The 71,773-nt window shown below is 47.1% G+C and overlaps 1 protein-coding gene and 1 long non-coding RNA gene across 2 annotated transcripts; one reads left to right on the forward strand and one right to left on the reverse strand.

Moving 5' to 3' along the window:
• Window positions 1–23,925: 23,925 nt before the first annotated feature.
• Window positions 23,926–27,599, forward strand: LOC113883574. Its single transcript, XR_003508684.1, has 2 exons — window positions 23,926–24,881; window positions 26,517–27,599. It is a non-coding gene; the product is annotated as an uncharacterized LOC113883574 (long non-coding RNA).
• Window positions 27,600–40,935: 13,336 nt separating this feature from the next.
• LOC113883573 (ubiquitin carboxyl-terminal hydrolase 17-like protein 6) lies at window positions 40,936–44,777 on the reverse strand. Its single transcript, XM_027527422.1, has one exon. The coding sequence runs from the start codon at window positions 44,111–44,113 to the stop codon at window positions 42,512–42,514; it is 1,602 nt and encodes a 533-aa protein (XP_027383223.1). The 5' UTR covers window positions 44,114–44,777; the 3' UTR covers window positions 40,936–42,511.
• Between the last annotated feature and the right edge of the window lie 26,996 nt (window positions 44,778–71,773).

The following is a 71,773-nucleotide window of genomic DNA, read 5'->3' on the forward strand; positions in this document are numbered from 1 at the left end:
GAGGATATTAGCCTGGCTTTAAAGTAACAAAATAAAAATTACAAGTAAAAAATAAAAATTCCACTCTTCGGGAAAAAATCAGTTACCTGAAAGTTAGAAAGATCTCTTAAGAACTATAGTCTGGGGACTGTTGGGGAAGATGAAGCAATGCGGTTCTGAAACTTGGTGCTTCCCAGAATGCTCTACACGTTTTCAACCCACTGCTCTCCCCTGATCCTCAGAAGCTTACCTTTACTAATTAATGACAACTCTTAGCGGAAATACTATAGCTATGTATTCTGGGAAAATACATAATATCTAACAACCAGAAATGCGGGTAAAATGTTTGGGTGAGGCTGGACCCAGAGCAGTTACTCCTACCTGCAGAAAGCCGGTGCTCTCACACATTTTATCCTTGACTTCAGGAGGGCCCAGGCTCCCGGGCTTTTTCCTAAACTCCGGCAGTAAGAACTCCTGACCTGGGAGGGTCAAAAGGACAAAGGCACCGTCAGCGTCCCCCACACTTAGACCTTAGGTCCATCACAGCCACACCCATGGGAAGGAAGCTGGGCGTTCAGGGCACAGCATTCTGGCTGCAGGGCGGTCAGACATGTTATAAGGAAGAACAAATTTGACTCCACAGTAGGTGTCTCTTTTACTTCAGCCTTTTATTCTACTGCCTTTGCTTCAAGAATGTAGGTTGTAGCCCACAATACAGAAGAGCCCATTCTTAATGCCGAACTTTCAGTTCAACACTTTTCATGCATATAGAGAGAAGTTACAGAACAGAGACTAACATACTTTTCTTGTCAGAGGTTTACAGGAACATCGTGGCCTTACCTGTGTGGACAAAGGGTCTTTGCACCAAGAAGCTCGCATCAACCAACTCACCCCTCCCTCCCCTGACTTTACAAATGCTTTGCCATTTAACCCTTTAGGGAGCTCAGGCAATGTGGGGCACCTGCCACCTGTCTCCATGCGTGGCCCTGCCAAAACCTTTCTCTCTGTTTGCTTAGTCTCACTGTGCATCAAACACAAAAACTTATGCTCAGTAGCAGGAGTAGACCTGCCTCACACTGCTTCAAACATTCTGCTGGACCTTGTGACATGGTCCAGAAAGAGATTTAGACAGAACACAAAGAAGAGCACCAGTTCATTCACCAGCCCACATGGTCCGCTTGTCTCCTGGAGTAACTGCACTACATTTTTAACAGTAGTATTCAGTTATTTTGGCTGTGTTGGGGTCTTCAGTGATGTGTGGGCTTTTCTCTGGTTGCAGCAAGCAGAGGCTACTCTGCAGCTGTGGTGCCTGGGTTTCGCATTTCAGTGGCTTCTCTTGTTTTGGAGTGCTGGCTTTAGATATGCAGGCTCCAATTGTTGTGGCACATGGGCTTAGTTGCTCCAATGCACATGGGATCTTCCTAGATCAAGGACTGAACCTGTGTCTCCTGCATTTGCAGGTGGGTTCTTTACCACTGAGCCATCAGGGAGCCTTAAGCACTAAACTTAACGGAGCACGTGACTGCTTGAGACGATAGGTGTTCCCAGCCTCCTTCGCAAAGAGGTTGCTTGTGAGACTATGCTCTCCCTCCAGGATGGAAGAAAATCAAGCTGTGCAACTTCCAGGATATTTTCTAGGAGGGAGAGGAAGGCCCTTTCTCCTCCCCTCTTCTGCTTCAGGGAATGTAAACCCAGAAATGGTAGCTCTATCCTACCCCTCATCCATTCTCTGTCATCCTTGGGTGACAGAGAAGCTCTCTGGAACAGCCCTGCAAGACCAGCACTGGGCTACCTGCCTCCAGATCTGGATGGGAGACCGAGGCACACTTCTCTTTGCTGTAATTATGTGGGGACTTAGGTTATTGTAGGCAAGCTGAACCAGCACAGCAGACTTTGAGGGAACTCTGTGTAGTGCCCTTGTCAGGCTGCTCTGAGAACCTCTGCTGTCTGGCATTTTCAGCTCTCCTTCACAAGCGGGGACAGCCAAGCTCAGATCCAATCCACTCTCCTCTCCAAGCACTTCTCTGAAAATCCGATGTGTGAACATGGATGCTCTTAACTCCCTTAATCAGGAGCTGATCCCTTCCAGTGATGTGGACATGCTCTCTCCCCCACACTGTGCGCCCCCCCACTCTCCTAAAGACACAGCTGGTTTTGAAACCTGTGCTCTTTCCCTGATTATGTGGACAGTTTCTAACTGCACAACCTCAAGGAGCAGGCATCTCATGTGTGATGTAACTTGATTATTGCAATAAGGATGAGTTTGAATCTGTAGGTTCTCTGTTAAACTGATGCATTGAAAAGCTTAGTTTGAAAAACTCAATTTGAAAAACCATCTGAATTTTCTATTTGCAGTAAAAAGCTAGAATGTGGGCCTTGGATAGAGTTCTCAATTCAAGGAGACATTATTAGGACTTCCCAGGTGTTGGATCTGGTCCATATAATAATTTCTTATATGCCCTCCATCCTTATGGAACCTGCGATTTTATGGAGAAAGTCCAATAAATAAAATATTACACTGGGAAAGTTATAAAAAGTTTTATAATTCATTTGTCCTTCATTTTACCATAGATAATTTTCTACAATGTGTCTTCTCATTCATGGCTAATTCAAAATATAGTGTAGTAATAGAGTATTTCCTTCGGGGGAGGTAAGTGTTATACGAGTGTATACAAGTCAGGTTGGGAATGAGAGTGGACTCTGGGGAAGCTGCTGCTGGACAGGAACATTCCAAGGATTCAGAGCCATAGGTTCTTCCCTTACCTGAGATTTTACAGTGAAGAGTTTTGTTTTTCCATCAGAAAACCCCCAAATAAAACAAGTCCATATCTCCATGACTGAGGAGGTGTAAGATGATAGGAGATATGGGGGAGCCCCATTTCCACGATGTGCCTGGACCCCAGGGGTGCATACACCCCTTCACTCAGACACAAGGCCCTGTCCCCTCCCGCCATCCATGTGTGTGTCTGCCCTCCACGGGTTCACCCTTCGCTCTACCTGATGGGTCCTAAAACAGAAAGCGCTGGGAGAAAAACCAACCTTGAGAGCATGTCTTCTTGGGAAGTTAAACCTACAAGAAGTCTAGTTAGGGAGAGGGTGGGGGCTGAGTCATACCTGGTCTGACTATATCTGGTCTCTCTTTGGTTTAATCGCATTCTCTTTGTTGCCAAACAGGCATCAGATCCTTGAGGTCTTTGATGTTTGATGGCTTGAATCATGGTTTTCAAGATGGCTAATTAGAATGTACTGTTTGATGCATCATGCCTGTGTATTTGCGTGTGTGTGTTTGCACTCTCGCATGCTTGCACATACACTCACACACACATAAACAAGGAAAAGCAAGGAAGAGAGTGTATCATCTTTCTATCCTTAAAGGAAACTGTGAGTCCACAATCAATGAGATAAATGTGTCATGCAAGAGAAGATTGTCTAGATCACTATTCTTTCACTAATCAAATATTTAATTATTACCAAATATTTACAAAGAACTTCTAATATTTTAGAACTTTGTTATGAGGATTAAAGTGTGAATAATACAGTGCCCTTCTATTCACAGAAATCTGCAACCTAATGCAGATAATAGAAATACTGTAGAAAATAAGATAGTGATATTAAAAGAAGACAAAATGTCTATCATGGTATAAATTACAGGTTGTTTACAACTAATCTACTGGGATATATGGGCACTTTATATAAAAACAAATTATGTTTAAAACATTGCCAATTGTAGGACTTGGAAAGATTGTGTATTTTTAGAATGATTAGATTACTACAAATATTTCACAAAGTTCTGAAACCTTGGAAAGGTATTCTGTAAGATGTGAACAGAGGAAAGTTAGATTTCCTTTCCTAAGAGTAAGATTCCCTGTTTACTATTATAAAATATGTTAGTCATTCAGTGGTGTCCAACTCTTTGCAACCCCACAAATGTAGCCTGTCAGGCTTCTCTGCCCATGGAATTCTCCAGGCAAGAATACTGGAGTGGATTGCCATTCCCTTCTCCAGAGGATCTTCCAGACTCAGGGATCGAACTGTGGTCTCCTGCATCACAGGCAGATTCTTTACCATTTGAACTACAGAGAATTCCCATATTATATCATGCAGGACTTATAAAGTCTCTGCTAAGTCACTTCAGTCGTTTCCGACTCTGTGTGACCCCATAGACGGCAGCCCACCAGGCTCCCCCATCCCTGGGATTCTCCAGGCAAGAACACTGGAGTGGATTGCCATTTTCCTTCTCCAATGCATGAAAGTGAAAAGCGAAAGTGAAGTTGCTCAGTCGTGTCCGACTCGTAGCAACCCCATGGACTGCAGTCCACCAGGTTCCTCCATCCATGGGATTTTCTAGGCAAAAGTACTGGAGTGGGGTGCCATTACCTTCTCCGTATATTATAAAATAAGTACTCTTAAATATAATTCTTTGAATTCTAAATTAGGTTTTTGAAAAGCCAGTATTTTTATAAGAAAAGAAAATCTTTTCTACACACATGTTAAAATTCCACATATCAGCTATTTTACTTAAGATTCAGTAAGTTTCCATGTTAAAGATTAGCAGACAAAAGGATATCTATTTTGATTATTGTATTGGGGTCCTAATTTCCTTCTAATTTAATTGTATATAATTCAAAGCAACACAGAATAAAACATTTTTGCTATATAAACTAGCAATAAATTTTAAAAAATGTACTTATAAATAGCTAAGGAAAACTCAAAATGTCTTTATCAATGTGTTTTTATTATGCAAAAATGCATTTCAAGACAGAAGCAGAACACTAGATGGAACAGTATACCTGGAAGCTGCATGAAAATGCCTGTCATTTCATAACAGGAAATGCTGTGATTCTCATATTACTTTAATAAATTTTCTTAAGTGTATGTAACTTTTGTATTAATCATGTCCTCAGTGTGACCATGTTAGCAGTTTTCTTTTCTCCAAGTATAATAAATAGAACTTACTAAATTCTGATAGTTTTCTATCAATGATTTTTTTAATTGTTATGTTCAGTGTACTTCAGCAAACAGTGATATAGTCAAAACAGATGTATCTAAACCAAAGTCCAAAGGAGATGCATAGTTTACTCTTCCCCAGTTTGAAGAATGGAACACTGACAGTCTGTAGTTGATGCTAATTCAGATGGGAGCTGTATTCCACCTGTGCTGATGTGTGATGATTCTTGGGTGAAAGAAGCAGTAGGTGAGTTCCCTTCTCAGTGCAGGAGTGATAGCACATCTGGTGTCTAGGGTTTATTCTGAGATCTGCTGGGGGGGGAAATTCACCAAAAGTTAACCTGCTTATTAAGTAAATTCTCATCATATAGTTTTAAGAAAATACTACTTTTCTTGAGAAGGGGTTGGCAAAGTTTTCTAAAAAGCCAGACAGTGAATCTATTAAACTGTGCCACGTGACTTCTGCTTATACATCGACTCTACCATTGCAGCAGGAAAGCAGCCTCAGCTAAAAGGTTAGTGAAGGGCCATGCTGTTGTCCAATAAAATTGTATTTATAAACACAAAACTGTGACTGTCATACAATTCTCCTATGTTGTGAAACAGTATTTAAATTTTTTTCAACACTTAAAAATATAAAAATCATTCTTAAGTTGCAGGTCCTGCCAGTACAGTATGGGGGTAGAGCCTAGTCCGTGGGTGGTAGGATGCTCTGGCTGGTCTATAGAACCACCATGTAACTGAGAGACCAGCATGTCTTCTTCGAGACCAGCATTTCGCAACAAACCGATGGCACAAGTGAAACTGAAAGTGTTACTCAGTCGTGTCCGACTGTTTGTGACCCGGTGGACTGTAGCCCACCAGGCTCCTCTGTTCATGGGGTTCTCCAGGCAAGAATATTGGAGTGGGTTTCTATGCCCCCTCCTCCAGGGGATCTTCATGACTGAGAGACTGAGATGTTACAGAAAATATGAACACAAAGCACAACAAAAACCAAGTTACCAAGCTCCGCCAAGGTGTGAATGAATCAAGTTCTTCCCCAGGACGCCTGCCCCCTGCTCACATGCAGCCCCCTCGTGTTGGCATCCCCCTCGTTTTGGCATCCCCGGCCCCAGGAGTGAATGGAGGCCATCCTGTCCCTGGCATGCAGGGTGCCAGTTCAGTCTGAGCAGCAGTTCCTGCCTGGGCCCAGTCCATCATCCATCAGGTCCCCACTGCCCACCCTGGGAGGGGCAGAGAGCTGCCTTTTCATCCTCAGGCTCCGTGCTCAGAGCCCACAAATAGGACTGCAGCTTCCCTGCCTGGGGATGGCCCAGGGGAGTCCAGCAGCTTTTCTGTGCTCCCTGAACCCAAAAGGAGCTGGGCTGGGACCTGCCCTGGCTGCTCACAGCCAATGCCTGTGGATGACTCTGGCGATTTTAGTTCACTTGACACCTTACTTTGGCAGAGAACAGAATGCCTCCTGCAAACCTTTCTAAAGAATAATTTTTGCCAAGGATGGGAAATCTGGACTCTTTCACACCAGAGATGACGGCTCAGAAATGAAGCATGTGTACTTGGCTGCCACCTTGTTGCCCCATGTGGGCCCTGAGTGCAGAAAGACAGACAACAGGGCCAAGGCATTCCCTCATTCTGCTCTGTGGCTGTAGCCTGGAACCTGGCAAAACACAAAGTGCAAGTGCTCCTGCCCCGACTGGCCCAGAGCCCAGGCAGACAGCAGACGTGAGCAGAGACAGAGGGCCAGGGCCAGAGGTGGGCCAGCACACATCCTGTAAACAAGGGGGCTTTGGGCAAAGAAAATCAGGAGCCTCTGGAATGACAGGAAACCACACATTTTGGGGTTATAGATGTCCTGGAAGCAAAAACAAAGCTGGGAAAAGTGGAAATCTCTGGTGTCTCACTGTAACTTTTGCTCATTATGTGCTCATTACAATAAAATTAGCTTTGCAGACAACAAGTTCCCATCGTGCACTGAGGCTCCGACTTAAACTCCCTCTACCTTGGGAAGGTAGAGCTGGGTTGAAATTTTTAAAAATATGGCCCCAGTCTTGAATGGCTGCATGGTTACAAGGGAGGACTTTGAGACTGTAAGGTTGCTGGTGGCAGCTGGCAGTAGACACTGTTTTGAGAGTGACTGATAGTGTCCTTGAGTTTGATGCTGTAATAGGGAAGAACAAATCTATTAGGTCTGTTTCTTTTACGCTAACCTCTATACTCTATGGTTTCACTTTGAGTTAAGAATGTTGTCTATAGCCTGAAATATACAGGTCAGCCCATTCCCAAGGCTCTGATCTTTAAGAGTATAACACTTTTCCATTCATGGACATAAAATTTTCAGACTAGAAAGTTACATTTTTTTGCAGGATGTTTCCAGGAACATGGTGACCTGACATTCAGGGACAGAGAATTCCTGCACCAAGAAGTTTGCAACAACCAACCTCACAGCTTGCTTTTGGAAAAGTTGTGCTGAGAGCTTTGGGGGAGTTTGGGGCTTTTGTAGGGGCGTGATCCCTGCATTCTTCTCACAAGGCCCAGAACAAACTTTTCTCTGCTCCAAACTCAGATGTTTCCATTTGTTTGGTCTCACTCTGCATTGGACACATAAACTAGCCTTCACTAACAACACGGGTCAGTTCATTGAAGCACTCCGCAATCCCAGGATGTGTCTGAAACCACATTCATAGTGGCCGCCTGGCTCCATTGTGAATGCCTAGTTGGACCGTAGTTGCCCTACTTGATTTTTAAATGTCCCCCCACCCTGCTGTGGCTCATCCATTTAGACATGAAGATGCTGATAGGAAATATACAAACTGGTCCTGAATTACACAAACATTGGCATCCTAGCTCTACCCACTCCTTGTCCATGTGAGGTTGGAGAGACTGACTAGCCACCTCTAACCTCACTTTCCCTACTTCTAAAGCAGAGATGAAAATGTTATTATATTATATAGCTGTACGGAGAATTACATGAGATAATGTGTGTATTAGTTCATATCTGAGGTCACACTATAAAGAAAGTTGAGCACCAAAGAATGGATGCTTTTGAAATGTGGTGTTGGAGAAGACTCTTGAGAGTCCGCTTGGACTGCAAAGATATCCAACCAGTCAATCCTAAAGGAAATCCACCCTGAATATTCATTGGAAGGACTGATGGTGAAGCTGAAACTCCAATACTTTGGCCACCTGATGCAAAGAACTGACTCACTGGAAAAGACCTTGATGCTGGGAAAGATTGAAGGCAGAAGGAGAAGGGGACAACAGATGATGAGATGGTTGGATGGCATCATCAACTTGCTGGACATGAGTTTGAGTAAGCTTCGGGAGTTGGTGATGGACAGGGAGGCCTGGCGTGCTGCAGTCCATGGGGTTGCAAAGAGTCAGACACGACTGAGCAACTGAACTGAACTGAGGTCACACAAGTACTTCCCAGGTGGCTCAGTGGTAAAGAACCTGCCTGCCAATATGCAGGATACGTGGGTTCAATCCCTGGGTTGAGAAGATCTCCTGGAGGAGGAAATGGCAACTCATTCCAGTATTCTTGCCTGGAAAATCCCACAGACAGAGGAGCTTGGCAGGCTACAGTCCATAGGGTCGCAAAGAATCGCATGTGACTGAGTGAGCCCGCACATGCAAGGTCACATACCAATCCCAATAATCCCAATGAACGATTTGAAATACTTTGTGTTACTTGTCCACGTGGTCCCCAGGGTGATCACTCTTACTGTCAGACTTCGGTCATGCATTGGGCCCTTTTCATTTCCCACGGGCTGTTTCTACTTTTCCATCTTCAACCATCCACATTGAATGTAATTATTTCCAACTGAAACTCCACCTTCCCTTGTGTGTGGTTGGAGGGGTGGGTGGGACATAGCCTTCCTCTGTGCCCACTGAGCCCTTAAATTCAAGATCTTATTTAATCTTTATAAAAAGCCTCTGACGTAGCACAACTATTCTTATTTTCCAAAACACAGAACTGAGACATGGTGCTTTTAGTAACTTGGCCAGGATTGATCTCATATGGTCTCTACCTGCAGAAATTTGAAGCAGGATTTCAGTTCCTCAACCAGAGATTGAAGTCAGGCCACAGCAGTGAGAGCACTGATCCTGTCCAGTGGCCAGTGAAAAGGTCCTCTCCAGTCGACGTTGTAATAAAATCTGACAAAATAGATGGAAAATATTGAAAACAGTCAACGATTTGTTTATAGAAGGAAGAAGGGTACGCTTGGACACACACAGGGTGGCTCAGCGAGAGAGCTGCACCCTCTTAGTTTGAATCCCTTACGTGGGGTGTTTCTTCCAGGTTCCCTTCTGACCAGTCACCTTGCTTTGCTGAGCTCTGAGTCTGTGTTGGGTGTATCTCACGGTTTTCCCCGACGCGCACGTGCATCTCATAGCCAAGCCGGGCTCTAGTGAAGAGGACTATGGGTAGGTTGACGTCACCTACTATGGGGTGGTGCCTTCTCATTTTGACTTCCGAGCAGCCTTTCTCTGGATGTGTATTCAGGAAAGCCTCCTTGACCTGGAGAATGAGAAATACATGGTCTCTTTATCTGGGCAGTGCCCAACTTCTCCTTTCTCCTGCTATTGCCTTCATCTTGGAGTATGTGTCCATAGGGGACAAACTCCAGCTGCTCAACTTGAGACCCTATTTCTGGTGCCTCAGAATCACACGGTGAATGAGTTAGTGAGTGAGAAGCCAAAACTTAAACTCAGACAAGTCTGATTCCTGGGCACTCATACCCACAAGAAGTTCTCTTCCTGTACTTTTCGGAGCTCAGTGGTTGCACTTTTTTTTTTTTTTTAAGTAGCTCCTGTAGATCTCTCTAATTACCAAAATACTGTCTATTTATTTATTGTAGCCAGATTTGAAAATATTTATAATAGTGAAAGAAGGAATTTTAATTCACCTGTAACCCACAATCCCCCAAATCTACCCAAAGATCTCTCTTTGCTTACTTTCTTTCAATTTTAAATATTTTCCTGATATAAAAATTACTATTGCCCAGCTAGCTCAGTTGGTAGAGCATGAGAGTATTAAAAGGTACTAGCTTTGTTTCATCAAATTGTTATTGCTGAGCATTTAAGAGTATTTCTCATTTTAGCATTATTTATTTCTCATCAAACAGGTAAAACTTTATAGCTTATTATCTACTTGGTATAAATCCCCAGAAATGAGAAATGAAATCCCTAGGCCAAATAGGAAACATTTTAAAGGGTTTTGATTTGTATGTGCCACCAAAGAAGCAAACAAGACAAATTGTAGAGTACACAGATCTTCATGAATGAAAGCGACAGTCTTTGTTAGTGGGTAAGATATTATATTGGAAGATTCTTACCTCTTTGTGGGGAAGAAAATATTATTTCACTCTTAATTTGGTTTCTTTTTCTATTTTCTGGCAACAATGTGTATTTTTCATTTCAACTTTCCTACTTACGTTTCTTGCCAATTTTTCTGCTAAAGTGTTTACACTGCTATATATTTATAGGAATTATTTCTTGGGAATACTAGACCTCTATCAGCTATTAGAAGTTACATTCTGGGGTGGGGGGGAAGCAGTAACATTCTGAGTTTGTGGTTCTCCTCTTATTTTTGGACAAATAAGAGTTTAACAGTACTGTGTAGTAAAACTCTTTAAGCTTTTTCTGTGTAGTTTGGCATTTAGGATAATATTATTTTCTTGTAGTTGCCTTAACAAAAGACCACAGGTTGGAGGGGAGCAGGGAAGGAATTGTAAGCAGCAAAAATGGATTTCCTCACAGTTTTGGAGGCTGGAAGCCCAAGGCCACGGCATGATGAGCTGTGGTTTCTCCTGAGGCCCCTCCCTGCCTGGCACAGGCAGCCTCCTCAGTGTGTGCTCACGTCATCTGCCCTGTGCACATGCAGCCTGTGTTCCTTGTGGCTCCAAGTTTCCTCTTTCATAGGGAAGGGGCACAGCCTGATTGGATTAGAGTCCACTTTAACAGCCTCATTTTACTGTTTAACTGTTTATAGGCCACAGATATATGTTTAGTCACACTTTGACATACTAGGGGTTAGGGCTTAAATATGTGAACTTGGGGGACAAAATTCAGTTCATAACAGTTTATAAATATCTTCCTTGACCATAGAAATATTTTTAGTTTTCATCTTGAAGTTCATGGCATCATGTTTTCTATTTATATTCCCCTTGGAATTTATTTGGATGTGAGGTATTTTTTTTGGGGGGGGGGGATACATACAGAAAGTGCATAGGTAATACAAAAGTATTTAAATGTAAAAGAGTAAAAAAGAAACCACATTCACATCACCTGTCTTCAGAAATGAGATCAGATCAGATCAGATCAGTCGCTCAGTCGTGTCCGACTCTTTGCGACCCCATGAATCGCAGGCACGCCAGGCCTCCCTGTCCATCACCAACTCCCGGAGTTCACTGAGACTCACGTCCATGGAGTCAGTGATGCCATCCAGCCATCTCATCCTCTGTCGTCCCCTTCTCCTCCTGCCCCCAATCCCTCCCAGCACCAGAGTCTTTTCCAATGAGTCAACTCTTCGCATGAGGTGGCCAAAGGACTGGAGTTTCAGCTTTAGCATCATTCCTTCCAAAGAAATCCCAGGGCTGATCTCCTTCAGAATGGACTGGTTGGATCTCCTTGCAGTTCAAGGGACTCTCAAGAGTCTTCTCCAACACCACAGTTCAAAAGCATAAATTTTTCTGCGCTCAGCCTTCTTCCCAGTCCAACGCTCACATCCATACATGACCACAGGAAAAACCATAGCCTTGACTAGAGGGACCTTTGTTGGCAAAGTAATGTCTCTGCTTTTTAATATGCTATCTAGGTTGGCCATAACTTTCCTTCCAAGGAGTAAGCGTCTTTTAATTTCATGGCTGCAGTCACCATCTGCAGTGATTTTGGAGCCCAGAAAAATAAAGTCTGACACTGTTTCCACTGTTTCCCCATCTATTTCCTATGAAGTGATGGGACTGGATGCCATGATCTTCATTTTCTGAATGTTGAGTTTTAAGCCAACTTTTTCATTCTCCTCTTTCACCTTCATCAAGAGGCTCTTTAGTTCCTCTTCACTTTCTGCCATAAGAGTGGTGTAATCTGCATATCTGTGGTTATTGATATTTCTCCTGGCAATCTTGATTCCAGCTTGTGTTTCTTCCAGCCCAGCGTTTCTCATGATGTACTCTGCATATAAGTTAAATAAACAGGGTGACAATATACAGCCTTGACATACTCCTTTTCCTATTTGGAACCAGTCTGTTGTTCCATGTCCAGTTCTAACTGTTGCTTCCTGACCTGCATACAAATTTCTCAAGAGGCAGATCAGGTGGTCTGCTATTCCCATCTCTTTCAGAATTTTCCACAGTTTATTGTGATACACACAGTCAAAGGCTTTGGCATAGTCAATAAAGCAGAAATAGATGTTTTTCTGGACTCTCTTGCTTTTTCCATGATCCAGCAGATGCTGGCAATTTGATCTCTGGTTCCTCTGCCTTTTCTAAAACCAGCTTGAACATCAGGAAGTTCACGGTTCACATATTGCTGAAGCCTGGCTTGGAGAATTTTGAGCATGACTTTACTAGCGTGTGAGATGAGTGCAAGTGTGTGGTAGTTTGAGCATTCTTTGGCATTGCCTTTCTTTGGGATCGGAATGAAAACGGACCTTTTCCAGTCCTGTGGCCACTGCTGAGTTTTCCAAATTTACTGGCATATTGAGTGCAGCACTTTCACAGAATCATCTTTCAGGATTTGAAATAGCTCAACTGGAATTCCATCACCTCCACTAGCTTTGTTTGTAGTGATGCTTTCTAAGGCCCACTTGATTTCACATTCCAGGATGTCCGGCTCTAGGTCAGTGATAACACCATCATGATTATCTGGGTCGTGAAGATCTTTTTTGTACAGTTCTTCTGTGTATTCTTGCCACCGCTTCTTAATATATTCTGCTTCTGTTAGGTCCATACCATTTCTATCCTTTATTGAGCCCATCTTTGTATGAAATGTTCCCTTGGTATCTCTAATTTTCTTGAAGAGATCTCTAGTCTTTCCCATTCTGTTGTTTTCCTCTATGTCTTTGCATCGATCTCTGAGGAAGGCTTTCTTATCTCTTCTTGCTATTCTTTGGAACTCTGCATTCAGATGCTTATATCTTTCCTTTTCTCCTTTGCTTTTTGCTTCTCTTCTATTCACAGCTATTTGTAAGGCCTCCCCAGACAGCCATTTTGCTTTTTAACATTTCTTTTCCATGGGGATGGTCTTGATCCCTGTCTCCTGTAGAATGTCACAAACCTCCATCCATAGTTCACCAGGCACTCTATCTATCAGATCTAGGCCCTTAAATCTATTTCTCACTTCCACTGTATAATCATAAGGGATTTGATTGAGGTCATACCTGAATGGTCTAGTGATTTCCCCTCCTTTCTTCAATTTAAGTCTGAATTTGGCAATAATGAGTTCATGATTTGAGCCACAGTCAGCTCCTGGTCTTGTTTTTGCTGACTGTATAGAGCTTCTCCATCTTTGGCTGCAAAGAATATAATCAATCTGATTTTGGTGTTGCCCATCTGGTGATGTCCATGTATAGAGTCTTCTCTTGTGTTGTTGGGAGAGGGTGTTTGTTATGACCAGTGCATTTTCCTGACAAAACTCTATTAGTCTTTGCCCTGCTTCATTCCATATTCCAAAGCCAAATTTGCCTGTTACTCCAGGTGTTTCTTGACTTCCTACTTTTGCATCCCAGTCCCCTATAATGAAAAGGACATCTTTTTTGGGTGTTAGATCTAAAAGGTCTTGTAGGTCATCATAGAACCATTCACCTTCAACTTCTTCAAGGTTACTGGTTGAGGCATAGACTTGGATTACTCTGATATTGAATGGTTTGTCTTGGAAACGAACAGAGATCGTTCTGACGTTTTTGAGATCAGGGAGTTAGAATGAGGAAAGGTAATCTGATAATATGTATCTTCAGAAAAGCAGTTCAGAAGCCTCTCTGCTGAGAAAGAGGGAAGGGAAGATGTGGGTAGATATGAAAGGCCTTCCCTGGGGGCAGGAAGGGACTTCGGGCAGAGGAGCCTCAGGGAAACAGCTGGGAGGGTGTGTGCTCCTGATCTTACTTAGATCTGGAGATGCTCTGGAGACAGCTGAGCTGAGAGAGGGTGATGCACAAGGGGGCTCCTGGGGCCTTGCACCTGCATCTTGACCACCAGGTGAGCGCCGTCCCTCAAAGATGAGCATCCAGAACTGGGGGGGTCCCACTGGAGGGAAAGAGTAACCAGGGGAAAAAATGACCTTATATCACAACGTGCCCCATGGAAACTTAGCTTTGCATCTTTCTCTTCTGACACCTAGCTGAAAGTGACAGCAATATGTTATCAAATGCTGAGGTAAGAAGCCAGGCATTCTCAGTGCACAAGCCTGAAGTAAACTGTGCTTGTGTGAGTCGGGGGAACACGAGTTGGCTGTGAGTCACACAAACATCCACATCCTATCGCTACCCCTGTCTACTTGTGTGACTTTGGACAGGACACCTAGTGTCTTTAATCACCTGTTTCTTTACTTCTAGGGTAGAAATGACAATCCTATTGCATCATAGAGCCGTGTGGAAAATTACATGAGGTAAGACATGTACTGGTACTTATATGAGGGTAGCTCAGTTCAGTTCAGTCACGCAGTCATGTCCAACTCTCTGTGACCCCATGGACACCAGGCCTCCCTGTCCATCACCAACTCCCGGAGCTTACTCAAACTCATGTCCATCGAGTCGGTGATGCCATCCAGCCATCTCATCCTCTGTCGCCCCCTTCTCCTGCTTTCAGTCTTTCCCAGCATCAGGGTCTTTTCCAATGAGTCAGTTCTTCACATCTGTGAGGGTAGCTAGTGATCCCCCCAGATCCCAGGGAATGACTCGTGATACTGAGCACAGGGGGATCATGCTTAGCATCCTCTGGGTTCTGGTCCTGCTTTGGATTCTTTCCATCCATCTGGCCTGTTTCTACTTCTGCATCCCCCTTGGTTCAAAAAAACCTTATTACTCTCAACTTTAAAAATCTACTTTTCACTGTACAAGGTTGGAGGAGTTGGTGAGAAGCAGCCTTTCTCTGTGCCCACTCTGAGCCCTTTGAGTTCAGGAAACAAGGCTCTGAGGCCTCTGACAAAACTCAGACTTTGATACTTTTAGAAACCCAGCCAAGATTAGAACAAGTGAGAGTGACCACGATTCAAATGCAGTTGCGTCCTGTCCTTGGGTCTCAGACCCACAGGAGGTCCACTTCCCATTCTACTCAAATCGCCTCAGCAATTGCTTTCATGTTTCTGACTTTATAGATTTCTTGGGCTTCCCTGGAAGCTCAGCTGTAATAAATCTGCCTGCAGTGCAGGAGATATGGGTTCCAGCCCTGAGTCAGGAAGATGCCCTGGAGAAGGAACTGGCAACCCACTTCAGTATTCTTGCCTGGGAAATCCATGGACAGAGGAGCCCAGTGGGCTACAGTCCATGGGTTCACAAAGAGTCAGACAGAACTTAGTGATGAAACCACCACCATATTATTATCAAAGCAATCTATATTTTATTGTAGCAAACTTTGAAAAATATTGATAACTAGGAAAGAAGACATTTAAATTTACCTGTATACAATTCAGAAAATCAACCTATCAGAGATGATTTCATTTCATATTTTGGTTTATTTCCTTTCCAATTTAAACATTTCCATGGTGTGAAAGTTGCTATACTTTGTTTAACCAAATCCTTATGCTGAGAGTAAAGATTATTTCTCATTTTAGAGTACATATTCTAATAGTCAAAATAAATAGTCAAAATATTTACCTAATTACTTGGTATAAATTCCCAGAAGTGAGACTTAAAATTTCCATGTCAAACATAAGTCATTTTTACCACTCTTTGATCTGTATGTACTGTCAAAGGACCAAACAAGAAGGAATGTTAAATACTTAGATCTGCTGAGGATGATAGCTGCAATCTTTGTTAAATGTGTATGCTATTATTTTATGAGGCATTTGTCTCTTAATAGAAGAAAAAATAATATCTCAGCCTTAATTTGTTGAGAGAAGTTGACTTTTTTTTTCTGTCTTCTAACAAGCATTTGTATTTCTTTATATGAACATTTCAGTTTATGGATCTTGCCAAAGTTTTTGCTAGATTGTTTTATTACACACTTATAGGGGCTATGTGTTGGTAATGTCAGACTTTGTCAAGTGTATTATAGTTTTGAGTTTGTAACTTTCCTTTTCCTTTTTGACATGTAAGTGTTTAGCAATGTTGTAGTAAAACCCACGAAGACTTTTCTATGTACTTTGGCATTCAATGTAATGCTTATATATTAGTTTGCTGGGGCTGCCATGACAAAATCGCACATCCTCAGAAGCTTGAATGGCAGACATTTGTTTTCTTACAGCTCCAGAGGCTGGACATCCAAGATCATAGTGTGGTTGGGGTTGATTCTCCAAGGACTTGCTTCTTGACTTGCAGACAATGACTTTCTCTAGGTCCTTACTTGACCCTTCCTTTGTATGCACCCATTCCTGGGGTTCCTTTCTGTGTTCAATTTCCTTTTCTTACATGCACAAGAGTCATACTGAATTAGAGCACAACTTAAAGGCCTCAATTTATTTATCTCTTTAAAAACTCTGTCTGCAGATATAGTCACATTCTGAGTCTCTTCAGGTTAGCACTTCAACACATCTCCCTGGGGGGACACAACCCAGTCCATCAGAGTTTATCAAGGTCTTCCTCATCTCAAGATTGCATACATATTTATACTTTATTCTTAAGGTTTATGGTATCAAATTTTATATTAAATGCCACTTGGAATTTATTTTGATATGTGGCACAAATCTTACTGAGAAATAGATTATATAAAGAAAAGCTTGTAGGTAATATAAATACATAATTTGCAGAATATTAGTAAAGCAAATTCTCATGTTCTCAACACCCACTCTCATTTAAAAAGATTCTAATTTTTCTGTATATGTCAATTCTATGTCATTCCCTGCCTTTTATTTGAGATTTGCACATGCATATGAGTTCCTAAACAGTACACAGGCTTTTCCTCTTTTGTCCCTTTATGTAAGTAGAATCACAGTGATTATCCTTTTGTGACATAATACTTATTTTGTGTGTGGTATCGGTTTCTGAGGTTCATTCATTTGTATGCATGCCATTGAATTACTTTTACTGCTATATAGTAGTCCATACTTTAAATGTACCAAATCTACCCATTCTATTGTTGCTGAATGTTGGCGCTGTTTACAGCTCTTTGCTGTTAAGAATATCATTCACATGTATCTGCTTTATGAGCTGGATGGGAATTAATGAAGCCTAGGGTGTGCACTTGTGCAGCTGTGCTGTGTTACTACAGTTGCCATTCCGATTAACAAGGAATGACAGCTTCTTCTGTTCCACATCTGAGCCAGCCTTTCATAGTCACTCACAAATGTTTGCTCAACTGTGAGCTGTGAGATGGTGTTTTGTTGCAATTTTAACTAGTATTTAATTTATCACAAATGAAATTGATCACATTTTAAATGTTCATTGGACTTCCATGTTTCACCTTCCATGCAAAGCCTGTTAACGTGTTTTTGACATCTACTTTAAAAAAATATTTGTTGGTGAAAGATCTTTACACTTGTTGCACATGTCACTTCCTACTCCCTGGCTTTTGCTTTCCTCATTTTATGTCTTTTGATGAGCAGCAGTTGTTACTTGTAACATGATCATATTTATCCATCTTTTACTTACCTGTTTGTTTGGCTTTTTAAAGAAGTTCTTCATCCCCTAGACATCATAATAGCATTCTGTTAGGTATGCTCCAAAAGGTTTCATGTTTTTTGTCTTTCACACTTAATGTTTAATTTATTAATATCTTCAATTTAAGTTTCAACTTACCTGCAGTTTATATTCATGTCTTGTCTCTGAAGAAAAACAGCTTCTTTTCCAGCAAAGCCTGTGGAGAGAAGATAGCACCCTACCCTCTCCCCACATCTCCCTTCACCCACAGCCCCATCCCTAGAGGCTGTCAGAGATGCAAGAAATAAGAGAGAGAGAGAGAGAGCAGGACAAGTGGAAGAGAAGGATAGAGCTGATGCCTTCCGTGTGTGGTGTGGGATCTCTCCCCCAGGATGGAGCATTTAAGTAAAGGCTTGAAGCCAATGGAGGAATGAGCTGTCTGTCGCTGGAAGAGAAGCGTGTTTCAGGGGAATCAGAGAGAAAGGAAATGCTCTGTGACTGAGGGGGTGTTGGGATTTCAAAGAACAGCCCGGGGTGCCATGTGGTCCAGCACCTGAGAGGAGAAGGCGGGGGTGGGGGGGGGATGAGGTTCATTTTCACAAACGTTCCCGTTCTTCACATGAGCTGCCTCCACCTCCAGGTAAAAAAAGCCTCACTTTTAAAGACTCACCTGAACCTCCCCTCCTCTATGAGACTGTCAGGGTCCCCAGACTCCTGGGCGGAGCGAGTGGACTCTCCACTGCCCTGTGATGGGGGTAACTTTCTGTATTACCAGCAGAGAATGAGCTTCTCAAAGAGAGATTTTGTTCTTTATCACTAGTGATAAAAATGTCCAGTAAATATTGGATGAATTTACAAATGAATCCAAGAAGGAATGAAGCTAACATTTTCTTCCATCTTCACCATGGCCCATTAGAAACTGGGTATAGTAGGAACCCTGGGCTTCTGTTAAAAAGAATCTAGTAATGGTCAGGTCAGTCTTTAACCTTGTAGGTAGGTCCTAGGAATGAGACTCAGGCCAAAGCTTCCTGCTGCCTCCCTCTCACTGAGAGTTGGTGACCAGTCAGCCCTTCTCTCTGTGTTCCACCCAGTGGGTGACAAGGTCTGCAGACTCCATGGGCCAATCTTCAACCTGGCTTGGCTCTCCTTGGCCACCCCAGATTCACAAGTGTGCATCTGGTACAGGGACCAAGAAGATGATGTCATTACCTGCTATGAGTCACAGCCCTGAGACCCTGGCTGATTTGCATTTGCTTCTGATGACAAGGGCGCCTGCCTGTCTCTGAACAGAGGGCTGGCCACGCTGCCCTGGTCAGCTTCCCACACAGACAACCTCCTGTCATTTCACCTTGACTCCTCCTGTCCCTTTGCCTTATTGGGACGTCTTGCCTGTGACAGCCACTGCTGTTCCTCACCCTGAATGAGGAAGTAGGTAAGTTCTTATGACCCCGAGAATCCCCAGGTGGTGAGTTATGTGGCCAGCCCTGGCCTTAGCACCCCAGGATGATCACCGACCTAGCCCGCACTGAATGCAGTTGATTCATTCTGCCTGAGAGAGAGGAGGAGAAGGTGGACTCGGGGTGGGTCCTGAAGGTATTTACTGAGTCAGAGATGCTGAGATCAGGCCTGGTTTTCCTGATGGGGAGTCTGAATCATTGAAAGATGGCAACCTTCGCCAGCAGTCTGGGGGCTCAGGAAGCCTGGCCAGCCTGCGGGCCCTCTGCTGCCCCGAGTGAGCCCACAGACAGCTGCTCTGGGGTCCATGCGCTGCTCTCCTCTTGGGATTTTCTGGTGGTTTTGGTTCATTGCTCCCCTCACATCTCCTTGGACTATTCAGCAGAAGTGATGTGTGCCTGTTCCCTGAGACGCTGAACACTGGAAATTCCTCCTTTTCTGTGACCTGGAGTTTTGTAAGCATTCTAAATACCTAACAGAATCAGGTACAAAATGTCAGAAGAAGAATGAAAATAAAGAGAAATGAAATGTTATTTTTTTTTTTTTTTTGCTGGACTCTGTCTTTTAAAAATTTAACTGATTGATTTCTTTTGGCTGCACCGGGCCGTCACTGCCGCACACCCGCTGTCTGCAGTGTGACCTGCAGAGGCTCCTCTACTGCGGCGCCTGGCTTCTCACTGTGGCGGCTTCCCTTGCTGTGGAGCACCCGCTCCAGGGTGCGCACACTTCAGTGGTCTGGGTGCACAGGCTTCGTTGCTCTGTGGCTTGTGGGATCTTCCCAGACCAGAGATCAAACCTGTGTCCCCTGCATTGGCAAGTGGATTCTTAACCACTGCATGTCCAGGGAAGTCCCCGGACTCAATCTTTCAAAAGAACTGAATTTAGTTTCAGAAGGGAAGTATAGCATGGCACACATGGTCAATGGTGGTTGGGGGATCTTTAAAGAACTACTCTAAAGGAAGTCCTAGGATGGCTGGAAAGAGCTCTCATGGTAAAATAAATGAAACAAGAAACCAGACCCAGAATTAGAGCTGCTGGGGACAGAATGGGGCGGTGCTGGGCCTCTGGGCACACTCTTCTCTTTCACATCAGCTGCTGCCCACAGACATCATTTAGGAAAATAGCTCTGAGCAGGGGAGACTTGGCAGATTAGTTGGGGAGGGAACTCAAGGATTCTCACCATACTAGGGATAGCTTCTCATTCTCCTGGGGCCACTAGATCATCTGAGATATTTATTTCAAGAGCGAACTTATGGTTGAGGCCTGAGCTGTCTTATGAAGACAAGGGAGTAGGTGGGACTTGTACTCAGAGGAGGCACACCCTTTTGGGAAAATGGGAAACCTGGAGATGAGCAGGGTGAAATGAAACAAATGATTATATTTCTTATCTTTTAAGAAGATGGAGGGTGTCAACTAAATATCAGAATATGTTTTGAGTGAGCACACAAATTTGTTTGATGAAGAAAGTAATTAATTTTCCTTCCTTAGAGACAAATACCTTCCTATACAAAAAGTATGAAATGAAGAATGTTTCTGCCAATAATATTTAGCAGGACAGAAATCCATGTAGTATTTCACCATGCCTCTGAAGGTGTCAACTAGATTTCACCCCAAATTAAACTTCCTCTGCATTTGATGAGCGTGTCTGCCCTGTGGGACTGTGACAACCACCAGGGGACTCATGATGTATGTGCTCCTGCTTCTTTCCTGTGCAAGGGGGTTTAAGAGCTTATCTGTGTGACCAGAGTGCCTGACCTTTCACCAAGACATGACCCTTAATGTTGTTTCACCTACCACTGAAAAGGTTCACAGTGGCTTGGTCACATATCTGAGGCCATGACAGAACTAAGGTTTGGGCTCCAAAGCTGCCTGATTCCCACATGGGGAGGACTCAAGATGACTGAAGGCACTTGCATCCAGAGGGTCAGGGAAGGGCACAGCAGGAAGGGTGGGGACTCTAAATGACTTCAGTGGGTATCAGAGAACAAAGCCTGATGCATTTGATCAAGAATTAGTTATGGAAATGTTTGAGAGTGGTGTTTGTTCTGTGGAGTCAAGATTCCCCAAATGATCACTGTGAGGGTTTCCTGGGATTTGATGTAAATCATAGGAATTGAGTATTAATTAAATAACTCTGAATAAGTAGATCTAATCAGAGTATAAAGCTCATGACTTTCATTTTTTTCTGTGTAAAATGGAAATATTACTACATGGTTTATGCGGGGAGTAGCCCATAGTATTTTTGGAGAGGGCAATGGCACCCCACTCCAGTGCTCTTGCCTGGAGAATCCCAGGGACGGGGGAGCCTGGTGGGCTGCCATCTATGGGGTTGCACAGAGTCGGACACGACTGAAGCGACTTAGCAGCAGTAGCAGCAGCCCCCTAGTGTTTTACCTTTGACCCCAGAGAAAGGAGGGTTCCCTATTTCTCTGCATGCCCGTGGTTTGGTGAGAGGAGTCACCCCCAGGTGAATGGTTGGGGACTCATGCCTGGAGTATCTAGCAGGGCTTTAAAGGCTTGGCTCTCATGACTTCTTTCCATCTCCCCAGCTTTATCTAATCAGTTTCAACAGTCCTGCATGAGGATGCAGAGGAGGACAGTGGTGGCTGAGTTCTTGACCTTGAAACAATGAGAGGGACTTGCTCTCAGTCCAGGTTTGATCTGTGTCTTGCCAAATTGTCCAGTTTCTCCTTTCAGCTTGGATCTTCTAACACCACCCAGGAAATACTAATGCCAGTAACATCCACCACTCTGTTAGGCATATGGCAGCTCAGGGACTGATATGGAAACACCCTCTTTCTGTCATTCACACCCACTTGTTACAGCATCTGTAAAGGTTGTGACTTTAGAGGACAGATGGGAGAGGTTTCTATTAAAAGGAAAAAAAAAAAATACAACCTTCAGGCTCACTAGAGAAAAATCCCGTGACTTACCATGTGAATGGCTACAATGGCCTCAGGTGTGTAATGAGCATAGAGGATAGTGATGAGTGTGAAAGAAGTCTCCAAACCAGGAGAACAGGCATGTCATCAGGTGAGCCCAGTGTGACAGAAGCTGGGGCAGAGGTGGTGATGGGCAAGAAGGAGTAATGAGGGATTATTTATTTTTCCTAATTTTAAAAAATATTAAGCTTTTATAGACTATATTTGAACATTTTGGTAGCTATAAAACAGATAAATAAAGCTTCCTCACTACCTTCTTGACAATAACTCCGTTTCTCTCTGTTCTTAAACTTTGTTCAAGTTTGAAAATTGAATGCAATATGTGTCGATTCTTATTTCTTAATGGTGACTGTGCATTGAGGAGAGAGGGTAGAGTGGACCGAATAAAGTGCAGGGCGCTGGACAGCAAACTGCAGACTAGGGCGCCCCAAGCCCGCACTCCCCATGGTGAAGTCAGCAAAGCAACCAGGGTCTGCCAGCGCAGAGGACCCGAGAAGCAGCAACAATGATCTCTTTTCTGCTCCCACCATTGCCAGCCCTAGCAGGAGTCCAGATTAGCTCCTGGGGTGTGTGTGTGCCTCTATGTTGTACGTGGTGTGTGTGCATGTGTGTGTGTGTGTCATATTTCTTCCTGCCACATAAATGAGCCTGGATGCTTCAAGTAAGCAATGGTCATGCCATGCAAACAGCACAGTGGAAAGGGTAGTGTCTTTGGGAGTTGAGTGTGCACACAGAGTTTGTATCATGGGTCCAGGTGCAAACTTCCGGTTGTTCCCGTGGGTCATACCTGTTTTGTGAGGGGAATGGTCTTCCCTTAGGATATCAGCTCAAAGCTTATGGAGAGAAGGACTACACAGCTGTATGTTAGAGCCAGCAGCTCTGGGCATGGATGATTGGGCAAACCAAGTGAATTGCTCGAGGCTTCTGATGTGAAGGAAGAGACTGTGGACATAGGGATCCCAGGCCTGCAGAGTCAGAGTTCTGATTGCCTGCAGGGGCTGTGGGTGTTAGTGAAGCAGAGACGTGGAGGGGCTGAGATGCCAGCTGCCTGTCCCAAGACTACAGCAGGAGGGAGCAGAAAAGCACGTAGTGTGGCCCATCTTTGTTTCTGGCACATCTTTCTGTCCAGACACCAGGCTACAGGGAAGACTTGATTCTTGCTCTTTAAAACCGCTTTAGCTATTCTAACTCTTTATATGTCCACTTCACTTTTTAAAAAGGTATATATATATATATATATATATATACACCCCTGGAAGTGCTAAAATTTTCTGTTTTCATTTGACAGTTTGCCTTCGTCATCTTCCAAGTCAATACCTATGGATCTAACTCATTTAAACAACAGCAATAAACCAAAAAGCAAATTGACAATCTTGTGTTACGTGAATGCACTGAAAATGTACTTAACTGGTCCCTTGCCGTGTTTTCTAAATATTCTATTATTACGTAATGCTGATGTCAACATTCTTAATATATATTTAGTTGCACAAATGTTCTCACACACCCATTTTTTGTCACCTGGCTTTGCTTGGTAAAGACTAAAAGGCCAATTACATAGTCAAGTTTTCAGTCGTTTCCTTTATGGCTTCTGAGCCTTGTATTTTTGTGCTTTAGTAACATCTCAACTCTGAAATTACAGAATAAAACGTATTCCGTGCTTTTGTTCTTTCTGTTTTACTTTCACGGTTCCAGCTCACAGTTCACACAGCCCAGCCCCCTGCAGAATCTCCCTTGCTCAGGTTGGCCTGCGGCCCTGCAGTCTCGCGGGGAGGGCCTCTCCGCCGCGGCCTCCCGCTCTCCGCCCGCCCTCGTCTGCCGCCTGGGCCGCTCCGCGACGCCGCGTCGCGCTGTCCCGAGCGGGGAGTCCCCCTCCGAAGCAGAGGCCCCGGGCAAGCTCGGACGTAAGGGCGGTCGGCGCCGCTGCGGCCTGCCGGCGACTCGTCCCGGGGACACTCGAAGCGGTTGTCGGGCGCCCCTGGCGGCCGCTTTTAGAGCGTTCCTGTCCTTCCGCGACCTTCATAAGGACTGCTACTCAGCCGGCGAACGCGGCGCAGAGCTCCAGAGACTGGCAGCACGGGCGGCGATAACAGCGGTGCTGCGGAGACTTGGGCCTGCTTGTTCCTGTTGAAGATTGGACTTGCAGGTTTGTGAGGCGGTCTCGTACCTCGGGGGTGGGTTTCCGCTTGTTCTGGTCGACCAGCATTTCTCCTCGTCCTTCCATCCGCGGGGCTTGGGAGCACGCAGGAAGAGGGTCTTCCGCGCCGGAGTGCCTGTGGCTCGGCGGCCAGGCTCCTGGGTCACCGTTAGGGGCGTTCGTCTCCCCTCCGCGTTCCTCCCGCTCCAGGCTCTGGGTCTTGGACAGCCTGGCCGAAGCCGTGCTCGCAGGTCTCGTTGGCGAGCGCGCTTGGGCCCCGTCTCCGAACCTGGACGCGTCCTGCTCCCGCTAGAGTTGAACGTTTAGGCTTGCGTGGCGAGGACGGGCCGTGTATCCAGAAGCTGTGCGGCGATCCGAACGTTTCGTCCGCCTGGGGTACAGCTCGCGGCCAGGAGAGTGACGGTGCACCGCGCGGTGTCCTGGGGCCACATTTTCTTGTTTTCCCGCCTCGTCTGAGTAGCCGTGTGTCTCCGTCGGCAGACGGCGCAGGGTTCCCGCCTGCCGTCCCTGAATCCCGTGCGTCCTCCCCCGGAGTGGGGCCTTGCCGGAGGCGCGGAACAAAGCGGCGCTGGACTGCGCGCCCAGGCGGCACCGCGATCACCGGGCTCGGATCTCCCTGTGCCACGTCCTCGCCGCCTGGAGGCCCAGGTGCTCACCAGAGCCGGGCGGCGGGGTAAGTTGCTCCGGGACGGACGCTGTCGTGTCACCATACTCTGCGATCGTTCGTGAGCGGGCTTGCGTCTTCGCGGGGACCGCATGTAGTTTCTGCTGTTCTTGCGGGTTCGGGGGTTGTGTGAACCACACACGGGTCCCTCCCCGTGGGCGAGCAAGGAGGCCGCCCAACGCGCGGCTCTAGTCCTGCTCGGCCTCGGTGATCAGAGGCACCAAACAAGTGTTTGAGACCCAAAGAGTGGTCAGGGCCGTCCGCTGAGGGAACCAGGGTACGGACCCTGGCTCGGTCTTTGGTTCTGGAAGAGCCTCTGAACACAAGTGGACGGGAGGACGCTTAGGGGAGAGAAATGCAACCTGCGGCGAACTCGTAGGAAATGAGTGCAGTGGTGGTGCTGTACCTTCGCCCTGTGATCAAAATTTGTCCAGGTAGCATTCATGCTGTTTGTAGCTGGCTGGTCACCGCCAACAGGTCGACCAGGTGGCCAGACAACTTTGGCGCTTTCAACTCTGCTATATTGTAGGTTGCCGTGGTTATGTTATACTGTAGGTTGTAGTAGATGAGGAATACTAAAATCTCCAATAATGAAAATTACTATTATGGTTATTACCATTGTGTGTAATTAGTGATAAAGTTTACCCACAAAATAGCTAGCTGCTCAGTTCAAGATGACCAAAGGAGTTTCAATATGTCTAAATATACGTTTAAAAGCAGAGGGAACTCCCTACAACCCACGAGGCCCTGCCCCATGCCCCGCAGCAACCATTCTGGAAATCCAGACCCCCAAATTCTGCAGCACTAGGCCTCACATTCCGGTCTTGGTCAGTGACTGTTTCCTCATTTATCCTTTCCAATTAGAAACAAATCGGCCGGAATATGTTCCTCTAAGCAATCCCTTGGGCGCCCCTGTTCCTGTCAGCCTGCCTCTAACTTCCCTACATCACAAGCTCTCAGCAGGACATGCCTTCCTCTTTTGCTACCACTCTTAAGTGTGCCCCTTAAGGAAGTCCAGACACTCCTCCTTGAATTTAGAAGCAGAAATCACATTTCAAGAGAAAATTATACTTTTGAATCAATAGTTTAAAATCTAACCACACATTCCTTTGGAAGGAATGATGCTAAAGCTGAAACTCCAGTCCTTTGGCCACCTCATGCGAAGAGTTGACTCATTGGAAAAGACTCTGATGCTGGGAGGGATTGGGGGCAGGAGGAGAAGGGGACGACAGAGGATGAGAGGGCTAGATGGCATCACTGACTTGATGGATGTGAGTCTCAGTGAACTCCGGGAGTCGGTGATGGACAGGGAAGCATGGCGTGCTGCGATTCATGGGGTCACAAAGAGTCGGACACGACTGAGTGACTGAACTGAACTGATGAGATCAATGAATGTAATAATGTAACTCTAGATATGGAAAGAAGCAACAAGAGGGAATATTCTCCTGGGCCAAGAGGCTAGTAAGACAGGTGTGGTCCTGAGACTTTTGCTACTTGCAAGGTCTGGTCTAGTAACAGCACACAATGGCCTGTCAATGGAATCTTCATTAGACCTGAGACACGAGGGCCCTGAAATGCCCCCAAAGCATGGTCACATATGTGGTTATGAAGGGACCCTGCTGACTGGAAGTTGGCCCTTGCCAGCTGTCTCTACCAAGATTACATCGTGACCACTGCAAGCTGCTGACCTTGAAAGGAGTTCAAGGTGGAGATTAGAAATAAGGCACTCTGCTCTGGGAAAAATCCAGAAGAACCGGCCTTCAGGGAGTCGGATGTTTTCAGGTAAAGGTTTTTATGAGCCCAGCTTCTCACCTCTTCTTGCACCCAGAGAAACACTAATGTCATGACCCAATGTCTGGCCCTGGTTCTCCTGGCTAGCTCCTCGGGAGCTTTTCTGCTTCTCTCAATCTTTGGGCCATGTGTCTTTAACTTTCTTGTTAAGTTTGTTTCTTCTAGAAAACAACAAATCTCCAAGTGATAGTTTGACAAGAATATTCCCTGGCCAACACCCAGACGACGCTGAAACGTGCCGCCTTATCGTTCCATGGACTCTCATCTCCCTCCGTAAATGCATCCTGGCAGAGAGCAGGCAAAGGGAACCTAGAGCCCCACAACGCCCCTCCAGCCTGAAGAAGCCAGAGTGGTCATCACCCCTTTCCCCTGAGACCGGGTTCCCAAATGCCTGAGAAGGGAAATAGGTAGATAGTTAGACGTGAGCAGGGTCTCAAAAGGGGCCAAAGAATTGGCCCTAAAAATAAAGAGAGGGAGGAAGGTGGAGATCCAAGGACAGAAGAGCAGAGAAAACCAAGGGGGAACGAAATGCAGGAACGGAGAACCACACCCTGATCGTCCTTCCCTCCCCCATGGTGTAACTACTAACGGATTTCAGGTCCTTCTGAGCAGTACAACCTGTCTCCCCTCCTAGCCCATAGGGAGAAGGTCTTTGCTTTACTGTCCTCCCTCCTTCTCATCCAATCAGCAATGACCCGCAAGACCCGTATCCTGCTCCCTGTACCCTGGGTATAAAATTGGACTAAGGGCCCCTGTTCAAAGACGGTTCTCTCTTGAGCTGGCCTGCTGTTCTAATAGCATCTCCCACGCTAAGAAACTTTATTTCCCTCTCACTCTGTCTCATGTCAGGAAATTCTTTTCCAACCAGCGCCAAGATCACGACAATTTTCCTTACTGTTGTTACAAAATACTGATTAAATTTTCCTATCTAAAATAGAAATGTCTGATTTACTTACAGGCATGACTATAACTGACACAGGAAACCCCACGAGGCTATCAGGGGATTTCTCAGAAGAAAACTACAGGCCAGGAGAGAGTAAAATGAAATATTCAGAGGGCAGAGCAATAAAAATTGCCAACCAGAAAAACTCTATTCACCAAACATCCTTCAAATATGAAGGGAAAATAAAGGTTTTCCTAAGGAAAAGCTAAGGGCGTTCATCACCACCAGATCTGCCTTGCAAAGAATGCTGAAGAAGTTCAAGCAGAATAAAAGAGATGCAAAGTAACACATGAACACATACAAAAGTATATAACACACTAGGTAAGGTAAAAATGTATAGTCAGATTTAGTTAATTCCAATTACTTAGAAGAATGGTATATTAACAAGCTCAAGTATAAAGGCTCAAGGAAAGGATGACTAAAAGTAACTACAGCTAATATACCTTATCACCAAACACACAGCATAAAAGAGAGAACCGGAACATCAGAACATTGCAGAGGAAGAGTTAAATGGCGGAGCCACTTTATTGGCTAAAAAAGCCAGGTTGCCATCAGCACAAGACAAACTGTTTTAGGTATAAAATTTTAATGTAAGCTCCATGGTAACCACATTAAAAATCTAGAGTAGATGCAAGAAATATAGAAAGGGGAAACAATACCAGGATGAAAAGCCACCAATTTACAAAAGTAGGCAGAAACAAAGGGGAAAGGGAATCAATGGAGACAAAAAAACAACCAGAAAGCAATCACTCAGATGGCAGGAGTCAGCTCTTATAATCAATACCCAGTCTAAATGCAAATAGAGTGGGTTCACCAATAAAAAGACACTGATGCTTAAAAAAAAAGACCCAAGTATATGTTGTCTACAAGAAACTCACTTCAGCTTTAAGGATACACAAAGGCTCAAAGTGAGGGGATAGGTAAAGGTATTTCACAGGAATGAAAACAGAAAGGAAGGGGGCATGCTGCTAAGTCGCTTCAGTCGTGTCCGACTCTGTGCGACCCCATAGACGGCAGCCTACCAGGCTCCTCCGTCCTTGGGATTCTCCAGGCAAGAACGCTGGAGTGGGTTGCCATTTCCTTCTCCAATGCATGAAAGTGAAAAGTGAAAGTGAAGTCTCTCAGTCGTGTCTGACTCTTAGCTACCCCATGGACTGCAGCCTACCAGGTTCCTCTGTCCATGGGAGTTTCCAGGCAAGAGTACTGGAGTGGGTTGCCATTGACTTCTCTGGAAGGGGGGCATAGTAATTCTTATATCAGACAAAATAGACTTTAAGAAAAATGATAACAAACATCAAAGGAGGCCATTGTATGACAAAGGGTTAATACATCAAAAAGTACACACACACACACACTTACATATGCAAATATATAAAACAACATTGGGTCACCTAAGTATTTTAAGCAAATAATAACTGACCTATAGGAAAAAATAGACAACATTACAACAATGGAGGGCGTTTCAACATCTCAGTCTTAGCAATGGATAGATCATCCAAACAGAAAATCAAGAATGACATGTTGGAATTAAACCAAACTTTAGACCAAATTACATTAAGAGACATATATAGAACATTCCACCCAATGGAACCAGAATACACGTCTTCCCAGGTCTACACAAAACCTTCTCCATGGACAGATAAGGTGATGGATGGGACATGAGCAAGTTTAGGCAGAGGTCGTTGTTGTTGCAGATGTTGCTGTTGTCACTCAGTTGCGTCTGACTCTCTGAGACTCTGTCCATGGGATTTCCCAGGCAAGAGTCCTGGAGTGGGTTGCCATTTCCTTCTCCAGGGGATCTTCCTGACCCAGGCATCAAACCCAAATCTCTTGCATTGGCAGGTGGATTTTTTACCATCTGAGCCACCACAGAAGCCCCTAAGAAGTATATATTACATATATTACAAATAATTTTATTCCTTTAAAGACAGTGAAGTGCTGGCTTAAAATTATGCACAACCTACAAGTTTAGAGTTACATTTTATTCAGCAGGAATGTTTAGGATTTCCAAACAGGGAGACAGCACCTCAAGAAAACCGAGGGAACTGCTCTGAGGTGAGGGGGAGCTAGGTTACATAGAAGTTTTGCACAAAGGGCAAGTAGTCAGAACATCAAAGATTATTGTTAATTAAAAGAAAGCCAGATATCTCAAGTGAATGAATTTAGCACTTTTCTATGTGTGGGAAGATGCAAGAGGCTGGCCTCACTGAAATCATTCCTTTGATACGCATCTCAGCTGTTTGGGGACAGGATCCTGTGGTTTTGTCCTGGAAGGAATAGCAGTCTTTATTTATTTATTTGGCTGTGCCAAGACTGGGCTGTGGCACGTGGGACATGTTAGTTGTGGCATGTGGGACCTAATTCCCTGACCAGGGACAGAACCCAGGCCCCCTGCACTGGGGGCACAGTCTTAGTCTTGAAGTAGGATCTCATTTCCCCATCTAGGAAATGAACCCAGCTGCCAGTCCACCAGTGGCTAGAGGCTACAAGCTAACTTCCTTGATTCTTACTCCATTTGAAAGCAAAAATGTTTCAAGGAGGCAAAAACTGCAGAACAGGTGCAAAGTTTTTTATATAGAGACACAGCGCAACACATAGGAGAGCACTCAGAAATAATTTATTTATGTCAGAAGCATGACAGTAACACACACTGGGAGAGGAGCACGGGTGTCCTGAATGGGGAGTGCAGTAAGAAGCTGATTTAAAATACTCATATATGGAGAAGGAAATGGCAACCCATTCCAATGTTCTTGCCAGGAGAATCCCAGGGACGGGGGAGCCTGGTGGGCTTCCATCTATGGGGCTGCACAGAGTCGGACATGACTGATGCGACTTGGCAGCAGCAGCAGCAGCAGACACAAAACATCACAACAGAAGTAAAGAGAAGAGATGCAAACTGAAACATATTTGAGAGTAAAAATTATATAACTAGAGATAAAAAGTAAGGTATGGACAAGAATGCCACATACGTGTCTATTCTGGGCATCTGGGGGAATGGTAATGATATTTATAAAGGCTTTGGGGTAGATTACAATGTTATAAATTCAGTTTTGACATGTTAACTTGAAGGTGGAAGTGGGACTTCCATTTGTGTATATCATATACAACTCTCCTTAGATTTCTCTAGAGACCAGTGATAAAGCTACAGATACAGACATGACCATGTACTAGAAGGCAAAGATGGAAGACCATTATAGGCTCTGATTAAGTGACTCAACACGCATCTTGGGTCCAGTTTCTTTCTAAACTTTTCACTATTACGCTTTGTGTATGGGCTCTATAAGTCTTCACTTTTGGCATAATATTAGATCAAATAAAGAAAAAAATAAGATCAGAAAAAAAAAGAAAAAGAAAACACTCATATAGGAGTGTCCTTATATAGGGTCTTTGTTTAGATTTGGCCAATTACTTTGTTTCTTTTCTCACACCTGGCTGGTCCTTTGCCCCTAAGATGCTTGTGCAAATTTCTGCTAATATGGATTCCACCACACAAGCCTGTAGGTGTATGTCCACACTTATGGGATGGGACTCCCTTCCCTTTCTGACCCTCAACAAGCCTTCCTGCACATGTGTGCACAGAGAAGTCCTCCTTGACCTAAGGAGTGGGCACTGTATCTCTACTTCAGCAGAGCTCAGTGTTTGCCACTAGCTTTGTCCTTGGAGTGTCTGGGTGAGAGCAAAGCTTCAACTTTACTCCCCTTGACAATCACCAGGTGTGCAGCCTGGGACCCATCTATATCCTACCGCATTTTCACATCTTGAGTTCCCTCAGGGCTCGCCATGGGGCATAGCTGCAGTCTGAAGGCTGCCAGAGGGCAGATAGTCTTTCCCTCCTGAGTCCCCTCAGGGCTTCACCAGCTCACCTTTGGCTGGTGGCTGCAATCACTGATGACTGTGAAATCATTTGTTACTGATATGGCAGGAAATATTCCATTTCTCAATGGGAAAGCAAAAGTATAATAAATTCTGATTCCTTAAAATATAAAACCTGTCGACTTAACCACCATGAAGGATTTTAGCCCTTTTCTAGATACTAGGAGATACAAGAATTGGCCTTATAAACTTGACTCCTGAAATATATCTGAAGACTTGTTCCACCAGTTTTTCCCAGAGCACAGGGGTCTTCATTTCTGCTCTCCAGCCTGAACTGCTTTCAAGGGGTGTTGAAAATCAGCAGCTGCAGCAGCACATTATCTGATCCTTGTAGAGGTGGAAGGCAAGTGACCATTGCAAGTGCCAGTTTGCGGTTGACAAACCTAACATAGCGCGCTTTAATACATCTCTGCTTTACCTTTTCAATATTTTCTCAACTGCGTCCACGTGATATCTATGTCAGCTACAAATTGGCACTTGTGAGGAGCATTGGCCAGAGACTCACCTGCAACAGGGGATTTGCCAGCTGCCTCAGCGGAGATTGACCCTGTGCTGCTGAAGCTGTGGACCGTCAACTTCTGCTGAGGGGAACCTAGGGTGGAGAGCCAGGCACTCTGCTCCAGGGAAACTGCTGGAACAGGTCTTTTAGATAGTCAGATATTTTCAGGAACTGATTTCTTGATCCCAACTCTTACATTTCTTCATATCTAGAAAATCACTAAATCCCTTCATGGTGACATCAGCTCGGGACCAGCAGAAAACCTTTGTAAAATAAGTGCTTGATTGCATTGAACTCCCCATTCACCAAAATCCTATATACTAACCTCCCCCCACTGCCTCTTTGGAGCAGTCTCTCAGAATTATCTCAGATACTGTCTCCTGGGCTCAGTCCTCGTTTTGCCCCAAATAAAATGTAGCTTGGCCACTGTCACATAGTGCGTATCTCCAGCTTTCTCAACGAGCTCTCTAATCTTTCCCATCCTGTTGCTTTCCTCTATTTCTTTGCATTGTTCAGTTAAGAAGATTTTCTTATCTCTCCTTTCTATTCTTTGGAACTCTGCATTCAGATGGGTATATCTTTACTTTTCTCTTTTGCCTTTCAATTCTCTTCTTTTCTCAGCTCTTTGTAAGGCCTCCTCTGACAACCACTTCTTTCTTTGGGGGATGGTTTTGGTCACTGCCTCCTGAAAAATTTTATGAACTTCTATCCATAGTTCTTCAGACACTCTATCAGACCTAAACCCCTTGAATTTATTTGTCTCCTCCACTGTATACCCATAGGGATTTGATTACATCATACCCGAATGTCCTAATGGTTTTCCCTACTTTCTTCAATTTAAGTTTGCATTTTGCAATAACGAGCTCATTATCTGAGCTGTAGTTAACTCCTGCTCTTGTTTTTGCTGACTGTATAGAGCTTTTCCATCTTTGGATGCAAAGAATATAATCAATCTGATTTTGGTATTGACCATCTGGTGATGTCCATATGTAGTCATCTCTTGTGTTGCTGGAAGAGGGTTTTTGCTATGACCAGCGCGTTCTCTTGGCAAAACTCTGTTAGCCTTTGCCCTGCTTCATTTTGTATTCCAAGACCAAACCTGTCTGTTACTCCAGGTATCTCTTGACTTCCTACTTTTGCATTCCAGTCACTACAAACAAAGCTAGTGGGGGTGATGGAATTCCAACTGAGCTATTTCAAATCCTAAAAGATGATGCTGTAAGAGTGCTGCACTCAATATGCCCCCCAAATTTAGAAAACTCAGCAGTGACCACAAGACTAGAAAAAGTCAGTTTTCATTCCAATCCCAAAGAAGGGCAATGCCAAAGAATGTTCAAACTACTGCACAATGGCACTTATTTCACATGCTAGCAAAGTAATGCTCAAAATTCTCCAAGCCAGGCTCAACAGTATGTGAACCAAGAACTTCCAGATGTTCAAGCTGGATTTAGAAAAGGCAGAGAAACAAGAGGTCAAATTTCCAACATCTGTTGGATCAAAGAAAAAGCAAGAGAGTTCCAGAAAAGCATCTACTCCTGCTTTATTGACTACACCAAAGCCTCTCACTGTGTGGATCACAACAAAGTGTGGGAAATTCTTCAAGAGAGGGGAATACCAGATCCCGTTACTTGCCTCTTGAGAAACCTGTATGCAGGTCAAGAAGCAACAGTTAGAACATGAAATGGAACCAACTGACTGGTTCAAAATTGGGATAGGAGTATGTCACGGTTGTATACTGTCACCCTGCTTATTTAACTTATATGCAGAATACATCATGCAAAATGCTGGGCTGGATGAATCACAAGCTGGAATCAAGATTGTCAGGAGAAATATCAATAACCTCAGATATGCAGATAACACCACCCTTATGGCAGAAAGCAAAGAGGAAAAAACGAGTCTCTTGATGAAGCTGAAAGAGGAGAGTGAAAAAAATTGGCTTAAAGCTCAACATAAAAAAAAATGATGATCATGGCATCTTCACTTCATGGCAAATAGAATGGAAAACAGACACGGTAACAGGCTTTATTTTCTTGGTTTCCAAAATCACTGTAGTTTGTTGACTGCAGCCATGAAATTAAAAGATGCTTGCTCCTTAGAAGAAAAGCTAGGATGAACCTAGACAGCATATTAAAAAGCAGAGAGACTTTGCCTACAAAGGTCCATATAGTCAAATCTGTGGTTTTCCCAGTAGTCGTGTATGGATGTGAGAGTTGGACAATAAAAAAGACTAAGCACAAAAGAATTGATGCCTTTGAACTGTTGTGCTGGAGGAGACTCTTGAGAGTCTCCTGGACAGCAAGGACATGAAACCAGTCAATCTGACAGGAAATCAACCCGGAATATTCACTGGAAGGACTGATGCTAAAGCTGAACCTCCAATGCTTTGGCCACCTGATGCAAAGAGCTGACTCATTAGAAAAGACCCTGATGCTGGGAAAGACTGAGGGCAGGAGGAGAAGGGGATGACGGAGGATGAGACAGTTGGATGGCATCATCAACTCAATGGACATAAGTTTGAGCAAACTTTGAAAGATGTTGAAGGACAGAGAGTGTGTACTTCATTCCATAGGGTCACAAAAGAGTCAGACACTACTGAGCGACTGAACAACAACCCCTATGATGAAAAGAACTTTTTTTGTGTGTGTGTGTTAATTCTAGAAGGCCTTGTTCTTCTCTGGCATTAGTGGTTGGGGCATAGAGTTGAATTATTTTGATGCTGAATGGTTTGCCTTTGAAATGAACTGAAATCATTCTGTCATTTTTGAGATTGTACCCAAGTACTCCATTTCAGACTCTTTTCTTGACTTTGAGGACTACTCCATTTCTTCTAAGGGATTCTTGCCCATGGTAAAAAATATAATGGTCATCTGAATTAAATTCATCACAATCACAAATAACTGAAACAGAAGATGGAAGTGGAAAATCTATGGACTTTTAGCCATTTGAGAATAGGAGTCCAGAGTTAATGCCAAGGAATCAATAGACATCTGAAGCAATGGGATACAGCCGGCATACCTTGGAGCTTGTAAGGTAGGGAATCAAACTGTGCTTTTCCCTCATTTAGCAAATCTGTTGTAGCCCCGCATTCTGAGAAACAAACTCATTCAGAAGGACATTTCAGAGAGTCAGTTCAGTTCAGTCGCTCAGTTGTGTCCAACTCTTTGCGAGCCCGTGAACTGCAGCATGCCAGGCCTCCCTGTCCATAACCAACTCCCAAATCTACCCAAACCCATGTCCATTGAGTTGGTGATGCCATCCAACCATCACATCCTCTGTTGTCCCCTTTTCCTCCTGCCCTCAATCTTTCCTAGCATCAGGGTGTTTTCAAGTGACTCACCTCTTCGCATCATGTAGCCAAAGTATTGGAGTCTCAGCATCAACATCAGTCCTTCCAGTGAGCACCCAGGACTGATCTCCTTTAGGATGGACTGGTTAGATCTCCTTGCAGTCCAAGGGACTCTCAAGGGTTTTTTTTCCAACACCACAGTTCAAAAGCATCAATTCTTCAGCACTCAGCTTTCTTTATAGTCCAACTCTCACCTCCATACATGAATACTGGAAAAACCATAGCCTTGACTAGATGGATCTTTGTTGACAAAGTAATGTCTCTGCTTTTTAATAATGTTGTCTAGGTTGGTCATAACTTTCCTTCCAAGGAGTAAGCATCTTTTAATTTCATGGCTGCAATCACCATCTGTAGTGATTTTGGAGCCCATAAAAATAGTCAACCACTATTTTCACTGTTTCCCCATCTGTTTCCCATGAAGTGATGGGACCGGATGCCATGATCTTAGTTTTCTGAATGTTGAGCTTTAAGCCAACTTTTTCACTCTCCTCTTTCACTTACATCAAGAGGCTTTTTAGTTCTTCTTCACTTTCTGCCATAAGGGTGGTGTCATCTGCATATCTGAGGTTATTGATATTTCTCCCAGCAATCTTGATTCCAGCTTGTGCTTCCTCCATCTCAGGGTTTCTCATGATATACTCTGCATATAAGTTAAATAAGCAGGGTGACAATATACAGCCTTGACATACTTCTTTTCCTATTTGGAACCAGTCTGTTGTTCCATGTCCAGTTCTAACTGTTGATTCCTGACCTGCATACAGGTTTCTCAAGGGCAGGTCAAGTGGTCTGGCATTCCCATCTGCTTCAGAATTTTCCACAGTTTATTGTGATCCACACAGTCAAAGGCTTCAGCATGCAGATAGTGGAGTGCAGTTTATTACACTGGCAGGCCCAAGGCACAGTCTCCTCTTAGCCAAGGACCCCGACCGACTTTTTTGAAAACCTTATATACCTTAAGTGTGAGTGAATGAAGTCGCTCAGTCGTGTCCGACTCTTTGCGACCACGTGGACTGTAGCCCCCCAGGCTCCTCCGTCCATGGGATTTTCCAGGCAAGAATACTGGAGTGGGTTGCAAGTGTACTCATCCCCAAATTCCTTAAACCTAGCCTGGAAAGTGTTAAAGGGAGATACAGTCAGGTTACAGCCATGATTCAAAATCAGAAGAGTCAGCTGGTTAGACATTGTAGCCTACACCAATGGGTGCCATAAAGCTTACAAAGGTGACCGACTATATAGGGGATTATTACAAGCCTTTTGGCAATGGGAAATCTTGGTATGGAATCTCATGTTTGTCAGTCTGGGAGGCCAGTTCAGCCAAAGGCATCTTATCCCCATGGCTACCAGGCACATAGTCCTGAGAGAGAAGACTCTTGAGAGTCCCTTGGACTGCAAGGAGATCCAACCAGTCCATCCTAAAGGAAATCATTCCTGAATATCCATTGGAAGGACTGATGCTGAAGCTGAAACTCCAATACTTTGGCCACCTGATGAGAAGAGCTGAGTCATTTGCAAAGACCCTGATGCTGGGAAAGATTGAGGGCAGGAGAGGATGACAGAGGATGAGATGGTTGGATGGCATCACCGACTCAATGGACATGGGTTTGGGCAGACTTCGTCTTGGGTCAGGAGACGCCTCAAGGCTGAGGGCGTGTCACCAGGCCCCCCTCCCACAATGAGCGTTTTCGAGATAGAATGGCACAAGGTGTGTCGTCCCCAGCCAGGAAACAATTGACATGAATACTGATCTGTTGAGCCATTAACAGCCCAAGGTTTGAGACAAAAGTTAGTCTCAAGCAGAACCGATTTGAAGAAAGTGAGATCCCAAAGCCAGTACATAGTTTCATTAGCATAGCTTAAGAAAAACGTTTCCATAAGAAAACCGCATTGGTTAGCTCAAGGTTTGAGAAAAGTCAAGTTCAGAGGGAACCAGGTGTCCTCAACAGAGAAGGGAAAGGAGTCTGCCACTTGCAGTTCGTTTCTTCCTGCTGCTTTGGGACCTCTGGCCTCCCTACCCAGGCTGCTAACACTCTCAGTTGTTACCATTAGCGCCACCTGGCAAGCTCTCTTCATTAACAGCCCAATACAAATAAAATAAAATGAGTTTCCAATAGCAAGCGATTCTTCTTGTTGATTTTCCTCCAGTCAGAGATTCTGGGACTCAGCAACCTTTAATTTGTGGATTTTCCATCCTCAACATGTGCTTTCAAATGCAGGCATGTTCCTTGGGCTTATTTCACTTCGTTGTAAAGGGGAAATGTATGGCACATCACGGGGCATGTTTTCATAGCCTGAGCGTACACACGGCACATATCCCTTCCACATTCCATTTACTTGCTGGGAACCACTTCCATGTGAATCATCTGTCCTTAGGGCTCCAGAAAATGCGGGCCTTTCAGAGGCTGCAGGTGGGGCACCAGAAACAACTCCCCTTCGGAGCGGAGCCCTTGGTCCAGTGTCGGTGACTGTGCAGGGAGGCGGGCACGGGTGCGCTCACTGTCCCTGGCCTGCACATGCCCTCTGGCTGGTGCTGGGACAGGACAGGTGTCCTGGCCACTCCCGCTACAAGCTCGCCTGCCTCTGCCCACATCAGGAGCACAGGCCTCCTGAGACCACCCATGCCAACAACCCATCTATTGTTGCTGGAGTCAGAGAACACGTTTGCCTGTGCATGCGCTTATGCAGCTTTTTATCCAAGCCCTCTTGGTACAATTTGAAAACTAAAGCCTAGAAAGAGGCAGACTTGTCTGGAACACAGTATGTGAGCAGAAGCCAGTAGGAAAGTGAGGACCCCAGCTCCCTAAGCCAGTTCGCAGTCCTATCCATCATGCTTGGTTTGGAAGTGAGACCCTAAGTTCCTGGTGAACTCTACCAACCTGGCCCCACTTGGGCCATTATTCTCTCTGCATTTTCATGCTCACACAAGCAGGCACAAACAGAAATAGGGTCCACAGTGGGGACGATGTGAGATGGTAAAGGGAGAGAACACACCGTGTCAGGGCTGGGAGAGCAGGAAGGGCTGGAGGCAGCTCCGCCATGGAGCAGGGGCCTCCACACCCCGCTCCTGGCAACGGGCACTGCGTTCAGAAGTCCAAAGCGTGAGGGGGATTCTCCACGTTCCCTGAGTCCTGCCTGGGTGTGGGCCCTCTCCTCAGTGTTCTCCAGTGAACACGGTCTCAGTCCCACAGTCCACTTTTCTGGGCTGTTAAAACCAGGCTGAGCACACACCCCATTCCCCAGTATAGACGGTGCTACAGGACAGAGGGACTTGCTTTCCTTTCCTAAACATTGTGTGCTTGCTGTTGGGCCCCCCAAGCGTTCACTCAGTATGCTTGGGAAATCTGTCGACCTTGGTTCTCCACCATTGACCCCTGTGTCTGAGAGCTTGGAAAAATGCTTTCCACTCACAGAGGTCCCTCAGAGGAGAGAGGAGCTGAAGGAACAAGGGCTTGTGGTGAGCAGGAGAGGGCTCAGTTGTGGACCCAGAGTCAGGGTTCCAGAAAGAAGACCAGCCCTAACCGGATTCCAGAGGTTCTAATTTGAAAGTAGGGGGAAATTATTGCCCTGTCTGAGCCGAGGATGCAACATGAACGAACTAAACCCCAAAGAGAGGAAAAGGAAATGAAAAATGAGGAGATTCCTGGATCTTTCCACAGCCTGCCTGAAGTACACTTTCACCTCGGGAACTCTGGAGAGCCTCCGCCTTGAAGACCTGAATGAAGGTTCGAGTTAGTCCTGCAATGCTAGCGCGGGCCACCAGGAGGCACCCAGTCGGGGTTGCTAGCTGAGCTTTGCAGGAGCAACTGGAGAGAGAAAAAGGATGGTGGAGGTCATTCTGGCCATGCTCCCGCCTCAGAAACAGCACGCGCTTCCTAGTAAGAGTGATCATCTCAAGAGACCGACCTGGACAGAAGAGGAAGGGGAGCCCCAGGATCTTCACGTTTATTTACTCTGCCCCCAGGCTGTGAGTACTCACTCTATGCCAGGTGAGTCAGTGGTACAGAGAACAGTGCTGAAAATGACCAGCGGCCCGTCCTTTCAAGGAGCTCTCGGTTTGGAGTGAAGAAAGAGAAAAGTATGGAAGCCAGACAAGGGAAGGAAAAGAACAAGTGCTCTACTGAAAATAAAAAAGGGCGTTGTGAGGGAGGGCTTGGAGTCACTGGTCAGGAGGGTCTAAAAGGCCTTGCTGCGGTGACCAGGATGAAGGAAGGAGCTGGGCCTGCACAATTCTAGGAGAAGCACGTCTGAGAGCAGGCAGCCCTTACACAGAAACATGAAGGCAGAAGTGAGCTGCCCAGGTGAGGCTAGGAATGTGAGCGTTGCCTCTGGAGGGAGGCTGGTAGGAGATGGTGGTGGGTGGTGAAGTCAGTTCCTGGTTCCTGGTAGATGGTGCTTTCTGTTCCTCTCTGGCAGCATTACTCCAAGACTGCACTAATAAACTTTGCCTATTAAACTCTTCACAGTCTGTGAGCTAGAAATGGCTTATGTGGGCGTTTCTGCCTCAAAGTCTCTTTGCTGCTGTGGTGGAGAACTCAGCTTATATTATTTTGGGGCTTCAAAATCATTGCAGATGGTGACTGTAGCCATGAAATTACAAGATGCTTGCTCCTTGGAAAAAGAGGTATGACTAATCAACTCAGCATATGAAAAAGCAAAGACAATACTTTGCCAACAAAGGTACTTTTAGTTAAGGCTATGGTTTCCCAATAGGCATGTATGAAAGAGAGAAATGGACTATAAAGAAAGCTGAGCGCAGAAGATCTGATGCTTGTGAACTGTGGTGTTGGAGAAGACTATTGAGAGCACCTTGGCTGCAAAGAGATCAAGCCAGTCCTTCAGAAAGCAGATGAGTCCTGGATGTTCACTGGAAGCACTGATACTGAAGGTGAAACTCAATAAGTTGGACATCTGATGAATAGAACTGAATCATTTGAAAAGACCCTGATGTTGAGAAAAATTGAAGACAGGAAAAGAAGGAGACAACACAGGATGAGATGGCGGATGGTACCACCAACACAAAGGATATTAGACACACTAAATTCTGAGACTACCTATTGGATATGGAAGCCTGGCAAGTTCAGTACATGGGGTTGCAAAGAGAGCAATACGAGTTACCTACTGAACTGAAATGAACGAATTTCCCTCCTGGAGGAGGGTGACTGTTGCTTTCCTTCTCGGTGTGTAACATGTGTGTTTGTTTGCTCTCCTGTCCTGGACATTATGCTTCCCTTCCAGGACTATGGGGCTTTGACCGTCCACGGGTTTATCATAGTTGATGGGTTGATTCCGTTGATCTTTACTAGGAAAAAACGGCCCTGACGCCGCTCTCTTCCTTAGGCTATTTCACCCCTCAAATCTCCGAGTCACCCACCCCATTCAAGAACCCTACCGCTTCGTGCTTTATGATCCAAGTGCTCACAAACTTGCTGTCCACTTGCCTCCTTCCCATGGCACGGAGAAGCGAGATCAGCCAGGATTTTTCTCTCTTTTGCACGGACATCCTACAGCATAAGCCGAAATTCCCATTTCCTCTGTCACGCCGCCCCAGTCGACATTCTTCTCCTTTTTCTCCTCCTCCTCCTCCTCGTCATCCCCTCCCCTCCTCCTCCTCCTCCTCCTCCTCCTCCTCCTTCTTCAGAGGGTGTGGATGGGGCAAGCAGTAAGTCCATTTGAGATGATGGGGCGGAGGAAGATGCGTGGTGATGATGAGGGCGGACCGTGGGTGGCTCTGCTTCCTCGTGCAGGGCACGCTTGTTCGTGTTCTCGGGGGAAGATACTGCTCATCATTCTTTGTCCTCTCTACGTGCGGAGGGCATGGTGCGGCGTAGGTAGCCATGCGGGGGGAACAAGCCATCGGAACGGTCTCTGTTCCTTGCCACGCCGACTCGCGCAGTCAGGAGCCAGAGTTGGCCCTCGAGGTCGGAGATGTTCCATCGCAAATTCCCGGTCTGCCGTTTGATGGAGGGTTTGGGGTTTGAAGCCATCAGCCAAGCCAAAGAAAGAAAAACGCGAGAGGTGGTCGCTAAGGGGCCTCAGGTGCCCCTCCAGCGGGTCACGGGCCCATGAGGCAGTCGAGAAAGCAGCTAGGGGAGGACAGCTTCCCCACCGCCCCAGGCACTTTGGAGGCCGGCCGCATCTCCTCGCGTCCAGAGGCGTTTGCCCGGGGCCCAGCTGGATGAGACTGCCACACAGGACGGGCAGAGTCGGAAGTCCAGTTGTCTTGCTATCACCATCTAGGGTAGGCCCGGGTCTTTCCTCAGTGCGGGGAGGACCTTTGCTTTCAGAAATGAACGTGGCGCGACATATCTCCACTCAGGCACCGGTGCGATGCTGGTGGAGAAGTTTCTTTGGGACTGGTTGGGTTGCCTTTCTCCCCTTGGCCTTCGTGTGGGTGCTGGTGGTGCTGGTGGCGGTGCTCATGGCCTTGTGGATCGCTTCTCCTGTTTGGCACTTGGAGCTTCTCCAGCGTACTCCTTGCACCGGACATGGAGCCCCAGGGATCTTTGCGGACGAGCGTCGTGCCGGGGACGCGCGCATCCCCGCCTCATGCCTGCCGGACCCTCCGCCAAGTAGCACGAGGCCTCCCAAGGACAGACACCCATAAAGGCTGCTTGCCCGTCCTCTCCCCGGACGCCTCTCGACGTCTGGGGCATTTTCGAGAGCCTGACCGGCCGGAAGGAGACGGTTCATGGACCTGCACCCGCTCTCCCCTGCCCCCCGAAGGGCTCCCGAGATCTTCTCCTTGCTCGGCTGGCTGTGAGCGCTCTGTGAGGCGTCTCCAGGCCGCGTCACTCACCCGAGGCCAGCGGTGCGGCCAGGGAACGAAAGAGACGGGGAACGAAAGGCAAACCCACACCCAAAGTCCCATCCCGAGAGGACTCTCCCACCCTCGCAGGAGTGGGAGGCCCTCGGACCGTGCCCAGGCCCGCTCATGCACCCCATCACCCCATCCTCTCCAGCGACTTCCCAGCAGAGCCAGCCCTCGAGAGCTCAGCCGCTCAGGCACGAGCCCGTCCCAAGTGAACGCCGAGACCCCGGGCACACTCCAGGCCCCGCTCTTTCCCAGGAGGCTGCATCACGCGCACGGCCGAGAGGAACTCGCTCCGCGTCGGAACTCTTGGTGCGTCACACAGGGCGTGCCGCACACAGCGTGTGCCTGGGCGTCTGCACGCATGTGCGTCAGAGCCGACCTACCGCCACAGCCCCAGAGACGGCCGCGGCTTCTTGTTCTTCCCCTTGGTGGCTCTGGCCCTCCCGCTGGCACAAGGGCCGTTGCCGACGTTCTTCGGCCCCGGAGGCGGGGTGTCCGTGCTGGGACGGTCGAGCCGCTCGTGCTCCTGTTGGGGCGGCGTGCGGTTTCTCCCTCCTCCGTGTTTGGACTGGTGAATCACGACTGCGCCGGCAGGCAGGGCAGACTGGACCTTCCGCAGCTCCAAGGCCGGCTTCGGTCGGCTGTGTTCTTGCAGGCGTCTCCACTGCTCTAAGCTCATCCCTTCGACCTCTGTGTCCCCCGGGGACTCCTCCGACCCAGGAGCTCTGCCGCTGGCGTCTCCTGCAGGCTGCCCGGGGTCTGTGGGGTCAGCCCCGACGGGGGCCGCTGCCCCTCCCCCAGCGCCCCCTTCCCACGCACCCTCCCGGGCGTAGAACAGGACGTAGGCGCTCTGGCTCAGGGCAGCGGTCTCGTCACAGGCGGTCACCTTGGCATCGTCCATCTTATACCATTGGCCGTTGCCCGCTCGGACGTAACAGAAGTAGTGTCCTCGCTCGCAGCTCCACCCGGAGTGCACCAGCACGGCATAGAGCACGTAGCCCAGTGGCCCTGCCTTCCGCTCGGACGTGTAGGGCTGCAGGTCCAAGCACTGGGGATAGCGCACCTCCTGAGCCCTTTTGGCCCCGCTCACCGGTGTGAACCGCTTCAGCACCAGCACCAGGACCTGGGAGGTGCTGTGCAAAGTCAACCTCTTGGTGGCAGGCACCTTCCGGAGACAGACGCCACAGTCATAGGCATTGTCCGCGTCCAGCTTCTCGGGCTTCACCAGCTCTCTCAGAGCTTGCTCCACACTCTGAGCCGCCGTGATATCCAGGCTGATGTCCAGATAAGGGTCGAACGTGTCCGAGACACCGAGGCAGCGGAGACACTGGATCTGAGACCTCCAGGTCCCGCCGAAGATCTGACGGATGACGGTGGTGTCCTCGGAGGCATGGCCCGACGGCTGGGATGCACTCAAGCACCCTTGCTGCATGGCATTCAGAGTGAACATCAGAAACTCGTGGGCATCTTCCTGCTGGTGTCTGTGGAAGCCCGCCAGCAGGTCCTTGCGGGGCCGGATCACCTCTCCCGCGTGAAGGAGGGCTCGGGTCACGTGAGCTCGCATGGCACAGAGCGTGCAGGCGCTGCGGGCCGGACAGAGGGTGGCGTGCTGCTGGGACACCATCCAGCTGGCCAGGGGCGGCGTGTGGCTCAGACACTGCAGCGCCGCATTCACGTAGCAGGTGTTCCCCAGGTTCTGAAGCCCAGCCCCCACCCCCCACGGCCCCTTCCAACTCAGGGCGCCTTTCTGGCCAGGCGTCAGCCCTGCTGACCCGGGAGCCAAGTCACCCCGCTGGGGACGCCCAAGCGCCGGCGACGGCCCCTCAGGGACAGAGGGTCCCCGAAGGGCATCCGCACCAGCGGCGCTGGGCCCACAACCTTGCCCTCCGGGGAAGACGTCGAAGGGAGACGGACACACACCTCCCCCGTGCTCAGAAGCAGCCCCCGGGGCTCTGCACACAAGGCCCACGAGGGTTTCCATCTCCTACCTGCAGCTGCACGCCGACGCCTCCTTCCCTCAGACGGTCCGGCTCCAGAAAAGGGCCTGGGCCCCGCCCCCTCGGGCCTTTGGGGGCTTCCCCACAGCCCCACCCCCGCACGTGCAGGCTCCTCATTGGCTGAGGCGGCCGAGGGCGTGCCCACTCCCACTCCCGCCATCCAACCACCCACACTTTTCTCGGGGAATTCCCCTTGACGAGGCCCCACACGCACTTCCGACCTGACCCCCTGTTCCAAAGGGCTCAGGATGCAAGTGATTCGGGGGCATTGGGCCTTCCAGCCTTGCCCGCTAGAGATTCACTGCGGGGCTTCCAAGTTCAGCACACAAATGCCAGCTGCACAGGACTTCCGTGGGCTCACCATTCACATCCTAACACACGTGTGGAAACATATGTCTGCCCACCGAACCTCTCCCCTTTAGGGGTCTCCCGACCCCAGACCCCTGCCTGAGGACAACCCCTCCCCGGACAACAATAAACCCTTGCCTCAACTTTGCGCTCCAGCGAGGTCCTCCCCAATTTCTATGCGTTCTCACTGGACACTCGTCTAGCGTTCAGGGTCCTAGCACCAAAAGATGCCAGCAGAGTGCCACATATGCTTTTCTCCCTTCAGGGCCGTTGCTCAAGACCCAAAGCGAGCTCATTTAGAAAGGCATAGGTTTCCTGCAACTTTGGATTCATTTCTGCAACTCCTTTCTCTCTCCGCTGCCCTTTTTTCTTCCTTTTCCTTCTTCCTTTATCATTTACTTTTTTTTTTTTTTTCCCTGCTTGGTGTTTTAGGGTTTTTGAGTTTTTTTTTTTTTTTTTTCCATTTATTTTTAAACTTTTTTTTAAATTTTGTGTTCATTTTGTTATTTTTTTGTTGCTTTTATTCTCTTTCTCTCTTTTATATACACTAGTTGACTCATACAGTCGTCTTTCGAATTCCGGGGCTCAAAATGCGGTATAACTCAAGGTATAAAAAAGGTTTCCCTCCTGGAGGAGGATGACTGTTGCTTTCCTTCTCGGTGTGTGACGTGTGTTTGTTTGCTCGCCCGTCCTGGACATTATGCTCGCCTTCCAGGACTATGGGGGTTTGACCGTCCACAGGTTTACCATAGCTGGAGTGTTGATTCCGTTGGTCCTTACTAGGAAAGAAGGGCCCTGACCCCGTTTACTTCCTTAGCCTATTGCACCCCTCCCACCTCCCGCTCCCCCATCCCATCCTAGGAGCCTACCGCTTTGTGCTTTATGATCCAAGTGCTCACACCCTTGCTGTCCTCTTACCTCCTTCCCATGGCACAGAGAAACGAGATCAGCCAGGATTTTTCTCTCTTTTGCACGGATTTCGCCCAGCATAAGGCCATCTTCCCATTCCCTGTGTCACGCCACCCCAATCGACATTCTCCTCCTCCTCCTCCTCCTCCTCCTTCTTCAGAGGGTGTGGATGGGGCAAGCAGTAAGTCCATTTGAGATGATGGGGCGGAGGAAGATGCGTGGTGATGATGAGGGCGGACCGTGGGTGGCTCTGCTTCCTCGTGCAGGGCACGCTTGTTCGTGTTCTCGGGGGAAGATACTGCTCATCATTCTTTGTCCTCTCTACGTGCGGAGGGCATGGTGCGGCGTAGGTAGCCATGCGGGGGAACAAGCCATCGGAACGGTCTCTGTTCCTTGCCACGCCGACTCGCGCAGTCAGGAGCCAGAGTTGGCCCTCGAGGTCGGAGATGTTCCATCGCAAATTCCCGGTCTGCCGTTTGATGGAGGGTTTGGGGTTTGAAGCCATCAGCCAAGCCAAAGAAAGAAAAACGCGAGAGGTGGTCGCTAAGGGGCCTCAGGTGCCCCTCCAGCGGGTCACGGGCCCATGAGGCAGTCGAGAAAGCAGCTAGGGGAGGACAGCTTCCCCACCGCCCCAGGCACTTTGGAGGCCGGCCGCATCTCCTCGCGTCCAGAGGCGTTTGCCCGGGGCCCAGCTGGATGAGACTGCCACACAGGACGGGCAGAGTCGGAAGTCCAGTTGTCTTGCTATCACCATCTAGGGTAGGCCCGGGTCTTTCCTCAGTGCGGGGAGGACCTTTGCTTTCAGAAATGAACGTGGCGCGACATATCTCCACTCAGGCACCGGTGCGATGCTGGTGGAGAAGTTTCTTTGGGACTGGTTGGGTTGCCTTTCTCCCCTTGGCCTTCGTGTGGGTGCTGGTGGTGCTGGTGGCGGTGCTCATGGCCTTGTGGATCGCTTCTCCTGTTTGGCACTTGGAGCTTCTCCAGCGTACTCCTTGCACCGGACATGGAGCCCCAGGGATCTTTGCGGACGAGCGTCGTGCCGGGGACGCGCGCATCCCCGCCTCATGCCTGCCGGACCCTCCGCCAAGTACCACGAGGCCTCCCAAGGACAGACACCCATAAAGGCTGCTTGCCCGTCCTCTCCCCGGACGCCTCTCGACGTCTGGGGCATTTTCGAGAGCCTGACCGGCCGGAAGGAGACGGTTCATGGACCTGCACCCGCTCTCCCCTGCCCCCCGAAGGGCTCCCGAGATCTTCTCCTTGCTCGGCTGGCTGTGAGCGCTCTGTGAGGCGTCTCCAGGCCGCGTCACTCACCCGAGGCCAGCGGTGCGGCCAGGGAACGAAAGAGACGGGGAACGAAAGGCAAACCCACACCCAAAGTCCCATCCCGAGAGGACTCTCCCACCCTCGCAGGAGTGGGAGGCCCTCGGACCGTGCCCAGGCCCGCTCATGCACCCCATCACCCCATCCTCTCCAGCGACTTCCCAGCAGAGCCAGCCCTCGAGAGCTCAGCCGCTCAGGCACGAGCCCGTCCCAAGTGAACGCCGAGACCCCGGGCACACTCCAGGCCCCGCTCTTTCCCAGGAGGCTGCATCACGCGCACGGCCGAGAGGAACTCGCTCCGCGTCGGAACTCTTGGTGCGTCACACAGGGCGTGCCGCACACAGCGTGTGCCTGGGCGTCTGCACGCATGTGCGTCAGAGCCGACCTACCGCCACAGCCCCAGAGACGGCCGCGGCTTCTTGTTCTTCCCCTTGGTGGCTCTGGCCCTCCCGCTGGCACAAGGGCCGTTGCCGACGTTCTTCGGCCCCGGAGGCGGGGTGTCCGTGCTGGGACGGTCGAGCCGCTCGTGCTCCTGTTGGGGCGGCGTGCGGTTTCTCCCTCCTCCGTGTTTGGACTGGTGAATCACGACTGCGCCGGCAGGCAGGGCAGACTGGACCTTCCGCAGCTCCAAGGCCGGCTTCGGTCGGCTGTGTTCTTGCAGGCGTCTCCACTGCTCTAAGCTCATCCCTTCGACCTCTGTGTCCCCCGGGGACTCCTCCGACCCAGGAGCTCTGCCGCTGGCGTCTCCTGCAGGCTGCCCGGGGTCTGTGGGGTCAGCCCCGACGGGGGCCGCTGCCCCTCCCCCAGCGCCCCCTTCCCACGCACCCTCCCGGGCGTAGAACAGGACGTAGGCGCTCTGGCTCAGGGCAGCGGTCTCGTCACAGGCGGTCACCTTGGCATCCTCCATCTTATAACATTGGTCGTTGCCCTCTCAGACCTAACAAAAGTAGCGGCCTCGCTCACAGTTCCTCACAGGAACATGGTATTTTCAATACTCTCTGCCTGAATTTTTCTTGAAGAAATGTAAAATTTTAGTAAATTTTTCCCAATGAAATAAATCTTTTTTAAGTAATGTAAATCTGGCTATATTAGTCTCAATAATCTCAGAATAAACACAAGGACATCAAATATTTATTCATAATTAAAGTTTTTTAAAGAATCAGGTCATTTACATGATATTACATCTGCATGACACTTTGACATGTTTGATTCCAGAGTTGCATTTTCCCTTAGGATCAGGTGGTTGCTTTAGCCCCTCCTTTGTGTGTGTGTGTGTGTGTGTGTGTGTGGCTTGAATGATTTCATGCTTCCCTATTCTTGCCACCCTGGTGTTGCTTAGAGACCCTGGATATTTTATGAGAGCAATGGCCACACCACACTAGAGGCCTAACCCTGTCTCTGTCTTGTATCTTCAGGAGCTCAATGCATACAAAACGTGTATGAAAGGTCCAGATGTGAAAGCTCAGGCTTCCAGTTGATTCACACCTCCTATGTAAAGGGAATGGCCTTCTTCTACCCTCATGGGCATAATTGGGGCCAGATGTGAGGACAAAGTGTGCGATGGGTTCAGGTGCAAAAAGTCAGTTATCCCCTTGCTTCATACCTGCGGTGCAAAGGGAAAATCCTTCCTTTGGGAAAACAGCTCAGAGCTCATAGAGACAAGGGCTGCCCCCTGCAGAGTGGGGCCAGTCGCCTCTGGTGGGGAAGACTGGGGTGATGACTGACTGGCTGGGGGCTCCCAGGATGAGGCAAGAGGCTGAGGAGCCCAAGTCTGCAGAGCCAAGGTCATACCAACCCCTCCTTGGATCTGCGTCTGTCTGAGTGGAGCAGTGACTTTAAGGGGCTAGGATGCCAGCTGCCTGCCTGGAGGCCACAGGAGGAGGAGGCAGAAAAGCAGGCGGTGTGGCTCCTTTTGATTTCTGAAGACACTTCTTTCTGGCACCAGGTGCCAACCTATGGGAAAGATTGTATTCTTTTTATAAAACTGCTTTAGCTGTTCTAATTCATTTGCCTTTCCATCTCAGTTCATTTAAAGAGAAATGTACAAATGTATATTTTTTTCTTTTAGCACCAGTGGAAATCCTATAACTTGGCTATTTTTATCCAACAATTCATCATACAGATCTTTCCAAGTCAGTACCGACACAAATTTCCTTCCTAGATCCCTCTTAATGGCTGTTTCCTGAATGTTCTGTTTTTATACTGAGTGATACTAATATCAACAATCTTAGTACACAAGTATTTGCACAAATGTTCCTCCCACGCTGAGTTGTTATCATTGGACCTTCCGTGTGGAATATGAAAAGGTGGATTTATGGCTGTTTATCATTCATTTCTTTGATAGCTTCTGGACTTTTTTTTTTTTTTAATGTTGTATCATGATTCCATTCTTTTTATTCCACAGAATAAAAATCATTTATACATGTTTTTACCCAATCATTTCATGGTTTCAGTTTTACAGTCCCCACAGTCTAAGTTTCACTAAATTCCTAAGTCCGCCCGGGAGCAGGGACCTGCCCTCTGGGGCCGCCTGGGTCCCAGCCTAGGGAATCGCTGAGGAGCGCGCCTTCTCCGCAGCTGCCCGGGGAGGTCTTCCCAGCTCCCGCCCTCCCGTCTGGTGTCTGGGTCTCCGCGCCCTGCCGGGCTCCCAGCCAGGCTTGTCCCGGGCGTAAGAACGGCCCCCGCTGGGCTCTGGCCTCCCAAGGGTAGGGGTCTGCCCGGGGCAGTGTCGGGAGCCACCCAGCGGCCGCCGTGAGCCGGTCCCTTCCTGGGGAACGTTGGCGACTCCCGCGAAGGCTACGGTTCGGCCACCAAGCCTGGGGCAGAGCTCCAGAGGCCGGGGTGACAGCGGCAACGTTCCCGGTGTCATGAGACCCGGGAAGAGCCTGCTGTTGCCGGAGATTCGGGCTGCAGGTCGGCGGACAGGGCGGGCGGCGTCGGTCGGTGTCGGTCGGTGTCGCTGCCCGGCCGGGTGGACCAGCGCGCCGCGGGGCCCCTTCTGCCCGCGGGCACCGCCGGAGCAGCTGAGCGCGAGCAGGAAAGGGCATGGCGCCGGCGTCCGCGGGGTTACAGCCTCTCGATGTTTCCCACTCGCCCGGAGGTGCGGACCACACGGATGCACGCAGACATGTCCAGTCTTCCCAGCCTCCCCCATGGACACCGATAGTCCCGATTCACAAACGTGTGTCCTCTCCCGGAGACGGCCGGCCCTGGTGTCCAGAACAGGAGGCACCGCAAGGGACCACCGGCCGCCCGTCCTCCTCCCCAAAGGGCGCCCGGAAGCGCTTCCTTGCCATCTTGGGGGAACGGTCGTCCCGCTGCCTTCGCGGCGCTGAGGCTGCTCCCAGGCGGCCTCGGTTCCCAGTGAAGTGCTCAGGACTCCGCAGATGGGTTTCCTGCGGGTCGGGCTGCATCTATTCGAGGGGCGCCCGGCGTCCCTTCTATTCTCCTCGGGCTCAGGAGTGGAAAGGATGGTGTCTGTGTGGAGGCGCTGTGTTTCCCAGGTATGAGACGCGGATACATCTATGTGAGGATCACAAAGCCAACAGATTGGTGGCTACTGTGGCGAGGTCGACCAGATGGCCCGACACGTTGTTGGGGATATTTGTTAATATATGTGGTGTAATGTAGATATTTAATGAGAAATCTTGAAATTAACTATAATGAAAATCATCATTATCATTGTTACTCAACATAATGTAGTTATTACCTTTGTTTGCAGTTAATTTAAGAAACACTGTTTCAAGTTTATCCACAGAGTATCCAATTGAAGACGACCAGAGAAGGATGTTGAAATGAACTTTCTTAACACACTGGGAAGTTGGGGAACCTCTCCTTCCAGCCGCGAGGTCCTGCCCTGCAGCAGCCGACCTGGAAAACCAGACCCCAGCCCCTGCAGCAATGGGCTCCAGGATTCAGTGCGTGGTCAGTGACTGCCACCTTCCTTATTTTCCTTCCTTTCAATTTAGTACCAAATGGGGGAAACCAAATCTGTCATCTAAGCAGTCACCTGGGACGGCCCTCTTCCTGCCAGCCTGCCTCCGGCTACCCCACATTACACGCTCTGAGCAGGACACGCTTTCCCTCTTTCCCACCAGAGCGCGTCCCCACTCCTCTGTGTGCCCCAAGTCTCAGCCTAGGCGAGTGGTGGTGGCTGACTCCTTGCTCTGGAGACAAATTCTGAAGAAACAGTGAAGGATCGGGAAAATATCCTGGAGTAGGAAATGGCCACCCACTCCAGTATTCTTGCCTGGAAAATTCCATGAACAGAGGAGCATGGCTATCTGCAGGCCGTGGGGTCACAAAGAGTCAAACACGACTGAGCATGCACACACAGACACAGGCATCTTCGTTTATGTCTACAGAGCTTAGAGTGAGAACCACATAAAGCACTGAGGATAATATGTGGGTTTTGTTGTTTTTGAAAAAAAATTCAAATTAATCATTTTAAGTTGAGATATATATCATATACCCAAAAATTCTCCTTTGAGCACTATATTTTAGTGATTGGCTATTTGTATAGTTGTGTAGCCATCATCACTATCTGATCCAGAATATTTTATATTTTATCTCCCTACAAAGACACCTAGTGCTCCTTAGTCAGTTTTAATTCCACATTCCTCACTCTTTCATCCTTATGGAATTGCCTATTCTGTGTATTTCAAGCACATGGGTTTGTACAGCTGTGACCACTTAGATCCTTTTTCTTACACAGTGTCATGTTTTTGAAGCTTATTCATATTTTATCATGTGACCCAATTTTTTGTTTGGCTTCAGAATTTTCCAAATCTTTAACACATGCACACACAGACATGCTACAGTTTTTTTTTTTTTAATGTGGAAAATACACAGAGGTCCAATGTAGCCATTAGAACCATTTTATGCAGACAGTTCCATGCCGTAAAGTACTGCCTTCCTGTAGGCACTCAACCTGCCCACCAACGCAGAGCGGCCAGCAAGCACAGAGGATGGCAGCCCAACTGTGCTGCCCATTGTCAGAACCCCCACAGCACCCACCCAGGCCAAGACTCAACAATATTTACAGCTCCCCATGGCCAAAGGAGAGCCCATCTGTGCCAGGGAAGGGGGCGGTGGCCAAGGGTGAGAGAGAGGAAAGGAGAGACAAGCGGGAAAGTCCACAGCACCTGGTCTTTCCAGGTGGTCTTGCAACCAAGTACTAGCCAGGCTCAACCTTGCTTTAGCTTCTGAGCTCAGAAATTACCAGGGGCCTTCATGGTGGAATGGCCCTAGCTGATGGCAGCCCCAACCAGGCACCCCAATACCCTGTGCTGTGGGGCCCTGCCATGCCAGCCTCACCAGCCCCTGTCAGAGCCCTGGGGTGCCCAGCATCTGTGGGCAAACTGCTCCTGACACATCCTTCAGCCCTCTGGAGGCCCAGCCACCAGGCTGTGACTTGGAGTTCCCAGGAGATGGTTATCACTCAGGGTATGTGGCCAGTGGCAATAGGGCCTGACCCTCTGGAAGTGAGTGGAGAAAAGCCCAGTGCTCTAATTCAATGCTGTCCTGGCACTAACTGAGTGTCTCTCGCTGACATCTTGACTGCTTCATCCAGATATTGCACGTACCACTCGTGTTCCAGGTGGGGTTCTAGGGGCAGCCTTGACGGGGCTGCAGCCTTTCAGTGACCAACCCCAAGTGCCGATGCCTCTGCCTCTGGGCCCTCACACAGGGAGTACCGCTGTCAATGCTCAGGGATAAAACAGCAGATCTAAGACGCTGAAGACTTGTCCTAGGTCTGGCAAACAGCTCAGAACTGAGGTCTGGTGGCCTTAATGCTGTGACCTAAGACCACACCATCTGCCAGCAGACATGTCAATCTCCAGATAATCAGGATCGGATTGATTAAGTACAAAGAGGGACAAGTGTGTCATGTTGGGAGGAGGGAGGTGGAAACAGCACCCCTCTGCCTTTGTCTCCCTCCTTCCAGCTGCCCAGGGGCCCAGCCACCTCCTCAATATCCTGTGTTCACATATTGTTCTGTTTTGACTCAGACAACATGGAGGGTCCCTGCCCCTCAAGTAGTAATTTTCTCAATTTTGTGGGGTACAGTCATGAAATATCTTCCAGTGTAAAAATAAAGAAAAGATAAATATCTCCCAGACCACTGGAGTTCCATATGAGGTGAGGGTGATATAAGGTCCCTTGAACTTCTGTTCTGGAAAGAGGGAGGGAGGAGGAAGAAAAAGCTAATCTTCAGTGAATGTAACCTTCTCATGGACTCTGTGTAGTCATTTTATCTGCACAGTTATTCAGTCATCATAACATTTACTCAAGGTCTTTTCTCTTTCTGGCCTGATGTTCTCATGGAGCTCACAGGCTGAAGAGGTGCTCAAAGTGAGAGAGTCAATTCCTAAGCAGGTTGATAAGAAGTCTGGGGGAAGCCGAGGAGAGAGGGTCTGGAGTTCTGAAGGAGGAGGAAAGGACAAACATCTTTTTTTCTCTGCATTCCTTAGTCTTCTTAGTCACTTAAAACATTTTTTTTTTGTTTTGTTTTCTTTCTTTCTTTAGGCCCAGAACTGATGATTACACAACTCAGTTTAAACTCTGTGAAAGAAAGTGAAGTTGCTCGGTCATGCCTGACTCTTTACAACCCCGTGGACTGTAGCCTACCAGGCTCCTCTATCCATGGGATTTTCCAGGCAAGAGTACTGGAGAGCGTTGCCATTTCCTTCTCCAGGGGATCTTCCCAACCCAGGGATCCAGCCCAGGTCTCCCACATTGTAGGGAGATGCCTTACCATCTGAGCCACTTAAACTCTGTACTAAGGATCATATAAGAACAATGTATCCTGCTTGAGGACAGTTTCTCCTTTCTGAAAACCTTCTGATTAATCCTGATATCTTAGAATGTATATTATGGGAATGGGTCTGGTAGGATCTTTCTGTTAAAATCTAATCCTGTTATCCTAAAATGCTAATTGTGGGAGTGGGTCTGGTAAAACTTTCACAAACCTGAGACATTCTTTTGATTTACTGTAGTAACTAATTTAAAAAGTATACACCTCCCTTGCTAACACTAGCAAGGGGGGCACTCCCCACCCCCTTCTGCTGTCCATGTCACAAGCTTTCTATGCCTTTCTTCCACTGTCATAAAACTGCTACACAAACGCTCTTAAGTGATCAATCCTGGTCCCTGGTCTTGAAGCTAAATCTTTGGAGATCCTGAATCTGACATCGTTCACAGTAAGCTCTATTGAATCTATAACAATCTCTTAAAAGCCAAATATAATCGTAAAATAAGCTATGCTGCTGCTAAGCCCCTTCAGTCGTGTCTGACTCTGTGCGACCCCATAGACGGCAGCCCACCAGGCTCCCCTGTCCCTGGGATTCTCCAGACAAGAACACTGGAGTGGGTTGCCATTTGAAAAATGAAAGTGAAGTCTCTCAGTCGTGTCCTACTCTTAGCGACCCCATGGACCACAGCCTACCAGGCTCCTCCATCCATGGGATTTTCCAGGCAAGAGTACTGGAGTGGGGTGCCATTGCCTTCTCCAAATTAAGCTATATGCCCTATTAAAATAAAATAAAATTTTAAAATCTTAGTGCCTTTATTTAAAGATTTATGAATCAGGCAGCATCCAACTTAGCAGTTAGAAACTCTGAGGAGTCGCACAAAATAAAAGACTTTTATAGGCATAAGGGGTCGGGAACAAGGAAGTTGTACTGGGCAAAGAACCCCAGTGGTTACTGCGAGGTTACTTTCCAATAGAGGCTGGAAAGCTTTCTCAGGCAGATGACTTAACTAGTGATAATCAGAAGATTCCTGGCTGACTGGTTCAAGATTTCATTTCTGGAAGAGCCAAAACTGCATTTAAGTCTCTTTTGCTAGTATGGCTCCTAACTAAGCAACTCCTCTGGGGGCTGTTGTCTTGTTTTAAACAGTCCCCTGGGGGCAGCAACAAGGCTTCCCACTGCTGGTTCCGTGCTAAGCATTGAACTCCGATGACCATTATGTCTACTCCTGTGGCAGGAATCCCTAGAAGAAATGGAGTGGCCATCATAGTCAACAAAAGAGTCTGAAATGCAGTATTTGGATGCAATCTCAAAAATGACAGAATGATCTCTGTTCATTTCCAAGGCAAACCTCTCAATATCACAGTAATCCAAGTCTATGCCCCAACCAGTATTGCTGAAGAAGCTGAAGTTGAATGCTTCTATGAAGACCTATAAAACCTTCTAGAACTAACACCCAAAAAAAGATGTCCTTTTCATTATAGGGGACTGGAATGCAAAAGTAGAAGTCAAGAAACACCTGGAGTAGCAAGCAAATTTGGCCTTGGAATACGGAATGAAGCAGGGCAAAGGCTAACAAAGCTTTACCAAGAGAATGCACTGGTCATAGCAAACACCCTATTCCAACAACACAAGAGAAGACTCTACACTTGGACATCACCAGATGGGCAACACCAAAATCAGATTGATTATATTCTTTGCAGCCAAAGATGGAGAAGCTCTATACAGTCAGCAAAAACAAGACCAGGAGCTGACTGTGGCTCAGAATATGAACTCCTTATTGCCAAATTCAGACTTAAATTGAAGAAAATAGGGAAAATCACTAGACCATTCAGGTATGACCTAAATCAAATCCCTTGTGATTATACAATGGAAATGAAAAATAGATTTAAGGTACTAGATCTGATAGACAGGTGCCTGATGAACTATGGATGGAGATTCGTGACATTGTACAGGAGACAGGGATCAAGACTATCCCCATCGAAAAGAAATGCAAAAAACAAAATGGCTGTCTGGGGAGGCCTTACAAATAGCTGTGAAAAGAAGAGAAGCGAAAAGCAAAGGAGGAAAGGAACGATATAAGCATCTGAATGCAGAGTTTCAAAGAATAGCAAGGAGAGATAAGAAAGCCTTCCTCAGCGACCAACGCAAAGAAAGAGAGGAAAACAACAGAATGGGAAAGACTAGAGACCTCTTCAATAAAATCAGAGATACCAAGGGAACATTTCATGCAAAGATGGGGTCCATAAAGGACAGAAATGGTATAGACCTAACAGAAGCAGAAGATATTAAGAGGTGGCAAGAATACACAGAAGAATTGCACAAAAAAGATCTTCATGACCAAGATAATCACGATGGTGTGATCACTCACCTGGAGCCAGACATCCTGGAATGTGAAGTCAAGTGGGCCTTAGAAAGCATCACTACGAACAAAGCGAGTGGAGATGATGGAATTCCAGTTGAGCTATTTCAAATCCTGAAAGATGATGCTGTGAAAGTGCTGCACTCAAAATGCCAGCAAATTTGGAAAACTCAGCAGTGGCCACAGGACTGGAAAACATCAGTTTTCATTCCAACCCAAAGAAAGGCAATGCCAAAGAATGCTCAAACTACCACACAATTGCACTCATCTCACACGCTAGTAAAGTAATGCTCAAAATTCCCCCAAGCCAAGCTTCAGCAATACGTGAACCATCAACTTCCTGATGTTCAAGCTGGTTTTAGAAAAGGCAGAGGAACCAGAGATCAAATTGCCAACATCCGCTGGATCATCAAAAAGCAAGAAAGTTCCAGAAAAACATCTATTTCTGCCTTGTTGACTATGCCAAAGCCTTTGACTGCATGGATCACAATAAACTGTGGAAAATTCTGAAAGAGAAGGGAAAACAGACCACCTGACTGGCCCTTTGAGAAACCTATGTGCAGGTCAGGAAGCAACAGTTCGAACTGGACATGGAACAATGGACTGGTTCCAAGTAGGAAAAGGAGTACGTCAAGGCTGTATATTGTCATCCTGCTTATTCAACTTCTATGCAGAGTACATCATGAGAAACACTGGGCTGGAAGAAGCACAAGCTGGAATCAAGATTGCTGGGAGAAATATCAATCACCTCAGATATGCAGATGACACCACCCTTATGGCAGAAAGTGAAGAGGAACTAAAAAGCCTCTTGATGAAAGTGAAAGTGGAGAGTGAAAAAGTTGGCTTAAAGCTCAACATTCAGAAAACTAAGATCATGGCATCCAGCCCCACTCAATACATAGGTTTCCAGTAATAATTCTTTCCTCAAAAGTTGTTCCTGCCCAGCCTTGTGGAATCACCTGTGTGTGATCAATGACAGAGAATCAGCAGGCTCATTAGGCACTTGTAATCATTCTTTCTGTCTGAGTAGCTCTGTCTTTTAGATGCCCTGACCCACACATATCACCTTCTGCACCTCCCTGGCTCACTTGTGTTCTCAGATCAGGGCTTTGCTGGGCTGCATCTGGGTTCCCCTCCCTGTACCTGCAGCATGGAAATTGCCTGAAGGCAGACAGCCGGGAGTCTTCAGATGGATTTGTGCATCCATCTTCACTCTAGGAACTTAGTCCTGCATGGCCTGCTGTCCAGGATCTGAAAACAGTTGTTTCCAGTATTTTGTTCAGCTTTCTAATTACCAGTGCCAGGTGAGCAAGTTCAGATACTGTTCCACTTAAAGCTGGAAGAGGAGGTCACATTTTATTTTTACAGACACTCTTTGAATCAGTAATTCTAAATCAGGTAACCATATATGTTTGAAAGTAAATTTTGCTCTGTTTTCTCTGTTTTGCTCTTGCAAATGTAAAAACAAAACCAAATATCAAGAAACACACTAAAACAGGTTTTGTTTTCTGTTTTTCCTGGTTGAACTTTATGCCAACAAATCCCAGGTAAGGTCTTAGGAAGCTGCAGGAAGTCAAGGCACCAGCAAGATCACAGGATCTGCAATCAACAGGGATCTTAATGGTACCAGAGAGCCTTTTTTTGCCATGCCTTAGGAGGTGGATGCAGTAGTTGAGGGGCTAGAGAGATCCTAGGACCTTAATGACATCAGTGAGCCAACTAAAATACAGGAGGCTGAGGCCAGGTACAGCACGTTTGGCCAATGTGAGCTGAAACATATTTCATTCTGAATTTCCAGAACCATCAGTCAGTCAGTCAGTCAGTTCAGTCCCTCAGTCGTGTCCAGCTCTTTTCCACCCCATGAATCGCAGCACGCCAGGCCTCCCTGTCCATCACCAACTCCCGGAGTTCACTCAGACTCACGTCCATCGAGTCAGTGATGCCATCCAGCCATCTCATCCTCTGTCGTCCCCTTCTCCTCCTGCCCCCAATCCCTCCCAGCATCAGAGTCTTTTCCAGTGAGTCAACTCTTCGCCTGAGGTGGCCAAAGTACTGGAGTTTCAGCTTTAGCATCATTCCTTCCAAAGAAATCCCAGGGCTGATCTCCTTCAAAATGGACTGGTTGGATCTCCATGCAGTCCAAGGGACTCTCAAGAGTCTTCTCCAACACCACAGTTCAAAAGCATCAATTCTTCAGTGCTCAGCCTTCTTCACAGTCCAACTCTCACATCCGTACATGACCACAAGAAAAACCATAGCCTTGACTAGAGAGTCCAGAACCATAACCTCAAACAAAATGTTCACCTTCTTCTGATATTCACATAGAAAGATTGCACAGAATCTTTCACCTAGAAATTCTACTTCCATGGAAGATAGCCACCAGGAAGATTGCTTGGAGAATTTAAGAGATGTGTGGTTTTTAGGTGGAGAAAGAGGCAAGTGTGGTTCAGAAACGGAAAGGGGTCTGTGCAAACCTGTCAGGCTCTCTTTGGTGGAAGGCAGGCTGTGCGCTCACTGCTCCTTCCCCCTTTTGCTGAGATCACTTTTATCATGTTTTAGGTTTCTCCAATGAAAACTTCAACTACAGGGGCTTCCCTGGTGGTCCAGTGGTTAAGAATCTACCTTGCAGTGCAGGGGACACCGGTTCGATCTCTGGTCCCCAGATGACCCCACATGTCACAGAGAAATTAAGTCTGTACACCGCAAAGACTGAGCCCAGGCATCCTAGAGCCCAGCACTCCACAGCAAGAGGAGCCACCAAAGCGGGAAGCCCAACCACCCAACTAGAGCACAGGCCCTGCTCGCTACAAGTGGAGAGAGTCTGCAGGCAGCAAAGAAGACCCAGGGCAGCCAAAAGAAATAAAATTATATTTAAACAAAAACCCCTTCAAGTACAGTGACTCTCAATGGCTCCAGTAACTCCTGCTCAATGTTCTCAGCACACAGGGAGTCTACAGGACTCCCCTGGGGTCTACAGGAACCCCCTCCACCTGTGAAGGCCCAGCGTCTCCATCGACCACGTGTCTCCACCGCTGTGCTGTGCCGTCTCCCCGCTCTCCTCTGCACAGAACTGCTTCTGATGGTGTCACTCTTTAGGCAGGGGAGTCATTCTTGTGAATCATCTAAGAATTAATATCTCACCTGCAATTGTATTTCTATATTCCTTAAAAGGAGTTCCTTAAAATCCCAATTGTATTCCTTAAAAGAGCATTTTAACACAATCTTGATTTGAACACCTATGTTTTTATTTATCAACTTTCATGTCTCCTTCATTGTGTCCTGTGCTCTGGCTCAGTCTCTCTCTTGGCCTCTGCTCTTGGCCTCTCAGGAAACAGCGTACAGGATGTATTAGTTGCATCTGCCCTCCCCTCTCACTGGCTCTTTTCCATCCTCCCTCATCTCCGTGACATGTGTAACTGTGTGCACATCACTATCACCATGACACCCTCCCTCCCTTGGGAAGCCTGTTATCACCTTCCTGCTCCTTTCTCTGCTGCCCCGTGTGTGTCCCTGCCTGACACTCACAGCAGCCTCACAGCAGGCGCTCTCCCTCACTCTTCTCTCCAGAGCTCCTGCTGGAATTTCTGGACACCACCTCCCAAGTATTTACCTCTGACTCTGACTTCTCCTTCCCTGGTGGGCTCTGTAGCATCTTCCCCTGAATGAAGACCACAGATAAAACCTAAATTCTGCTTCTTCCCCAGCTACCTTAGACTCCCCTGTGGATGTCTCCTTCTCATCCAGGCTCAGTGATTCAATATCATCCATGAACCATTTTCTATACTCAACCATCTATCTGGCCGTATTGATACCGTCTCTAGGGGAGTGGGTGGAGCAATGATGGGCAATGTTGAGATGGCAGGTAGAGACCACGCCAGGCAATGAGGGCGTGAGAATGAAGGACAGTGCTAAGAAGAGGAGCAGATTATAGAGAAGTCACAAGGGCAGAAGAGGTTGGAGAATGTTTTTAAATAACAGATCGGGGAGAAATCTGGGAGAGGAGAGGTTGAGTCTTAAGGAAAGAGAAATGATCATTGCATAGCTCCTCGGGGGCGGGGAATCCAGCAACGTGCTACTTTACTATCAACATCCTATCACATGCTATACTTCAGTTACAAATACTTCAGGCTACAAATCCATTAGATTTGTAGAAATTCCTAATGCATTAGAAATTGATACATTTTCCTGCAATGGAATAAATTAGGCTAAGGTTATGCATTACATTGTTTATTGTGATGTCAAGATGTCATTTTATATTAGTGTTTATTCCAATGTGGACCAGTAAAGCGTATTATAGTACATCATCTATTCAGTGGACTGATTTGTGGAAAATAGTGTCCCAAGAGAGAATATTCCCAAGATATTGTCAGCTGAATATAAGCAAGATACCATAGAACACTGTGCACAGTGTGCGACCATGTATGGTTTTAAATGTGGTTGTGCTCAGTCACTCAGTCACGTCCCACACTTTGTGACACTATGGACTGTAGCCCACCGGGCTCCTCTGCCCATGGCGATTCTCCAGGCAGGGATACTAGAGTGGGTTGCCATTTCCTGCTCCAGAGGATCTTCCAGACCCAGGGATTGAATCTGAGTCCCTTATGTCTCCTACACAGGGAGGTGGGTTCTTTACCATTAGCACCACATGTGGAGTGAAGAAGAAATAGATAGTCATAGTTGCTTGTGTATCCATAAAATGACATTCTGGGCCGTCTCTCCTGATCCAGGGGCTAAGACTCTGCACTCTCATTGTAGGGGCCTGAGTTCAATCCCTTGTCAGGAAAGTAGAACCCACATGCCACAGCTAAGAGTTCCCATGGAAAAGGTCCTGCAGGCACAGCCAAATAAATACTTAGAAAAACAAAACAAAACAAAGAAACAAAAAAAAAAGTCTGGAAACTATTCCTGAGAAACAAAACACGTGACTGACTGTGGAAGCAGCAGGGCCTTGACAAGAAGGGAGGCGGTAGGAGGAACAATGGAATATGAAGTATTTTATATTTCTAGGTTCTTGAACCTTGTACATGTATTATAAGTTTCTCAGAAATGCCAAGACATTACCAAAAAATTTAAACCTCTAAAGAATAAAACTCACAACGTTATTTCTACAAAGTGAATGAAAGTCAAGTTTGTTTTATCAGAAAGATTATCTGCCTTCTCTAAAACATCTTCTCAGGCTTTTCCCACGCTACCCACACAGTGGTCCATACGGCACTGTCAGATTCTTGTCATAACGGGAAGTGAATCTTTTACACTATCCTGGGTCCTTGCTGTCCGGCAAATGAAGGACGACGTCATCACGTTCCTTGCAGCAGGGGCCCTCTTAGGTAGCACCAACCTTTACTTCCCAACGGAGCAGTACATCTACAGAAGGAAAAGTGGTGGCGTCTACACTAGGATTCCGAAGAGAACCTGGGAGAAGCTTCTGTAGGCAGCTCATGCCATCGTTGCCACTGAAAACCCAGCTGCTGTCCCTGCTGCGTCCTCCAGGAACCCTCGCCAGCGAGCTGAGCTGCAGTTTGCTGCCACCGCTCCTCTGGTCAGCCGCTTAGCTCCTGAAGCCTCCACTAACCAGACCCAGGCAGCTTCCAGGAGCCAAGACTCCTGGTGGTTACGAGGCCAGGGCTGACCGCCAGCCTCTCCCAGAGGCATGTATGTGAACTTCTTACCATCAGTCTGTGTGACACGGACTCTCCTCTGCACTCTGGAGACGACCCATTCCCGGCAACCAGGGAGCTCAGTCGGTGGGTCTGACTTGGCGGATGCTCACCGGGCAAGTTCTGCCCAGCGCACCGTTTCCTGTGAACACTCTTGGGAGGTCGTGCCTGATCTCTACGTCTGCAGATTCTGAAGAGATTAAAAGGGAAGAGCAGGTGCCAGCTGAGCAAGCTCTGACCAAGGAGGACTTCACCGTGAATGGGTCACTTCAGCAGCTGAGTGCAACGCTACTGGATCTGAGGTGCTGGCCTAGTCCACAGGCAGGCAGGCAAGCTGGCTGCCTACTCCGCAGTTACCCCTGAAGGCTGGCCTGCAGCGCCCACTGCTCAGGCCACTGGACGGGTAGGCACAGCACTGGGTGGGCTTCAGCTGTTCTTTCACAGGCTCTTCTCTTCGGTGGGGGCTGTGCTGGGTCCTTGCTGCTGCACAGGTTTGCTCTGGTTGCGGTGAGAGGGGCGCAGTCTCTGGTTGTGGTGCCTGGCCTTCTCGTTGAAGCGGCTTCTCTTGTTATGGAGCGTGGGCCCCAGGGCCCCCAGGCTTCAGTGGTGGCACAGCGTGGGATCAGGAGCTGTGGCCCCCAGGCTGTGGAGCACAGGCTCTGTGGTTGTGGTGCACGGGCTTAGTTCCTCTGAAGGCACATGGGATCTTCCTGGACCAGGTCTCCTGCATTGGCAGGATTCTTTACCATGAGCCATTATGGAAACCCCACAAACTCTTAAAATGGAAATTGGTTCACAGAAAATAAGCAGTTTCTAAATAAATAAATTTGTCTACTCATGAGGATGTTCTGTGACTTTTGCTGTTTTCCTTTCACATAAGACGAAAATTTCCTAATTCATAATTCATTATGTTCTTCCCTCAAACAACATTTGCAACTGCTAATTTTACTAGCTACGCTTGATCCAATTTTTAAAACACTTTCTCCCACTTTCCCCTATGCCCTGTACATTCATTATCAATTGAGATAATATTTTATCATTGTTCAGTCACTCAGTCATGTCCAACTCTTTTCGACCCCATGGACTGCAGCACACCAGGCTTCCCTGTCCTTCACCATCTTCCAGAGATTATATTTATACTTCATATGGATAGGAGGATAATCAGTTGGCTTCATCCTTGAATTATTTCTCTGAATCTGACATATTAATATGCTAGTAAGATATAAGACACTTGACTGACTTCAGCATAATAAAAAATAATAGAATCAGGTGACCATATCTGAAGACTGATTATAAAAGCAGCAGCCATGCTGATGAGGAGCAGTGACATGGGGTTGTGGGGGGTACATTTTATGTGATGAGAGAGGGGCGCTGGCCTCAGGGATTTAAAGGGCTGCTTCAAAACAGAGTGGAACTCGGCTCAGTGGATGGACCTCCTGGGAGTCACTTCCCAGACACACACAGGACAGAGTCCTGAGCATCCTGAGTGCCCACAAGGTGGTCTGAAGCGGTGGCCAGGGCACCCCTCTGCGTATCAGTGGAGATGGTAGCTGTATTGTGTGTCTGTACGAGTCTGTATAAGGTGACCCTGCATGCAGAAAAGAAAATTTGACTAAATGGCAGAAGGCCTCAGCTCTAATAGTAAGATATTTTCTTAAATCAATTTCTTTCTCCTCTCAGCTTCTCCGTCTGAAAGGAGTTACTCTTCATGAGACCCATTCTCTTTTAATTCCTTTCTTCAAAGCCTCAAATTTTGTAGCTTTTTTTCCAGTAAGTATATTTCCATGTTTATTCCTCAGACAAGACAAGCAAGACTAAAATTTTCTTATTGGACTTTAAAGATAAACAAGTACTTTTAAAATCAGACTTTACAAACGTTCTAAATTCATTCATGTTCTCACTTTAGTATCTTCAATCCTAAGCCTGTAATGAGCGTTTTTACCTGATTCAGACACAACTCTGGGGGGCGAATTTGTGGCGGGACTCCACGGACCCCTGGAATTTTGAACTCTCGACAGTTAGATCTCCCTTTACAGAAGTGTTAGCAGCCAATGGAGCAAGGCGCATATAGTGCCAGATTACAGGGCTGACAGCAGGGAAAAGACAGCTTATTGATGGTAGAAAAGATCTGCCTTCTGACAAGCAGCCGCCGCTCACAGCGAGGCAAACCGGAAGTGCCTGCAGACCCAGAGACCCATGCGGAGGGAGCGGGAAGCTTCAGCCACACCTGTTATCAGCGCAGCCCTCACAAAGGGGTCCTTCCTTGACCTGACTCGTGTTTCCTGTGTCTTTAACTCCCTGTGCTTCGGGGCTGCTCTGCTGAGTTGGACTCCCCTTTGCTTTTCCTAGATCTCCTTGGGGCCTTCTCACAAGGCCCGGCAGCAGGCAGCAAGCAGCGGCGCCATTGGGCAGGTCTGCTCCTGTAACTCCTCTGGCAGCCGTGCGGCTGGGACAGAGCGCTGAGCGTCCACTGTCCCTCTCATGGGACCAGAGGTCGGAATGGGGAAGAGGGAAGGGCTGCCTTTGCTTTCTTTCACTCCCGGGCCAGGAACTCTTAACCTGAGGGATTTGGAGAACCCAGGGAGCCTGTGGCCTCCCAGAAGTGATGCATAAAATGTGTCTGTGCACCAGCTTTTGTTCAGATAAGAGTAAATGCCCTGGATTCACCCCTTCAGAATATTTTATCTTTGTTCCTGGTCTGTACAGATTCTGTGCTTTGAAGCACAACACCGCTGCAGTGATTTCATCACACTTCCACTGCTGCAGGTCCCTAGTAAACCCAGCTTTCAGAATCAAGAGAAGCTGGTGGCTAACAAGGCTTAAAAACATCCTTTGAAGTACCTAGAATCAAGAGCACTTGACTGTACTCTACTGGAACATTTTAACGTCTAGTAGTTTGCTTTTCGCTTGTGAGCAGCTAGGTCAAATTGTTTCCAAACAAGAAAACCGAACTAAAGTCTATGTGTCTGACCAGGGTTACAGGACACAAACTACCTTAGGGCGGGTCCCAGGTCAGCCTGAGATTCTGTCATTACCAGGAATCAAGGTAGCAAAGAGCATTTGTGACACAAACGCTAAAAGCGTTTTATTACTGGATAATTTGGGTTGGGACGGTTCCCTAGAGAAGAGAATGGCAACTCACTCCAGTGTTCTTGCCTGGAGAATTCCATGGGCAGAGGAGCCTGGCGGGCTACAGTCTAAGGGATCCCAAAGAGTCGGACACGACTGAGTGACTTTCACTTTCTGTTTTCAGTTTGAATCTATGGAGAGGTAAAGTCTTTTCTGTGGATATTTGTAAACGCTTCCTACAGATCAGTTATATGGCTTTGTGTTCTTCTGGAATTGCTCCCATGACATTGATCTGGACTTCATACACTTATGTACCAAATTACTCTGTTTTCTGTGCAATGGTGGTAAAACAGTTAAAAAGCAAGTAAACAAGCCAAAGCCTGTGAACTGTTTCAAACAGGCTGAAAGCGCCACCTACTGTCCAATCTGCAGAGGTGCCCGAGGAATGTAGTCTGAGCCTTATGGACTGAGAGCCACAGGAACTAGGATATTAAGGTAAGTTAGACTCACACCTAACTATACTTTCTACTTATATGCTATTTATAACGAGTATGTAGTTATATTTACGCTCTCTCCTAAGCATTCTCAATCTTTGGTTACAGAAGGTAAGATATTGAAAATCACTGAGCTGTGGCAGATGTAAGAAACAGTATCAGGCTTTCATATGCTTTCCACGGGTCCCGATTATCCCACACCAAAATGCCTTGAGAGTTCTGGAGCAAAACTGCTCTTTGCCACTTTTATTCCTAGTAATGACTGAGGCCCAGAGCTCCCTGAGTAGCCCCTCCTGAGGGGACTTGACTGTATTTATTTTACATGTTTAAGAGATGACAGCAAAAGAGAAAGCTCTAAAATGGCAAAAGCTTTCAGGTACACCAAAAGGGTGGTTTTTAATGTTGGTTTGAGTGTTTTGTTTTTAGTGGAACAATCCATTATAGAACGGGCCAAAATAAGTTTAGAGAATAACATTTTCTACCTCTGAGAGCTACTAAATAAAACATGTCTTTACTATGGGCCTGGCATCAATTCAGACTTGCCTTGGACAGGTGACTGACTTCCAGGCTGCCTTAAACCCAGCAAGCATTCAGGGAATGACCCAGTGACTGGAGGGGACAGCAGCGTGCAGCCCGCGTTTCACTGTTTGTGCTGCTCGTGTGCTCTTTCTGTCTCTAGCCCTTCAGCGGATATTCACTCTCTTCTATGCAGCTTATCATTTGTTTGACTCTGAAATACATTGGTCCGGTTTTTATGATAAGCTGGTTCGGTACAATCATATGTAAAGTATTTATTTAAATACAAACAATATACACTCTTGTTCAAGTTCCTCCTGAGTTAAAAATACACAAAAAAACTGGATAATTTAGAGTAAAAGTAGAATTTCTCTTTCATCCTATCAAAGTATCTGTGGTTCACTTGTATATATTCCTCCAGCTTTTTAAAAAACATTTTCAAATATATATTTATTTACACACAGATAATATAGGTTCATTTTTAGTTCAGTCAGACAAATAATGTGTGTTGTTTACAACTTGCTTTTGTCATGTAAAGGTATGACTTTGAGATGTCACCATTTCCTGTTTGGGGGGTTTCCAGTGGTTTTCAATAGGAATATAAAAATCTTTCTTTAAAACAACACGATTCTGCTATAAGCAAACTAGGTTCATCTAGTGCCGGGGACCAGCCCCGGCTGATCCAGGGTATTCGAAGGAGAGACGGCGTAGGCGAAGATCAGGAGACAATTGCTTAATTAAATGTTAATTAAGGATATAAAGAGTAATAGAATGAGGATAGCTCAGTAGGAAAATTCAGTGGAGAAAGGAGGCTGAAATAAGGATAGCTCAGTGAGGAAATTCAGTGGAGAAAAGAGGCTGAATAATTCAGCCAGAAGGTAAGAGAAAGAACGACATGGTGAGACCAAGTTTCGGTGAACAAGGCCCGCACTTTATTTTTCAAAGTAGTTTTTATACCTTAAGTTATGCACAGAGGATAATGGGGGAAGGGGTAGAGTCTTGCAGCAAACCAGGCTTTCTTCCTGCAAACTTATCATATGCAAAAGCTTAGGTGATTTGCATCATCTTCTGGCCCGGAGGCCTGTTAACATTTTAAGACCTTTTCTTCAGAAAACTTATTTTTCTCTAAAGGTGGTTGGTCAGGAGCCACCCTCCAAAAAAGCATTAGATAAAGTTGCATTCCTACAGCGCAAAGGTGTGGTGGGCTACAACAAGAAAAAGAATTAACTCAAGGGTCCCAGGTTACAAACATTAAAGCTACTATTTACACCAATTATATTAACCAATACACTGCCAGGGACACAGCAGGTAAGGGATATGGAAACTTAGCAGCAAACATTGGCCCAACAAGTGAAAATCCCTTCACCAATACAATTTCTAATCAATCTTTTAACTACTCAAAAGAATCTGTGTTTAGACAGTTTAGAACATCTCCTGCCTCTCACAGTTGGGAGGCTCTGAACAATCACATGAGGCCGGAAAAACCTATTCAGGCAGGCTAGAGGATTTCCAAAGGAGTTTGTAGGTTAAACACTGTCACACCCAGGAATTATTAACTGGAGCTGTAAGCTAACTCTTTTTTCAGAGAGGTAGTGGGGGACAGCCCCCCGTAAAGTCAGAGGTGTAGGTGAAAGCACAAAGCAGAAAGTAGGCAGACTCTGGTTTTGGGGGTATATGCTCGAGAATTTCCAGGAGGACTCCTGAAGCTCGATCCCGCCTTTGCATATGCCGAGCCTCCTTCCTCATGACCTTTGTCATGGGCGGAGTTCCTCACGCTGGCTACCGGCAGTGATAGAATTCCAGTTGAGCTATTCCAGATCCTGAAAAGTGCTGCACTCAATATGCAATATGCACTCAATATGCAATATGCCGGCTCCCGGCAATCTAGCATGCACATTCAGGGAAATTCAGAAATGGCTTTAGTTGCCCTGCGCATCCCACCATCAGGAAGGGAGGAAACCACGAGCAAGGAAAGTCTCAGTAATGAACACCAGGCATCCCGTTAACCCAGCACCAAAGGAGGAGGGCGCGGTGAGGGCAGCTCACGGGCCGCAGGGAAGGTCTTGTGATGCCTGTGTCTCCAGCCTGGCTGGTAGCAACCCAGAGAATCCAGGAAAGAGAGATGGTAGGAGAACAGTGGAGGGCAGGAAACGGGCCTCCTGGCGGCAAAACACACAGGTGGCAGCAGAGCCTGGGGAGGACTAGCATGTCCGCGGGAGGAGCCGGTGGAGAGACACCAGGAGGAGGCTCCCTCCCACTCACCCCGCCCCAGAAGGTCCCCATGGGCCGGGTGCAGGGTCGCATCCACTCCCCTCACTAAGACTGTGCTTCAGGCAGGTCTCGGGAACACACTTCTTGTTTCACTTGAGTGATTCAATTATGCCTGCCCTGTAATTTCAGGTTGGGTCTTCTCTGCCTGCCTTCCCCTCACTTTTCACTCTGGCCTCAGTCTTCATTTTTTTCTGGCAAACAAAATATGGTCAGTAGGCAGAGTTGACTGCATAAAAGGCAAAGGTCTGCCTCTGAGGAGTAATATATACTCATATTGCTATGCTAGTTTATTTATATTTATTAATTTAATTTATTATAACATCAGTCAGTTCAGTTTAGTTGCTCAGTCGTGTCCGACTCTTTGTGACCCCATGAATCACAGCACGCCAGGCCTCCCTGTCCATCACAAACTCCCGGAGTTCACTCAGACTCACGTCCATCGAGTCAGTGATGCCATCCAGCCATCTCATCCTCTGTCGTCCCCTTCTCCTCCTGCCCCCAATCCCTCCCAGCATCAGAGTCTTTTCCAATGAGTCAACTCTTCGCATGAGGTGGCCAAAGTACTGGAGTTTCAGCTTTAGCATCATTCCCTCCCAAGAAATCCCAGGGCTGATCTCCTTCAGAATGGACTGGTTGGATCTCCTTGCAGTCCAAGGGACTCTCAAGAGTCTTCTCTAACACCACAGTTCAAAAGCATCAATTCTTCGGTGCTCAGCCTTCTTCACAGTCCAACTCTCACATCCATACGTGACCACAGGAAAACCCATAGCCTTGACTAGACGGACCTTTGTTGGCAAAGTAATGTCTCTGCTTTTGAATATGCTATCTGGGTTGGTCATAACTTTCCTTCCAAGGAGTAAGCGTCTTTTAATTTCATGGCTGCAGTCACCATCTGCAGTAATTTTGGAGCCCCCAAAAATAAAGTCTGACACTGTTTCCCCATCTATTTCCCATTAAGTGATGGGACCAGATGCCATGATCTTCGTTTTCTGAATGTTGAGCTTTAAGCCAACTTTTTCATTCTCCTCTTTAACCTTCATCAAGAGGCTTTTTAGTTCCTCTTCACTTTCTGCCATAAGGGTGGTGTCATCTGCATATCTGAGGTTATTGATATTTCTCCCGGCAATCTTGATTCCAGCTTGTGCTTCTTCCAGTCCAGCGTTTCTCATGATGTACTCTGCATATAAGTTAAATAAACAGGGTGACAATATACAGCCTTGATGAACTCCTTTTCCTATTTGGAACCAGTCTGTTGTTCCAAGTCCAGTTCTAACTGTTGCTTCCTGACCTGCATACAAATTTCTCAAGAGGCAGATCAGGTGGTCTGGTATTCCCATCTCTTTCAAAATTTTCCACAGTTTATTATGGTTCACACAGTCAAAGGCTTTGGCATAGTCAATAAAACAGAAATAGATGTTTTTATGGAACTCTCTTGCTTTTTCCATGATCCAGTGGATGTTGGCAATTTGATCTCTGGTTCCTCTGCCTTTTCTAAAACCAGCTTAAACATCAGGAAGTTCACGGTTCACATATTGCTGAAGCCTGGCTTGGAGAATTTTGAGCATGACTTTACTATCGTGTGAGATGAGTGCAATTGTGTGGTAGTTTGAGCATTCTTTGGCATTGGCTTTCTTTGGGATCGGAATGAAAACTGACCTTTTCCAGTCCTGTGGCCACTGCTGAGTTTTTCAAATTTACTGGCATATTGAGTGCAGCACTTTCACAGCATCATGATAAATCTATGCATATATAATGTAAATAAATATAAAATGATATGTACTATTATTATTTTAATATAATATTTATATATCAATGATATATGTTAATATTAGTATATAAGCTGATTTAGTTCACAACACCCCTGGTGAGAAGACTAATGAAGACTAAAGAAGTCAGAAAAAAACAGAAATTTGAAGATCTTTGCACAAACTCTATGCTCACGATGTAAATGACGAGACGTGCATGAAGGTTCTTGGCCAGGGCTCCTCACAGGCTTCTCCAGGCCCCTGTTACGGTCAGCAGTGAGAGAGGGAGTGAGGGTCTGGGCAAAGCCCCCAGGCCAAGGCCTGGCTGAGCCCCCCTGCCAGTCTCCTTCCTTCTGTCACCATGCGTCACCTCCTCACTTACACTAGTGTAAATGAGTGTTATCACTTCTCCCACAGAATGAAGGGTGTGTGTTGCAGGAGAGCTGGAGCGAGCTCACTGGTGACACAAATCTTAAAACTATAGAGAGAGGGAGTTGGAGGGAGGGAGACTGATAAATAGACTTACGTGCCCTGGCTTTAGACTGTAGTGTGAAATTTATGATATTGAAACTGGTTAGCCTTTAGCTTGTATTTTTATCAGTGCGTGTATTAAACAATTGATCAGTCATCTAAATAGCATAGACTCTAAATCATAAACGAGGATTTTAAAATACTGTAGTTTTCTGTGTTACCAAAATGCACTTTTGAAGCCAACGTTCAAATCATCCAGTGTCTTCTCTTTGTGTTTGGTCACATGTTCTCTCTTTTAACTTTACTTTGTATTTGGGGTGTAGCTGGTTAACAAACAGTGTTGTGACAGTTTCAAGTGAACACCAAGGGGAACAGTTCAGCCAAACACACACATGCGTCCTTTCTCCCCCACACTCCCCTCCCATCGAGGCTGCTACATAGCATTGACATCCGTGTGCCAAACAGGGAGTCCTTGTTGATTCCTAACCAAAGCGGACATTTGTTGCATCATCAGAGACTCTGTCAGAATCTTTCCCAGAGGTTAGCGAGGAGTTTCCTAGAAAACACTCAGCCCACCCCCTGTTGCCAGAGGAAGAGTGTTTATATACGGGTGTTAGTTTTGGGAGAATTTGGTGAACTGGACCAGCTCGTACAGAGATGGAAACAGCTTGTCACCATCAACACTGTCACCATTCCCCAGTAGGTTCAGCCTCCTCCGAATGCGCCCTGAGTCCTGACCGCTGAGCAGGCCAAGCCCGCTCTCAGCCCCCAGCGCTTCCTTCAGCATGGCCAGGGCCCGCAGGAGACAGAAGGACTGACAGCTCGTCCCCTCCTCCGCCTACTCACGGGCCTGCCCGAGCCAGCTCCCTGGTCTGGTTGAAGGAGGAAGAAGGCCAAGCAGCAGCCCCAAAAGAAGTGCACAGGGGACCCTCCATTCCCAGGAGTGCGGGCTCATCGTGCAGGGCCGAGGGGACACGGCCGTGGGAGAAGCCTCAGCGCTGGACACTGTGGGAGCTTGTCTGCTGAACAGACTCAGGGACTGTCAGTTGGTCATGGGATCTGAGGAACAGGAGAGATTTGGATGGACTGGTGCTAGCTGGGAGGGTTTGCCATGGTCTAAAGCACAGGCTGTGTCTCTCTGGGCTGAAAATGTTAACCACTGAGCACTAGCTCCCACCAAAAGAGGGTATTGGTTAGAGGTGTCCTGAGATGTAAGAGCTTCTTAGGGAAACAAGAGGAGATACTAGGAGGATGTGAAATGCCTTGTAGAGCCTGAACCACACACCCAGCCTTCTGACCCCAGTTTTGGGAGGTAACAGTTTCTTTTGCATGTCCCTGGTGATTCAGATGGTAAAGAATACACCTGTAATGTAGGGGACCTGGGTTCGATCTCTGAGTCGAGAAGATCCCCTGGAGAAGGAAATGACAACCCACTCCAGTATTCTTACCTGGAAAATCCCATGGACAAAGGAGCCTGGTGGGCTACAGTCCATGGGGTCACAGGGACATGTTTGAGAGACTAACACCCTTTCAGGTGAGGGCAGCTGGTTTGCTTGGGCCTGATCAGGGAGGGGCACAGGTGAGTGCTGCTTCTGAGGAGTGAAAGAGTCTTTGGGCCTAGAAAAGAAAACAGCAGTCTCAGAGGCCCTTGCTGAATCATCTAACTTCGGGAAAACAAAACCAAACTTTAGGTCCCGCCCTGATGCTCCAGGCTGGTTGCATCT

This window comes from Bos indicus x Bos taurus, chromosome 25, assembly GCF_003369695.1.
Source record: "Bos indicus x Bos taurus breed Angus x Brahman F1 hybrid chromosome 25, Bos_hybrid_MaternalHap_v2.0, whole genome shotgun sequence".
Classification (NCBI taxonomy): Eukaryota; Metazoa; Chordata; class Mammalia; order Artiodactyla; family Bovidae; genus Bos; species Bos indicus x Bos taurus.

Excerpts from the sequence above, each read along its gene's own strand:
- LOC113883573 (XM_027527422.1), bottom strand. The coding sequence starts at position 44,113 with ATGGAAACCCTCGTGGGCCTTGTGTGCAGAGCCCCGGGGGCTGCTTCT.